At 37.1% G+C, this 57,701-nt stretch overlaps 1 protein-coding gene across 1 annotated transcript; it reads left to right on the top strand.

Annotated features, from left to right (window-relative positions):
- The first annotated feature begins 1,609 nt into the window (after window positions 1-1,609).
- On the top strand, window positions 1,610-42,254 carry LOC129363009 (protein diaphanous homolog 1-like). The gene is made up of 18 exons (XM_055034903.1): window positions 1,610-2,373; window positions 21,178-21,204; window positions 22,554-22,715; window positions 23,229-23,330; window positions 24,012-24,145; window positions 25,248-25,331; window positions 25,422-25,494; window positions 26,047-26,186; window positions 26,401-26,506; window positions 26,692-26,802; window positions 27,015-27,133; window positions 28,236-28,352; window positions 32,230-32,345; window positions 34,670-34,734; window positions 36,764-36,943; window positions 39,216-39,776; window positions 40,711-40,825; window positions 40,963-42,254. The coding sequence occupies exons 1-18, from the start codon at window positions 2,257-2,259 to the stop codon at window positions 40,989-40,991; spliced, it is 2,358 nt and encodes a 785-aa protein (XP_054890878.1). The 5' UTR covers window positions 1,610-2,256; the 3' UTR covers window positions 40,992-42,254.
- Window positions 42,255-57,701: the final 15,447 nt, after the last annotated feature.

Here is a 57,701-nt window from a genome sequence, read left to right as displayed (position 1 = left end):
ACTGCAGGAAGGGCAGATTCACACATTGCTTCATTAAAAAAAAGAAAAGAGTTCAGGCATTGAAACATGTGTGCTTACAGAATGGAAAGGATGGAAACTAAAAGGTGGGCCATTTCACAGGGCGATACAATATGCCTTTGCTCATTTCAACACATACACACTTAAGAGCACCATGGCTGATTATTCCCTTTTTAAGACTTGCAGAATAAACTAAGTTGCCTTGGTATTATCAAGAACGTTGAGGATCTAGGAGAATTAAGAGTTGTGTTTCTTTTCGTTAATGCTAATCTTGGAGCATTTAGCCAGCATTTAGCTTCTTCCATCCTCCTGTGATCAGAGTTCTTCCACGTCCTTCCTGTTTCACCGACATGGCTTGTAGCAATCTTTAAACAAGCTAATGGCTTTCTTTCAACATGTGGTGCACAAATATTAGTTCTTCAGTTTATTCTCCCACTACATCTGTTGAGCTACCGGCCCTTCAGATTTACAACAGACCTCTTTTCTTCTTTGTTGATTGATGCTCTTCTTGCCATGCCTGCCACGTTAAGTGGATGCCTGGTTTCAGGATGCTTGTAGTTCTCCCATACCCTTCACATTTTCAGATTATGGAGTGCGATGGGGATGTTTAAAGCTTGGGATACAGTTGTAGAAACTATGCTTTAAATTTATCTTTTAAAGGTTGTTTACATATCAACTGTAACCATGGAAAAAGCACAGACGAAATAAATCTGTCTGTTGATGTGTGCTTGAATTAAATAGATTTTTCTTCTTTTTTTGTCTGGAAACATTTGTGAATAGAAAATCTGAACTGTTCTGTGACGTTTTTTGCTTTCATGATGTAAAAACCTCTTCACAGAACAAAAGTTATTTCAATTTAATTCAGTTTAAATTTCCTATTCACAAAAGTTTCCAGACAAAAAAAAAAAGAAGAAAAATCTATTTAATTCAATCACACATACATTCCAATTAATCCTAGTTATCAAACAGTATAGTATGCTCAACTAATTATTCAAAGTAGTTTACAAAGCTTCTATCTAAGGAAGCCCTGCAGACAATCCTGGGATTAAACTACAAATGAGTGGGCTCTATTTAGTAATTAGGTCAATTTTCAACTTTAATGCAATGGAAGTTATTTCTAGGCATCTTGAATAAAAGGGGATGAATAAAACTTAAACAATTTTATTGTTTAATTTTTTAAATTTGCATTCTTTTCCTTCCATTTCACAAATGTGAAATTGTTTAAACTGACATGTTTCCTAGAACCCTACTAATGCAACATTTTTGCTTCCAATGTGAAAGAATGAAAGAAAAACAACAAACAAACTTTTTAGCCAGGCGCTGCAACTCATTTAAAGTTTGAGCTGATTCTTTTTTTTTTTAATTATGCTCGATGCTACTTGACTTCTTTGATATTTTAAAATCTAGAATATGACACAAAGTAAAAGATAAGTCCTCTTGTTGTTCCCCTTGTTGTTGTTTGGTGATGCTGCTTAAGCTCGATAAGATGTGATGATCAGTGTTCTTTTGCCCTGTGCAGTGATCTGTCAGTTAAATCGGCTCAGGTGCAGCTCCAGGGCGCATGCTCCGCCCATTCACCAGGACTGTCAAAGAACAGGAAGAAGTAGTCTACCGTTGAAACTACTCGCTTCTCTGTTGTCACACAGGGGTTAAAAAGTTACCTAAACTTTGTTGAGCAGCCATGGAAACCAATATTGGACACACCATCGACTCTGGTCATCTTTAACGGAGACTCCGCGTTGATGTTACCGAAACAACGGGTGGAAGTGGACGAGTAGGCTTTTTGTTCCGCTTTAACTAACTAATTACAGGAGCCCACAGGCTAGCCCGGGCTAACGCTAACGTTAGCTTTTTTTTGTACCGCATATTTGCGGGTTTGGTGTTGTTTCTTAACTCTGTGGCTGGTGTAACCAATAGGAAGTAACAGCGTTGGGTGCTCGTTGGTATTCCACAGGCGCAACAAGTTGTTTTTTGTGCTTCTTGACTCGAGTATTTCGGCTTGTGCTTTGAATTTCCCTCCTTTGGCCATACACACGGGCGGCTAGGCGAGGGGGTCGCTTGGCTGTGTACCAAATTACTAGCAGACCTGTGCTAATTGTGGCTAACTAGCTGAGATATTACCACTGGACCTTCGGGAATACGCTTTCCCACCCAAGTTAGACAACATTGCAGGGGAGAACCCCCGCTGCGCGTGTCAATCTGTACGTCAAATTCTTGGAAACGGATTAATCTACCAATATGGATCAAAACACGGGAAGTTCAGCTTCATTTGCTGGATCCAAGAAAGATAAGGACAAGGATCGGAAATCAAAGAAGAAGGACAAGGACGAGGATGGAGATGGGAAAAAGAAATTTGTGAGTATCTCACTGAACTGAACTTAACGCATTTCTATCTTTCTTAGCCATCGGTAGAGTAGGGCACAGGTGTTGCACTCGACACACACTGCTGATCAGGGTTTCTTCTCAAGTTTCCTACCGACACCCTACCTGTAATTACGGTAACCTCTCCAGGCTATTACGAGCTTCAGATATTACCCTCCGTGTATACATAGATGAGGTCATAGTTCTGCCTACATATGAGGAAGTTATTGACTCTTCACTTAAAAAAAAAAAAAAAAAAAAAAGTTCAACTCTTTTCAGGCTTATACATTCCTGACTGATTGCAACATGCCAACACAGGACTTAAACATTTGTCTGAGCACCGCACACGCCCCTTTATGGTTGTATTATTTTCTACAGAGACAGTGTATTCCTGACTCTAAATAAAACAGTGCGTGCAGAGTAATGTTTTTAAATGAATTAATTTAACTTTCAGTTTATAGGTGTGGCTACAATTTTCTGCAGATTACTTAATATGGATTTTTCCCAGGCTGTGTCAGCTTGTATGACTCAGGGAGCCAACTGGATGGGAGCACTGAAGTATAAGAGTCAACACTGTGATAAAGTTTGTCATCGGCCTGCGCAAACTCTTGTGCAACTTTATCCTCTGGTCACCTCTAGCAGCAGGTGAAAGCTGATATTGATCACAAACCGTAACCATAGAGTATGCACAGACCAACTCAACTTTTCTGTCAGCACACATTGAAAAAAATAAATTGTCTTTTATCATCAGGGCTTCTGCAACAGCCTAAATACCAGGCAGTCGGTTCAGATAAAATTCTTGATTTCTTTATCATAATTAGTTTGCATGTTCAGAGTTGGTATGTTAGCTTAGTTTTTCACTATTTCTTAAGGTTGCATTGAATTGTCAGCTTTTGTATGTGTTGCACTTCTCATATTATGAGATAAATATATTTTGTAGTCAAGCAAAGTTTTAAATCAGTATGTAGACATTTAATGCATCTAAATAATAATATACAAATGTATTACTTATTGCATACCTTCATCATTTAGATGTAGTATAAGTAAATATTTAATATACAAAATGGTTATGTATTTATCTAGCTAAAATAACACCTGCATAAGAGGCTTCCTGTGGGTGTGGTTTATTTAAAAAGGAGAATTATCCCTACTGGTCATTTAGTAACTTTACAAAACATTTCAAAGAATAAACTTGTTAGTAGATTGAATAATATATCACTGAAACTAAAGAGGCTCAGTAAGCATATATAATTTAGTGATAACCTGCATCCATTTCTTGATATTGTTTAAAAAAATAAATGCAAGGTTAAGCTGTTATCTTGTGTCTGAATAGAATTCCAGTGTTATAAAATCATTTAAGGATTGTTCCAGGTTTTCTAATTAATTTGTCACATATACTTCACTAAAAAAAACAACTTATTTTTCCACAGACAATTCAACATGTTATTAAGTAATCTTTAGTACAAAGTAAAAAAAATTGAGATATAACTTTTTTTTAAAAATAATGTTTTGGGTTCATTGCATCTAAAAGGGTTGTGCAGCAGGCAGCATTCTGTACAGCTAAGGATTTGATCTGAAGTTGTGCTTGCATTTCATGGAAATTGTATTACATTTCCATTACCTTTTAGATCCTCAGACTTACCATAATAACCAGTCAGCACTTTTTTTTAAAACATTTTTTTTTACTGACAGAACGGGAGATACGCTGTGCTACCCGCATTTCTTTTCACTGTAAAAACCGGCTATACTCAGATTTTTAGATAAATAGTCCTTGATAGATAGTCCACACTTCACTGAACCAATTTTTCAATAAGTGTGTGAAAGTATGGCACTTTATCCTGACCTTTGATAATGTAGGTCACACTAATGAGTTGATTCTTTCAAGTCAGCATTTCTTGATCAGTAAATAAATTCTCTTCCCATGCCTTCCCAAGAAAGACAGCAAATCTGTTACGTAGCTTGACTATGCATGTTTATAAGTTGGCTGTTAAACCCTGTTAAGTTGTTTTTTATTGCACCTTGTAGATGTAAAAACTTGAGATGAACTTGTTTTACAGTGTGATATCAACACTCAGCTGTTTTTCCTGTTCTACTGACTGCTCTGATTTGATCATTCTTCACCTCATTCAGTTGAAACCAGTAACTGGAAGAGACATTTACTCCGGTGTGTTTTGTCTATACAGCTTGTTACATGGAGACCTAATGAAAATGATTTCTGATAACTAATATGTTTTGTCATTGAATCAGTCTATCACTCACTAGTCAGTTTTAGCCAAAAATGTCACAAATAATCAGTTACATTATTTTATGACAGCTTGGTCTTTTTTTCTGGTCATTAGCTCAGGTATGGCAGAGCTCATCAACTCATATCTGACCTTAAAGATAATAACTGAAGCTGACGCAGAAAATAAACAAATTCTTCTCTGGAAAATGTAACTTTAAGATGTGTTTGACGTGCGATATGCAGCTTCCTCCATATCTACAGGTGTGTCAGGTATTTGGTTCGAAAACAAAAGCAAAGCTCCCTAAAGTCCCATCTATATCAGTTCGAGAGCGACAGAAGGTCAGCATACATAAATGTTGTTGATGTAAACATGCCTTCTGGCTCAGGCCAGAAGGCAGACAAAGTGGGGATTAGCCAGGGATCACTGCCGTGGACAGTTGTTTGTTGCTTGGACATACAAGGTGAATTCTAGACCACAGATTTTGGCCTGGAGTCTTTGTTTTTCAATATCCAGCATAGTTTTCCCTGGAGTTTTAGTGTCTTGTGCCACTTAATGAGGTGTAAATGTATCTCTCTTGTTGTTTTACACAAATGTTAAACAACAAAAAAGCAGAAGTGTTTACATTTGACAATATGGTTTTTCTTAGGAGTTGTTAACGTGCAGAATGTATTTAAAGTAGTCAGCATTCTTCAAAGTGTTTGAGGTGGGAGAAAGCACAGTGACAGTGAACTATAGACAACCTGATTATTTCTGAACATTCCTAGGCTGAATCTCTATGTGTTTGCAGATGAAAGAGTTGTTTAACAACTGCATAGAGTTACTTTTCTTTTTCCTGTCATTATTAATGCTGCTGCTCCGGTCTCTGTCCATTTTTGTTGCAGATTTGTAATAGTTGTGGGCTTGACACACAGGAAGCAACATTGTTCACTCTCAATTCAATTTCTATGGAACTTGTGTGATGAGGTGACAATTGCTTTCCCTCCTCCAGCCAAGCGACCAGTGAAATTTGTGCTTGTGAAATTTTGAGCTCATTCACGTGCTCACACAGGCAAGCAATGCAACAAAAGAGAATAGCAAAATTTTCAACCTTTATCACTGCTGTTGCTTTCCGTTTGTTGGGAAAAGTTTCAAAATGTTAAACTTCTGTTCGACTTAATCACTTTTGTTAAATTTTTGCTTCTGTCACGTCCTGTTTGTTGGGTTCACCCAGAATAGTGGAAAATTGTCACTTTTGCTCTATCAAGTTCAATAGGGTTGAACTCAAAATTCTTTGTACGTCAGCAGATTTATAGTAATTTTTAAAATTTTAACAAGATGCCTCTCTTGATGGGAACTAAGATCCCATTTAAGGGTGGCAAAGTTGGTCTTTATTTTTATTTATTCCATTTCTAAGGTTTTATTGGCTTTAGTGGCCTTTATTTGACAGTTGTTAGACAGGAAAGTGGGTTACAAGAGAGAAGGAAAGTCATTAGGCCAGGACAAAGACCTGTGAAGGCCAAGTTGAGGAGTAAGGCCTCTATACCTGGGTTGCGATTTACCCTGATGCCACTGCCGCACCCATATGTCTGCCGATAAAGGTGATGGAGACTTTCCAACCTCAGAGATTTGGAATGCATCATCAAAAGTATCAAATAGCAGAGAAAACCTACAAAAAGCTGTACTGCAATTATAAGGTGGTTTTGGTTCAACAAATGAGTCAACAAACATTGACCCATTTCTTTAAATAAATTACACTTAGAAATTGTATGTTTTATTTGTACAGATGACTCCAATTTTTAATTTCCTAATAAACTATTTCTTTCTCAAAATACTGTCAAAAAACATTTGTTTAATGAACACCTGTCATATTGTGTTAGATGTATTCACGCCTAAAAATGTAACCGGTTTTACTTGTTTTCTGCAAGAAAACATGATGTGCTTTAAATAACTTGTTCTAACAACTTGTCACTCAACATGGTTGTGATGTTTTGATGTCTGGCTTGTGTGGGCGCTCTCATACTGTCAGCTCATTGGTCATTGAGTGTTTATTTTTGTTTTGGGTTTTTTTTGTGTGTGTGTGTGTGTTTTTCTGTCAATAATTTTGGTCAGTTGTTACCATTCAGCACCTTTGTTATGTCAGGTTGGATTTGCAGTATACCTGAACTGTGAGTTACTACTGGTTTTAAAATGTTCATCAGTTTAAAGTACTTTTTACAAATTTAGCCATACTTTTTATCCTGCACTTTGTAAAAGTAACTCCATATGTTCAGTTATGTAGATAATACAGCAAAGAAACACTGGTCTAACACTGGTGTAATATCTGTGAGAAGGACATGCAGTTAATAGCAGCAATATCTGTAGATGCTAATTTTAAGAGTAACAGAAGTAGTTGCATAACAATTTAGAAAAAGTTCTGAATTATTAAAATGTGCTAAGTAGTTTCCAAGTAATTGTGAAGTCGAGATATTCATCTGATGCTAATGAGCAAAAGGAACTGTCCAATGAACGTTTAAGACAGATCAGGGAGCTGACTTTCTCCACAGCAGATAGTAGAACATGGTAGAACATGAAGGGATCAGTTATGTTGCAGGGGTGGAGAAACCACTGTATGGTAAAGCACTTGTCAGATTCTGTAGATTTAACAGACATGTTTCCCCACCGACTTATAAGCAACAAGTAGCCTAATTAAGAGAAAACCATGAAGGTATAACTGCGAGAATGTTTTAATGTTCTAAAGCAGTGTTTCTCAGTTGCAGTCCTCATGGACCACTGCCCTGCATATTTTAAATGCCTACTAATTTAAATGATTGCATGATATCCTCTACAGCCATCAAGTGCTGCATAAACCCTGCTAATCAGCCACTTATTCAAACTAGGTGTATGGAAGAAGGGAAACACCTAAATCATGCAGGGCAGTGGTCCAGAAGGACTGAAATTGAAAAACACTTTTTATAGCAATCAAACGCTAAGTTACAGAACCAAATGTTGTCATGTATAAAACCATTCATAACTGAACAGCATGCTGTTGTGATCAAAAGTTATACATGCAGTCTGCTGTCTCCATAAATTAATCAAATGTCTTTAACTGATGTTATAAATTTTAACTTACTATACATATGTACTTAATGGGGAAGTACATATGTACTCTGTGTGGCTACAGACACATTTTACACACTCGCAGGAGGTAAATCTAACTCATCAGTGAGTGTTTATGCATCACTGTGCCAGTTTGGCTATTTGGAGTTTTACTACAAAATGCATGTAGAAAAGTTAGTATCAGTTATATGGTACTACAAAGAGTGGTAAACCAGGCAAGGAGTTCTACTGCACTGTATTATATGCTATAAACATGAAGGGTTGACTAAATATTGGAACTTAGTTCTGTTGTGGCTGTTTTCTGTGTTTATGTCCATTCCGGTGTATAAATATGGCTTTAGATGTTTTATATTCATCTTTTGACATAATGGGAGTTTTTTACTAATCTCTTGCAGGATTTGATAATGTGCAATCATTGGACATTTTTCCACTCAAGGGCTGTTGCTATATAAAACCACACATCTTCAAAATAATGGGATGTTTCACCCTTTTGCAAATGTTTTTAAATGTATGTTTTAGCATACAAATAGCTGTAGCTTGATATGAGTTTGAAGTGCTTTGAATCGGTAAGCATCAGCATTATTGCAAAGTGCATCATCTTTCGAGCGTTACATCTTCTGACTATGACTTTATGCACCAGTGTGTCAGTGTGATTACTTCCTGGGGGAACCACCTCAGCAAATGCTTATCCTTCTGTAGTGGCACAAATAAGCAGGCCAAGTCATGACTTCTCAGTCCCTCTTAAATCTGCCTCGAGTGCTCAGAGTCGAGTGGAAAAGGTAAATATGCACTTGTTCTCTGATTTTTCTTGGCATCTTTTTTTTAAACGTACCCACTCCTTTTGAACAACAAAAACCCACATGCTACAACAGAGCTGCGGCTGTTTGGTGCATCTTGGTGTAACAGGAGCATGCTCGACAGTGAACAGATGTCTTGCCAATATGAAACTAGAGTGTTGAGTAGACTGTTAAAAGGAGGGGCTGCTTGGCATAGACTGTGGTGGTTCTCCAAAGAGCAAACCTAGACTAAAACAGTTCCAGGAGAGCTACACTAAAGAGATTATGATCAGAGCTCATTTTTGAAGTATAATTACTGTGTTGAATAAGGAAAAAAAAAAACAATCTCCTATGAGCTCATTTTGACAGCAATGCATTTCTGGCCAAGACTGAAGCATATTCATCAGTCTTGGCTTCAGATGCAGACTCTATGTCATAGATGCTTTGAGCATTTATTTTTAATTTCCTCATCTGAAGTTTTCTTTCTGCCGAAACACTTTGTGGTGTTTTGGGTCACGGTGTTAAAAAGGCTATAAAGGTGTTAAAAAGGTCTCACAAGCCACTCTGTATTGCATCAGAGTTAATGTTGATTTCATATCCTAGCAAGCTTTTATACCATGAACAGTCATTCATTATTCATGAGTGGACACTACTCCGTGTGTACATTAAAAATTAACACGCAGCATATTAAATATGACCTATGACGATTTGATAAACTGTTCTTGAAAACTTTAGTAATTGGTAGTGTGTTGGCAGTACTGCAGAATTTATGTATTTTCTACATTCTAAACATTTGCACCTCCTGTCAGTGTCTTTCACCAGGTTGCCAATATTTCAAAATCCCATGCTTCACGGGAGAAAGTTGCTGATGGCTTAAAAAATTCAAATAAAGCACTGTTCTGTAATCCTTTCCTCTGACAGCTAGAGCTCTTTATTGCTTCTTTGTAGAAATCCAAGTGCATAGAGTTCCCTCCAGTTGATAATGCTGTAGGAAGCAGACACAACTTCTAAATACAAAAACATACAATATGGCAAATTATTTTTTTCAACTAATGAAGATTAATTATTGAAACAACTTTTATTGAATTAACTGTTAACTAATTTAGACACTGAATAAACATTAACTGAAATGTACAGCCTATAAAACATCCCATTTTCTGAAAGAACAACACAGTCAGAGCAGTCATTAAGCCAAAACTACATAAAATGTACACAACTGCATTGAAAAACCCTTTTTATCTAAATATATTCTGCCTAGAACTCAAGTCGATAGTTTATCTGGTTAAATTTAGTAAAAAAACAAAACACAAATAAAAAAAACTTTTGCTATCCAATTATTAATTGAAGAAAATTAGTTAAGTTTAGCCGTACAAGTAGAAAGAGCTGAGCTTGTTTTTATATATATACCTGCAGATGCATTGTTTGCTATAAATGATCAAGCTTGTACTAAAGGGACACTATGCTATTGCATTTTATGTAACACATTGTTTGATTTATTAGTTAAAAATCAAAGAGTCATATGCATTTCTGATATTATATAAAATGAACTTGTGAGATTAATTGAAACATCTGAACATGCCAACTCTTTCATCCGGTTAATCGACAATATCAATAACATAATCGATTCCTAAAATAATCATTAAATGCTGCCCTAATGTCTTGTTAGAAATGATACAACTTTGCAGAGCTCAAATTAAAATCTCAATCTTATTTCAACAAAGATTTCTAACTTTAATAAAAGATACAAACTTATCCACTTTTTCACATTGACATCATCTCTGTAAAGAGGATCAGTGGTAAACTTTAGCAAAACTCATCATCATCGAGAATTTCAATGCTATGTAAAGCTAAAATATCTTGGTTAAACCTCACCTGAAGAAAGGGAGAATTTATTTTTGTTTTAAAATTAAACTACAATTTTATGGGTGGATTAAGGATGTGATTTTTGTGTTACATCTCACATAGTTATGCTAATGGCTCGTCTGAACTCCAGTAACTGCATAAGAGACACCTTAGCTGAACAATGGATTGATGCAATGATTCTGCGACAGTCAAATATTTGCTGTTATATCTACATACCGCAGATGACTGGCTTCTCTGAACCAGTAATAAGTGTGTTTAGAACAAAGTTATTTTTGCAGACAGGTAAAAGTTGGAATGTGGAGCCACTACACCTTTTAAATGTCTTTACTAAGATTAGATAAAGTTCACCCCAGTGAGTGTTCAAAAGTTTGGGTTTGTCTGCATTTTATCACTGTGAAGGTCAAACATTACGTGTAACTGGCTAACACCCTGTGCTACAGTAAGCTTTATCACACATTAAGATATTTCACATTATAAGAGCCAAACAATTTTTGACATTCCTGGTCAACAATTCATTCCTTTCACCCAGCTTGCCAGCTTGCCTCTGTCAGGGCTGCCCCCATGGCGAGTTGGTGGCTACAGTGTGTGAATGTGTGGGTGAAAGACTGAAGGTAGTGTGAAGCGCTTTGGGGTACTCTGGAATAGACAAGGCTCTATAAATATACAGGCCATTTCACTGTGGCCAAGCTTTAGCAAACCCTAGTAGATGTTGCTGAATGCACAATAAATGATTAAAATACCAGTCAATTAGAAACAGTTCTTGAGGCCAATCCAACATTTTTCATTATGCATTGCCATAAATTAGCCCTAGATGTTTAATGATATTTTGCCATCTGTTATTAGTAATTCTGTATCACTAGTGAGATTAAAAAAAAAAAAAAGTTAAAAATCTCACCTGTTAACTCATCCTTAGCAAAACAAGCTACTATAATGCAGGTGCTCATTTGATGCCCAATCAATTCTTTCCTTGCTCTTGTCACAAAGTGCAGCTGTGTCACCCTTATTTTCACATCTTCCGGTTCAAGTCTGCTTCTTGTAGCTTGTTGCTGTGCCTTACATGTGCTTTCTCATGCCGTGAGGCTCTGGAGAAACAGAAGTTTCTCTTTCTGTCTGAAACTGTTTGTGATGCTAACGGAGAGTTGTTTGAGCCGATAACCATGCACATTTGGTGCCTACTATTTTTGACTTTTTTAAAAAATTGTTTGTTTTTCCTCATCTTGAATTTGCAAATACTGATGGGTCCCTCTTGAACACAGTTATATTTCTCAAAATCTGAGAGTTGCGACAGGAAGTTGTGCAAAAATGGCAAACAGGATGCTTCCTTATTTGTACTCATTATTTCTCACTCTTATCTTTCTCATTCTTCTTTTCCATCAATTGTGTAAATAGGTTCCAGAAGGCCAGTAATTATAATGACCCTTCTTTCTCTTTCTATTCTGAAGGCCTGGAAGCTTTAAAGGTCAGGATCTTTGTTACTGTAGGGATCTTAGTTTGGGGTCTGACATATATTTCACATATATTTGTTGTACTGCTTATTGGACATTGTAGTTAAGTTTTCATTTTCTTGTGGTTGAGGTTGCAAAGCTTTTAATTAATTAAATTAATTAACTTCCATTCAAAATAATTTACTGTTCAGCTTCGCTTACTTGCACTTGTGAAAGTTTTTTTTGTCTAGTTTTATCAATTCAAGAGGTTTCAAAATAATTGCCATATTATGTTGCATCATTAGATAAGAAATTATTAAAATTCTTAATTTTACCTATCTACACTCACGTTTTTGCCAAATGCTTTGCAGTAACCTTTCCTCTTTGAACTCACCCAATCACATAACGTCACTAGGTTGCAGTCTCCGAGCCTAAATTTCCTTTGTAACCTTAATCTTGCAGTTTTTAAGATCTGTATTCTGTCTCAGTAACATGGTTCGACGATTGAAGTTGAATGAAGAATCTAATCTGCTACAAAATGTATGTGCAGGTTAGTTTTTTAAGAGATCAAATCGTTTTTATATTTCTGAGCTTTATATAGAACAAGTGTGTGTGTCTCTCTCATATGCTAGTAGACTAGTATAACAGAACCTGTCACTGTTTTCATGTTCATAAATTAATGAATGCTGATGTTTTAAGTACGCTATGCTGAAAATTGCTGAATTGATTAAATGTATCTTAGGCTTGCTATGTCCTCAGAAGTGCTTGCCGGACTCTTCAATTGTTTTCTAGGAAGTTGGTACTAATAATAAGCAAGTAATAGTTTTCAAGGCTTAGGTTTTCAATTTTCATGATTGTGACTTTCTAATAACAACAAGCCAGGTAACTAGCGGTAAATTATATAATAAAATTGATCATAATGGCAATTCAAAGTACCTAGAATAAATTAGCTGGATGATTCTTTTTTTCAACTTTTCTGTGCTACTCAAATAGCTGTTTTGTAAAGGAACTTAGTTTGAGGGCTGTCCCCAAACATAAGCGTTTTTAATTTTCCTTTCATTTTGAACAGTCAGCGGAGAGCTGGTTAGAGAGAACAGCTCCTGATCCTCACAGATATGACTGGCCTCACTGCTGTGAGTTACCTGTGTCGTAAAGGAGGAGCTTAGTTGGGATTATGGTGTCAGATCTTGTCTCTGTCTTCCCTTTAGTGATTACAGCTAATCTTTTGTCAGCTTTGTGTACCAACTGTTTCAAGAAAAGGAAAAAAGCATGATTGAGTTGCAGCAAAATATTAATTGTAATTTAGAGTGATACTGTGGACTGGTGCATTGGTTTCCTAAACTTAACTACGCTACCTCCAGGTTGTCAGAATAAGGTCACGATGGAAGTTTGACATTTGGACAAGTACATGAATTTAAGAAAGTACATTTTGTTTAGAAAGCACTATTTGCTGAAGAAAATGACACAAAGTGCTTCTCACTGAAACACAGAACACTAAAGGGTACGTAAGACGTAGTTTAAGAGCATAAAACCATAAAGTAAATTATAGGCAGTAAAACCCTCACTATCTAGAAAAGAAATGTCATCTGCTTTTTAAAATGATCAATAGTCTAAATATTTTAATGAGCATCTTAAACTATTTGTGAGCTATTACTTAAAAGGTGACTATCTGGTAAATAGTTCTTGATTGGGGCTGTCAACAGAAGATTTGAGTGTTTGCTGAATAGACAGACACTATTGGCCCAACTCTTGCTCTGATGACTGAAGAGGTCTGGAAACCCACCAGTATTATCGTAGTTAAATGTTGGGACAAGTTTAGATTAGCCTTAGTTCAGCAATGCAGTCAGGGAACAAGTCGGCCTCAGGGGGTTTGGCTTAATTGTTTTCACAGCTTCAGCTTGTCCTGGAATTACCCGTAAGCCAGTGAAAAGGCTTCAATGGTGGGGGAATCTTTATGAACTTAAAAATTTGATACACATACAATTCAGAAGGCTGCGATGGGTTTATAAATCAATCATTAATATAACATGAATTTAATCCTTCTTAGCTTCTGTCATGGGTAAGTGTTGACATCACTAATTTTATAGTGTTACTGTTTACGGTGGTAGGAATAATCAGCTGTTTCATTTTTACTGCTTCTGTGTTTGGTGGCACTATTTTATAAAATCTTGCACGGACATAATATTGGTAAATATGGCGATGGCAATGTTAGTTACGATATATGCCTGTTCTTTCATTACTTCCTCATGCGTGCTTCTAACACTGGCCAAAATGTTACAGGTCACAATGTTATCTGTGTCTGGTATGAGCATCTGCTGTAATGAGACTCTGTCCAGTTGGACTATTTTAACATGGGCATGTAAAATACAGGTCCATAAAACTTGGAACAAATTAGCCAACACTTAATTGTTCTCCAGGCAGGCCTTTGCAAAATGAAATCTGCTTTTACTCATGTCCTCACACTATAATTATCTGCTTCTACGTTTCACCACCTGATGTCCTCAAAATAAAGTCATAAGTTTAAAATAGTAAAGTTTTGATGTTCAGTTCTGAAGCGTTCATATCTGCATCTGAAATGTATTGACTCCTCCACACCCATTGCTATACAATGTCCAAATAAGAAAAAATAGTTACTTAGCCCAACTGAAATATTTCTCCTATAAAATTATCAGCCAAGAAATGGCTAATCTTATTTTCAACAGGACAAAAAACCTAAACTTAAAAACCTAGACTTTTTATAATTAATTTTTGAGCAAGGGACTTTTCTGTAATGCTTCATTTCCCAGCGACATAAGCGATTTTTTCCTCCAGTGCTGCCTTTTGCTGTGGCTTTGGATTAAGCAATGGTAATGGCACCATAAAAAGAGACTAACAATGAATTTATGAAGCCACACAAGGGAACCCATTTTATGTGCTTGGTAAGAAAGACCAGTAACAACATTTCACAGAAATTAAGGTTTTTTTTTTTTACCATCTTTGATTTGTCTTTCAGAAGTCGATATCTGATGGTGGCATGTCTTAGAGTTTATAAATGTGCTGTTTGTAGAAATCAGTCACCATAGAAAGAGGATCAATAAATATTTGTTCAATCCTCTTCTGTTGGGGCCTGAACCGTCAGTTTCTACCAGGTTTGTCTGTGGAACCCTCTAAAAATGTCTTTGTTTCTTCATGGGGCCAGAAAGACAACAAAGAGCCACATATTTGCATCATTTTAAATACCTATTGCAGGTTTGGTTCTGTCTTTAAAACCTCAGTTGTGAGCATTTAACATTCTGTAGCCACAGTGCAGGGAGCTGCTGTCCCCTCAGCATCCATTGTGATTAACCTGCATTTTCCTCACTCTTCTTTCTTTTCCGCCCTTTAATTGTTCTGACCACTGCCCCTTACGTTCACTAAGATCTACCTTGGATCTGGACATAAAGGAGAGTGAAAAATCCTCTGGGAGGAGGGTTTGGAATGTATTATTGGCTGGCAGAGTTTAAATGCGTAGCTCATGAAATATTATAGCCTACCAAACATTGCATCCAAACAGAACAGCCCTTTGTGTGTGCTGTATTTCACAAATAAAATGGGATCTATTGTACAGCTAGACTTCTGGTAAATATGTGCCAAAGGAAACACAATGCAGATTTTTTTTAAAGCAGGGATCATAAATGTGAGCTTGTGACAACAAAACATTTAGCAGCATTTAGGAAAGAATCTGTATTTTAGGCCAAGTTGTCTTGTGTTGTTTTGGGCAAAGAATAACATTAATGAATGTAGATTGCAAATTGTAGCAAGTTTATATTTAAACTTTGGTTTTTATTTTAAATAACCTTTTTTTAATCAAACACTATTTTACTAATATTAAAATGGTGTTGGTCAGAATGATCTCTGCCATATGGTTATTTCTAGAATAGCAGGATTCTGATTCCAGTTTCTTGGCTGATGGTTGGTGTTGGTTGCTGGGAAAATTTCTAGTGGCCAATTGTCTCAGTGCACAGATTCTTTTGGCTGACACTTGAATGTGAAGGCGATGTTATCCCCTGATCTTATCTACATCGGCAAATGTCTAAAAGTCAATCGCTGTCCTCTTCTGCTCTCCCATCAGAGATTTGACTAACAGACCGGGCCACCAGGCCATGTCTCCACATTTTCAGTTAACAATAGTTACAGCACTGTTGCCAATTAAGCAACTTTCTTGCTACATTTAGCAACATTCCAGACCAAAAAAAAAAAAAAAAAATGGCCAAAATCAAAGTTGGCAGAGCAGCCTTTTTACAGGTTGGTAATCGGCAATTGGCTAGAAAACTGCAGTCAGTGCACCTCTTGTCATCGGGCAAGAGGCCGACAGAAACCTTTACAGGTTGAAACCCCTCACAGGATAACACAGAGACACACAGGACAAAACAGTATGCTTGCTCCTATGGGCCACCCTCATTAACATAAAAGTCATGCTTTTGGACTTTGGCGTTATGCTGGAAACCCCAGACTGGTATGCAAAACCTTTTTTCTGAAAACTAACCGTTTAACCTTCCATCTGCAGCGGTAATTTGTTTAATTGTTTAGTGCTTATAGTTTTGTTTTCCGCACTTGTGATTTTCCAGAACTAATAAAAGTTAATCTTGGAAATGGCTGCTTATAAGTTGCACTTCAGAGCAACTTTTGGCAACTAGCTTTATTAGTTGCCAAGAGACATACACTTTTGGCCAGTATGTCTGGAAAAAAAACAAAACAAAAAAACTCCACAGTTAAAACAAATTAACAGTTGGGATTATTGTGTCTAGAGGAAAGCTTACAAGGAGAACTGATTGAATATATATTTTTTTACATTTAAAAGTCATAACTTTCTAGTAGGTGGTTTAGAAGCTGTTGTTTTTTGTTTTGCTTTGTTTTTTTGTTGCCAAAATTGCCAGCAATATGCCTGGGTAAATGGGCAGTCATGTAGCAAAAATGCCCTACTTGTTATTGCATTCAGACATAATGTCTCTCACACAATGAGTCTACTGAATCTGCAGTCTGTAAGGCATTTAGGGACAATACCAGAATGTAGCTGTGAAAGGTTGGGATTTTAAAGGTTTACTGCTCAACTCATCAGTATAATCTTGGCCTCGTAAGGGTAGCAAATTTAGTCTGTTTTGGTACCATTATTATTATTTTTTTTAGTGGTTTAGTTTTAAAGGGATTTTTACGTATTAATTTGCACTTTGTGTGGTTTCTGTAGAGATAATAAACCGTTTTTTCTTTACTGATTGTATAGTAAGTTATGTTGACAATGCTTTCAGTTTGTTAAATGCATCAGAATCTGACATTTCCTGCTTTGGTATGATGTGTATGAAGCTGTAGCTTTGTCTGGGTGTGCTTGTCATGATACTACTTCCCTATGCACACCAAGTATACCACTATGGCAACCCAGTTTGAACAATTGCATAAATAACATCGTACACTCCTCACCCCCAATTTTACTTCACGTTTTAAGTGCTTTTTCTTGTTACACAAAGTAGAAATTATTTAGTCTACTTGTGTATTTAATTTGCAGCAAAAAATGCATCAATTAGCATTAAAAAAAATATTTTGCCACGTTTTGTGTTTGTAATGGGTGACATATTTCAGGTGCAGGTTGTTCCAATTAAGTCACATTTCTTTTACACTTCTATTTATTTTCCATCACTACTTTCCTTCAATCCCTGTGGACTTCAGTCTTTTAGGCAAGAAAATCTTTGAGGTTTTGGTATTATGTGGAAGATTAAATATTAATGCAATTGTATTTAAATGTGTTAACAGCAGCCCTTAGAAAGTTTTTTTTTTATTTTTTATTGCACATTTGTAATGACAATGGCAATTCAGCATATTCTACATCTGTAGCTGTAACAACTGAACCATTGGACTCTTGGAACAACAGGTTATTTTTAAATGATTAAGAGTTGATTTCAGTGTTTGCCAAAAGAATTGGTTCATCTGGTGGTCAACTATACATCATAGCCATATCTGATGCCTTGAGTTTGTCCTTTGTACAAGTACATCCTTCCTTTTCTGAAACGCTCCATTCTGCATGTCACCATGACAATGCTTCTCCATTCGTTCTCTTGACACCATTTACAAGGGTAAAAGAGGCTTTTACCCACCAGGTGTTTGGTAATTGCTGCTGCCACTAGTCTTGTGGAGCTGAGTGGAGGAGTTGTGCTCAGCTGGGGACTGAAGCTCCAAGCTGCACCTTTAATAAATAGGCCTTGCACTGCAAGTATAGGCTTTGATGCAGCCTCTAATGGTTGCCATGGGAGAATCAAGGATTTCTCACCATGCATGAATGAATCAAAGCAACTCCTCAAGTATGTGTGAAACACATTGTACATGACATTATAACTTTATATAAAAAGTTGCTAAATGAAAGTAAATTTTTCATAATGCAACCTATAGCAGAAAAATATCATTTTGTAATTGTTTGGAAGCCATTTTCCAATATTTTCACACATCATATGTTTTCTTAATATCGTTCAGACTTACCTCGATGGTGAACACTGTCAGTGAGGCAACTGTCGTCATTGCCCAGTTTTTTTTTAGGACAAAGACTTTTATCTCTTCCACGACTAGCCAGTCTGCTTTGGAGGAAGCAGTGGGAAGAACACCACTGGAAAGAGGGAGAGTGACAGCCCTGTCTAAGAAGAGAGTGATAAAGATACATAGAGGAAGTCATTCTGTGCCACTATCAGTTAGTGAAAGCAGCAATACTGCTGCAGTGAGAGGATGGTGGTGTTATTCCACACTATATGTGGGAAATATGTGAAATATAGTGGGACCAATAACTTCAGGTTGTATTTGTTTTCACTGTAATCTTTGTTTCTTATGTAATGTTTTTGTGAGACTAGAAGGCTCTTTAAGACTCGAAGTCATCTTGATAGAGAAAAGCTAATGGCTCGCTTTATTCTCAGGTTGCTGGTTTTACATGGAGATCATGTAAAACCAGCTATCCCTGTTTTGTGTGTTTTAATTTTGCTTACGAGTTGAAATTACGCCTTCAGAACAATGATAGTAATACATCTCTTGGTCTGTTTTATGCAAGCAGAATATATTTTACATATATAGAGCAGCTGAGCTGTTATCCAGTGGGTGAATCTCACTTTTGCACTTGTACAATATCATCACGGCATGTGAAATATTGTTTTAATGCCTTATTTAGTCAGTAAACAATAGTTTTTGCAGAAAAGTTAAAAAAGTGTGCAAATTAAACATTAGTTGTTTTTTTTTCTTCGAAATTAAGCATTCAGTTATAAATATTAAGCGATTCATGGCTATCAGGTCTAAGGCTTCTTTTCTAGTAAGCTTTGTTACCAAATTTTACATCAAGAGCTGTCTTGTCTCAAACAGGATTTCAATTCTGCATAAATTAAGTTGTGGTTTAAAAAGCAGAACTTCATAGTTTATTTTTTTAAGTAGTTTTGAATCTTGCTCTTACCCTGATCACGCTCTGTTCAGGGTAAGAACAGAGTGCGTTCAGAAAGTGCATTTCCGTTGTGTGGGCACAATGCTACCACAGTTCTGGTTTTCACCTGTATGGGATTTTTCTCACATTCTGCACACGTTTTATGATGTGGGTTTATCTAATGACAGCTGCTGGAGGAGAAACATCTTTCTTTTGAGGCCTTTTCCTATAAACAGAATGCCCCCAATTTCTCTTCGATTTCCTGCTTTTGCAGGACTTACATTAATCTCTTTAGTACTTGGTACCAAATGTAAAGATGACTAATACTTAATGTTAGCCAGCCTGAAACTTGAATTTGAAGTTGTTAAACCCCTATGCAGACCTAAAACATGCCTTCACATGCGTAATATAATCTGTGTTGGGATTATTATAATACGGTTTTATCATCAGACTTCCTCATGTGTAAATAGGGTGAGTTTATATGGTTTGGTTTTATACCGGAGCCTCAGACAACACCCCAACAAGCACCATACGGTGATAAACAGATTGGTAGGGAAATAGCCACTCGGTGCATTTCCCCAGGGTGCATCAACAAATGGCAAGCGAGGAAGCTGAAATCGAAACCAAAACTTCGAGCAAGCACCTGCCTGACTGAGGCTCAGCAGGAAGAGCCCAATCACACCACCAGACACACTTGTCTGATGCGCACATCTTGAATTATTACTCTGCAATTGGCTGGTGAAAATATTTTAATTTGAAACATATTGTTAAATTCTGCATAATATTATAATCAATTAACTTGACAATTTTTCCATTCTTTATTTAAAGACACTTTATGTTTGTGTGAAATTCTTAGAAATGTTAAAGACAATGGATCTACTCTTTCTTCACCACTGCCTCAGCTTTAATGGCCTGATATAATATAGTTTGCTGAGGTTTCATTTAATATAAAATGGAATAAGTTGTGGGAGTCACTGAAATTATGTGCAATATCTGCAGTCTGGCTGAAATTATTCTGTGTGGATCCAAGCAGCACTTTCATTTGAGAAGAAATGCATGGAATTATGGAGTTTTATTTGTTTTTGTGTGTGTGTGTTTTTTTTTTTTTTTACATTTCTCCCATCAGTTTTTATTGGTATTTATTTTCATAAATACCAAGAAACAAACTTATTATAGCAGGGTTTTTTTTTTTGGTTCCAACTTTCATAAAACCTCATATCTTACATGTCTGATATCAAACAATGAAACATTCTTAAGCTAAAAAAAAAAAGTAAAACCTTGAAATGTTTTATCCTTTCAAAGGAAACTAATATTTTGCTGTTAGGTTCTCATTGGTTGTAAGAATATAAAACAGGTATGATGCTTTCTCCTAGTCGATTAGTTTAGCCTCACATATTTCTTGGAGCATTTTCTAATCTGCCTTGATATCTAAAATATTTGCAGTACCTTCAAAAGTAGGAGATTGTCCACTTTTTTATTTATTTATTTTTCAAATATGTTTCACTTTTCAAAATGTATTTTCATTCTTTGTGTGTTCTTGTACATTTTTCTTTGTGGTGCTATAATTCCTTATATAATTTAATTGGAGAAGGTTAAATGAATGTGTGTAAGTCATTCTTTCATTGCTTTGATCTTCCTTTGTAAACATTATTTGGTACATACTGACATCTAGTGGCTCACATGTGCCATCTTGTTTTTGAAATTATATTAGTCAAATTTTTCCTCCTTTGCCTTTTGTTAATCAAGACTGTATTTAGTTCCTTAACATAGAATGCGTTTGCACTAATATAGAACATAATTATCATCAGTTAATAACTGGATAAAGTTTCCATAGCAATTTATTAGATTTCTCTCTGAATTGCTTATGTAATCTATATAATTTCCTGGAGCTGTTGCCTGTGATAATTTCTGTCTAATCGATTCTTTATTTTTCTCCCTCTCCTCCTCCTGGCCACCTTTTTTCTGTCATCTTGGCTGATATTTCCTACCCTCTTTTTTTTCATTTCCCCCCTGGTAATCCTTTATACAATCTGCAGAATCTCAAACGGCTGATTCCAGATGAGGTAGGTTTGCTAATGCGTGTTACAATCACCTATGCTCGACTCACCAGCTGCTGTCTGTCAGAGACCCCGTTAAATGTAAATGTTTTGTCTTGCGTTGAACATGAGCTTAGTGTGCATTATTTAGAGAAATTCATTGGAAGTGTAAATGCTTGGCACAAAGATTAGTGATTTATTATATCATATTTTTGTGCCAAGACCTTGTGCACTACTGAGCTCATGTTCTTGTGTGTTTTCAGTTATTTTAATACACACTATATGTCTTGGCAATATTCCCAATATTAACACAAAGACTTATACCATGAGAGTTGGACATCACCCATGTGGTCTACTTTTTGTGGACATTGTTTTGTGTCAAAATGTCTCTCAAAACAATGACCTCATTTTGCTAAACGTGTTTCTTTAGAAGATTTTAGCCCTTTTCAGACTTAATTTGGAGTGTTTCTAGTTATACTACTTCTCAGTGACCTCTACACTTTGATAACTAAAGCTGTTCAAGTTTAATTCATGTTTAAAAAATAAATTGGTACAGTTTAATAATGTATGCAGCACCTAAAAGTTATAACTTCTGCCACCATCTTTTGGAAAGAAGATGCCATTGGCTCAGGAGGTACAGATTTGTCCTAGTGTTGCCTATTCAAATCCCCACTCTGTCTGTACCAGTTGTCTTCATTGGCAAGATACTTCAGCCACTTTGCCCTTCTGCTGGTGGTCAGAAGATAACATCTGAATGGCAGCCTTGGTTCTGTCAGTCTGCCTCAGGGTTGCTGTGGCTGCATTGCAGATTAACACCATTACTGCATTATGAGTGAATGGTTGATTGTAGTATAATATGCTTCAGAATCCTGAAGCATATTTAGGGTTTTGAATATGCTAAAAAGCAGAGCAATGTCTAAAATATGCTGCAATGTATTCATCTAGGAAATTGGCATGAATAAGTGTTCATTATACATAAGCAATTCATAAAATGTCTCTCCTCAAGTTAGGTGTAGTTCAATGAACAAGTTGGTGTGAGGTTGGAAGATTGAGATGTGGTATAAGTCACATTTGTGGTTGAAGACACACCTTTTTATTTAGGTGATTTCTATATTTCTTTCAAACATCTAGCTTGCATAGCTGGAGTCCAGTAATCTAACCATAAATAACGTTGGTAATTTAGCTCCCTTCAAATTTTCTGCAAAGAGTTTAAAGTCTGAAAATGGCTAATGTCATATCTGCAAACTAAACAAATTATAGGCATTAAAACCCTGATGACATTGTCGATGTGTTTTAAAGGAGAGTGGGGCTTGCATGTGCCCTCTCTTTCATGTGTGTGTTTCCTTTAACCCATCTTATCTTGTTTACCCTCTCAGTTGGAGCGTCTCACCAGTATGAGAACAAAAAAGGACAAGGAAAAACCTCTGCCTCCAAGTCAGCGACACTCTTCAGCTGCCAACTATGAGATCTCACCTCAAAGTGCTATGCTCCATGAGCAAAGTGATGAAGATATCCTGGCACTCTTTGAAAAGATGCTGGTGAGGAAAAAAAAGAGGTTTCTTTGGAAAATTCACCCACCATGAAGTCAAATAAAATTAATTATCTTGAATATGCAGCTTAGTAAACTTACAATCTTTAGAACTGCTGAATCCCTCAATGTTGAAAGATCCTTTATGTGGGATTACCTTAATACCTTCAAAATAATTTTGGCAATTATTTTGAAAGTATACAACAGTTGAGTTTTTTCTGAAGAAAATAGTCATTAAGAAGAAAAAGTCATTATCCGCTACTATTTTTATATGGTCATAACCTACAACAGACTTCAGCACAAACATGTATGTTTTTATGTTTAATAAAGACCAACTGTGATTTCTAAAGCTAGAACCTCAAAATACATTAAGCTACACAAAAGTGTAACAACACACCTATTTTGTTTACTTTTTCTATCAATCTTTTTTTTTCTTTGAGGATAAATACATTAAATTCACAAAGTGGTTTGCCTTTCACATCATTTTTTTTCCATTTCTTTGCGCTTCCTATTTCTCCTAAAGGTGGACATGAACCTGAATGAGGAAAAGCAGCGACCGCTGAGGGAAAAACACATATCGATTAAACGTGAGATGGTCTCCCAATACCTCCACACCTCTAAAGCTGTAAGTACCCAAATTAAATGCCGAGATGCCAAAATTGTTGTGCAGATAAACATTAAGACGCATGAATAGAAACTACATCCTAGAAATTAATTTATGTTTCAAAAGGTGTGGGGAAGACAGCAGCATCAACAAAAATTACAATAAGAAAAATAATTTCAGGTCACAGTTCTTCATATTATAACTTTTAATCTGTGCAGGAGGTTTATTTAAAAACAAATGGCCATCCTTCTCTTACACATTGTGATTGGAGTGGATAAGATGCAAGATCTTCTAGTTGCTATTCCGTTTATATTTTGATTTTTTGATTTTGATTCAACAGAATACTTACACTTTGCAGCTACAGTTTAAGAGAAAAATCCTCTGCACTTGGCCTTTTAATACTTTAAAGAGTAAACTAATTCAGCATGGAATGCTTTTCAAAGCTGAAAGGCTTTTGTTTACACAAAATCAAATCAAAACAATTGAAGCACCAGGATTTTATTGTGAATAAATGCCTCTATATAAATAAATTTGGACTTTAATCCTGGTGTGGAAAATTTAGATGTTAAAGCAGCAGAAACCTGTAAATTGCAGATAAAGGGATAAAATGGCATAAATAAGCATAGGATTAACTCTAACATAATTACTAATGCATTTTAAATTACAAATACTTTAAAATGTATTGTTTGATGTGTTTTTCAGGGACAAGACCAAAGGGAGAGGTCCAAGTCAGCAGTAATGTACATCCAGGAGATTAGAATGGAGTACAGGGACCCACAGCAGCTGCTTACCTGTCTGGAGTCCTTGAGAGTCTCACTCAATAACAACCCTGTCAGGTAATGCATGCAAGATAAAAGAAATTAGGCCTTTTTTACCTCCAAACCAGGTGCTTCATTAAATTAGATTTGGAATAAGATAACCTATGCTACACGTGTTAAGAACCTCATCTTTAACTTCTGTGATAAAAGGATCTGAAGTGGTGAACATTTTATGGTGTCAAACACTCTTTCAATGCATTGATGGCCTGAAGTCCTCTGTAGATTTTCTTGGACACTTTGTGTCTTCTCTGGTCATGTCTTTTGTGTTTTGCTGCAGCTGGCACTAGTTTGAGGGGTTTTATGTTCTGTTCCTTTCTTTCTCCTAATTGGAAGCATTATGATAAATGCGACTGTTGCATTAACTTACAAACTGACCTTTCGCTTTGTGTTAAAAAGCTGCTATTTCATTCGACCTTTTTTGTGTTTCATTGTTCTAAAATAATGTATTAATTTGGTTACAGTTTCTGAAAATTGCCAATGGAAAAAAAACAACCATTATGAAATCACCACAGACTGATGTTTTCAGTCACATTTGTGCTTAACTTTATTCAGTAGAAAGTGATGTTGAAGATCATATCATAAAGACGTTTGAAATATTTTTATTAGTCAACAATAGATGCATATTTTTAATGAAACATCCAGAAATTAATTTATGCTTTCCAAAAGAGAAATGGTAAACGTCTTCTTGCTGCTGCTATTGAAAAGTTCAGCTTGCATCAAATCCAAGACACTAATTTGTTCTTGGTACACTGAAGTAAGTCAGTGAAGACACTTCTAATCATGGATTTTTGTTATATGACTCAAATAAATTTTGAATCATATAAAATATAAAGTAACCTTTTTGTTATTAGTAAGGGACACAGTAATAAAAGTAATGTCAAAAGCCAATAGAAAAAATACATTTATTTTTAACTTTGTTTCAAAGATCTATTGCTTTCTGGTACCTTTGAGTCAATCCAATTCATTAGTCTGAATTGTGTTAGACTTTTTTTTTTTATTAAGTTTTTTATTTGTAGATTGAGTTTCAGAAATCACTCAGTCTTGATACATCTGAAAACTTCAAATGGTATAGACTGAAAAAGAAAAAAAAACTAACTTTTATTCACCTTTTCACTTTAAGTTGGGTGCAGAATTTTGGAGATGAAGGCCTCCTGCTGCTTTTGAGTCTACTGAAACGACTTCAAGGCGAAAAAGATGATAACCTGTAAGTCACACAAATCAGTTAAGCAAAGTTGGGCCTTTTTATTTAATCAACTGTGTTTTGTAATACATTTCTGTCTATATTCTGTTTCAGCCAAGCTAGAAATATGGGATTCAAATGTCAACATGAGATAATTCGCTGTCTGAAGGCCTTCATGAATAACATGGTAAGAAAACTGTGATGTTTATCGATAGATTAGATATTTTTGTTCCTTTAAAACCAGAGAATATTTGCTTTATTTGAGATAAGTACTATTTTTTCCTTTTTTCAAAAAAATAATGTATGTAATTTACAATTCATACCACTAGAGGGCAACGTGACCACTATTTCAGGTGTAACTGATTGTTTTTGATTTTGAAAGTAAATCTTAATTCGAATGATCTCAATAGAAGAAGAACATCTAAGATTGTTGTAAAATAAACATATGTACTCTAAATATATTGAAGTATATTTAAGGCCTGGTATTATTATGCAGCCCTTTTTAAGTTCCTCCGTATGTTCAAGATGAAGTTCTTCTGTATTTCAAGATATATTCTAATGTTTTCAAATGAGACATGTTCTTTTTAGTGTAGTTAATTTCTTGTATAATTTCTTTTGCTTTTTTGATAAGAATGTTTTCATTCCTCAATATCAAAGTAAATAATACTTGATATGAGTGTTGTAGGCTGAAAACCCCATGAATCCATTCTGAAATGTTTGTTTTTTATCTTTCTGTTAGTATGGTATAAAATCCATGTTGGGGACGGAAGATGGGATTCTTCTCCTGGTCAGAGCAATGAACTACAAGGTGCCCAGCATGATGGTGGATGCTGCCAAGCTACTTTCAGCCATCTGTATTTTGGATCACCCTGACAACCTGTGAGGATAAATAAAATAAGTGCTAACATGGTGTGACTGAGCTGAGCTTAGTGAAATGATAGTAATTATTTCAGGCCTGATTTCAAAGACTCCTTCTACTATAATTTGTAGCCTAATTTGACGGTCATTTTAATCATGCAACAACCTGGACTTTTTAAAAATTTCTGTGTGTATTATTTATTAGATAATGAAAATAAATCTTTTACTTTTCAAGTCATGATCGCGTTTTGGAGGCCATTACAGAGGAAGCTGAAAAACGGGACGCTGAGAGATTTCAGCCTCTTATAGATGGGATGCAGAGCAATCACATTGCTCTTAAGGTATGCATTTTGTTTTAGAACTAAGAAAGAGAACTGAGAAAGAGATTTATTTAATCTGTTATACTTCTGTTTGATGAAAGGTGGCATTCCTCATTAACAGTACTTTATATAGCCTGTCATGTAAGAGGCAAATGTTTATTAAATGGTTTTCTTAATGTAAAGCTAACTTGAAGTGTCTTTTGCAGAGTGGATGTATGCTGCTGATCAACGCCCTAATCAGCCGGGCAGAGGAACTGGACTTTAGAATCCATATTCGCTCTGAACTCTTAAGACTGGGACTCAGAGGACTCCTGAGTGTAAGTCATTAGGAAATCTATCAGAATGCATTATATATACCTGTTCATATTGTTACTTTTGCTGAATCCATCAGAGTCACTGATGGATTCTTCATGTTAAAGAAAAAATCTCAGCTGTCTTTGCTGAAAGATGTTTCACTGTGACACACCTCCTGCCATTTTCCTCCGAGTGCTTTCATCTCTCTTCTTCCATCCCATCCTGTTCCCTGCAGGAGATCCGGGAGATAGAAAATGAGGAGCTTCAGGTGCAACTCAATGTGTTTGATGAGCAGGCCGAAGATGACTCAGATGACCTTAGAGGACGTCTTGAAGACATCCGCATAGAAATGGAATATCCTTTCAATAGGCCTTTGTTGGACACCACTCATTACTTTACAAAAGAAAGAAAAAGTAGAGTATTTTTTTCTCGATAATATTCTTTGAATTTTTCTGTTCACACAACCCGTAAAGTGTGATTAGCAAAATATATCTATATTATGAACACTTTTTGAAAGACATGCCCATAGTATGACCGACTGCATATCAGCTTATTCTTTTAAATTTGAATTTGGATTCTCTGCTATCTTCCTTATTCGATTTCTGGTTGACAACAGTTATAAAGTGAACATTTTTCATACACAACTAACACAGTCCCGTTACTCCCTCTGTTACTTTGTTTTTGTTTATTTCCGGCAAATTCAATTCTGTGAACATAATCAAATTAGCTGTGGTAATGTCACAGTCGGCAAATAATCCAACCACTGGAGTTTTCTTAAAATAGCTCTAAATTATCTCTGTATTAGTCGTACAGTCTAGCACCCCACAAGCACAATTATTTTTAAAACATGCCTAATTTTAAATTGTCTTTCACAGCGCTGGGTAAATTAGTCACTGCCTACAGTACACAATAACAAATCCATTACATCAAATGGAGTGTTTATGGTTGCTGTTATAAAGCGCACAAATAATTTTTCTGACTGGATGACAAATTTTTTATCACCGTTATGTTTTTTCCCTGTATTAAATAAATGGGACAGTTGTGAGATAAATTATTACGAAGAATTAAACTAAATGTATTTCACTGCTTTTGACTTGCAGTTGCTGATTTTCAACACCAGGTGTCTCCCAGGTGTCACTGCAGTCCTGTCCGCTTTGCACAAAGCAGCACTGCTGGTCCCTAAACACATTTCAAATCCATTAGAACAGCTTTTCAAATGACTTTTGTATAGTTACTTATCTGATGTAATTTTTAAATTTAATATTACTGTTTGTCTCTGATCATCCAACCTCAGTATTGTTCAGTTTCCAGCAATGAATATTTGTTTTTACTCTACAAATATTTCTATTAGATTTTTTATTTATGATATATTCTACATTAAAAAAAAATACATTGTATATATTTCTTTTTCACAATTCTCTGTCTGATGTATTCATTGAGCCTTGACTTGCTTTAATGATGTGAGGGAAGTGTTTGACATCCTGGTCAACACAGTGAGGGATTCCAAGGCTGAAGGTCACTTCCTGTCCCTGCTGCAACACCTGCTCCTGATCCGTAACGATTATTTGGCCAGGTATGCCACACTAATACACAAAACACTATTTATTCTTTCAAAGGTAGCTGCTGCTTGCATAATCATTTGTTACATTTGACACAATTTTGCATTTATTTACCTTTAATTTATAGTGACTCACTTTGTCATTTATTGTGTCTTTGCGTTTGGGACTGAATTGGAGCAGTCAACTCTTTTCTTTGCAGACATGTCATTGTAAACTGATGAAAGAGAAAACCACCGTTATGGAAAACATTGGATTTATTTTCTTATAAATTATCAATGACTTTTTATGTGATAAACCAGCACCCACTATTGCATGATTTTGAAGATGAGGTAAATAAACAGCTAAAAAATTAATCTTCAGCCCTGCTGTGACAGTATTGTGTAGAGCAAGCTTGGTTTCTACCAGTGGGCTAAAAGATAGATTATGTTCTCTCACTTTTCACAATGGTGGGATTTGTGGAGTTCACACTAGTAGTTGTCTTGCAGAGAGTCCTGAGCTCTTCATATTTGTAGCTCCTCCAGAGTAAATGTGTTCCTCTTGGCCATTCCTCTGACTGATGTTCTCCTCGCTCAGAACATCAGTCAGGTGGATGGCCAAGAAATCTGTTGATCATCCAAGCGTCATCTTGCTAGGTGTTTTGAGATGATTGAGCAGTGCTCTGAGAGATGGTCAAAGCTTTGGATATTGTTCTATCCTGGATTAAACTTCTTCACACCTTCATCTGTGGAGGTCTGCTGTGTTTTTGAAGCTATTTGTCCAAACAAACATCTGAGGTTTTTACAGAACTACTGTATTTGTTCTGAGATGAAATCATCCCCAGGTGTATTGACTGAGAGTTCAAGACAATGGGTTGGATTTTAGGGTGTAAGCAGGTCCAGAACAGAATAAATATGCACACCACATCTCAGATTATTTAGTCAGTATAATTTTATTCCCCACTTCACAAGTATGTATGACTTTTTGTTGATTACTCAAAGGGAGTAACTAAGATTGTTCTGTTTTGATCTGACAATCGTTGATCAACAGTTGAGCTGATCAAGGGAAAATCGCCCATTTGTAATCTCTGGCTGATTAACTGCTCTATCTCTATAATTGGAGCAGAAAAACTGTGTAGAGATAATAAGAACACACAGTTCAAAAGCTTAAAAGATAATGACTGGTGTACAGTTATAAAATAAATCAAGCATACCAGAAACTGCAAGCGTCTGCTTTCACTGTGAGCAATTTACAAATAAAAAAATCCTAACACTACACTGAGCACCAATGAAACCTGGTAATATTGTTGTCCCCATGTAACAAATATATGGGCCTGATTATAATCAGCCCATAATAATCAGGAGACTAGTAAATATATCGGCAAAAGTAAACATAGCAAACAACCTCATTGTTTTATGCCATTAGATAATGAGAACAAAGTAAGAGTAACATTTTAGTTAATGGTAAGGGGTTGATGTTGAAACATGAAAGTAAAACTTAGAGAACATTATTGCCAATGCATTAAAATCTGATAAAAGGCAGTTTTTGCAACAAATAATAGGCCTGTTTATTGGTAATTTGATAAAATGTAGAACTTTTGGTAATTGTTTCATAGCCAATGAAATAAAAAAATAACAATTACAATCTCATTTTTGACCACAGTTTATAAGAACCAAAGTGCTTCTTATGGCCCCAGTACTGTAAGTTGCATACACCTGCTATGAAGAAACAATGGAATATTGTCAAAGGAAGATGATGGTACACAACAGTACAAACATGACTATTAAAGCAACCTGGGCTTCCTTATCTCTTCAGCATAGGATAAGTTGATTATCTCTATGCCTTACAGAAATTATGCTTTATGCTTGCATTAATGCACTGTACAATACTTTGACATATTATTCAGAGTCAACATTTCTAAATTGAAATAATTTTATTTTTACAGAAAAATTGAGTTTTGTTTTGATTTTAAGCAGTAAACTATCAAAATGAACTGTAAAAAAGCTCTTGAAGTAAACAATCAGGTTCAATTTCTCAAAGTAAATTATTATTATTAATAATTTTCACCAAATTGCTAATTTCATCATTAATTTAATAATTTAGAATGCACCTGGAACCTAGTTTGTGTCATTGCCTTTAAAATCAAATTATTCTCTGTTTGATTAGCATGTTGGCACATGAAGCTTAGAAAAATAACTCGTCATATAGGTAATGAACAGCATGCTTTTATGGACTAAGTGTGGCTGGGGTCAACAGAAATAATCCGATGATGATGTCAGCATAGCCAAGATGGAACTCATTTCAAAAATATTTATTAATCTTATTTTGATTCTCCTCACATCTTCCTTATTTCAGCACTTTTCCCTATTTGCTGTTTGTTTTCTAGAGGGCCTTATCAAGACAGTGAAATTAATAAATGCAAAGAAGTCCAGTTTCATTTTAATGGAATTGAGCACCATCCACGCTTATCAGAAGAAATATGCTAATGTCTTGCCTGGTGTCCTCCAAAGCCCCTTGGAGTGTGATTTAAAGGAAAGAAAGGGGAGAGAATGATTGAATGACAGAATAATATTGCAGAATAATATTAATATTTACTTAGCATTGTGTATTTGTGTGTCCCTTATTAATTTAAAAAAAAAATATTGGCAGCTACATTCTTGGCATAAAAAATTATATGCCTGCTTAAATGGATGTCTGCCCAGTGTCTCGACTGATGTAACAATGCAGACATAGGTTGGTCTATGTGGTCTATTTTTATCTCTTTTCCACACAAATTTCAAAAAACATCTCACCAGCTGATGTTTTTTTTTTCTTTTTTTTTGTGTGCAGCTACTTTTTTTTTTCCATCAAGCTGGCACACAATAGAGGTGGTCTGTAATGGACTCCAAAGAGATATTGAAAATAAGAGGAGGAGAAAGGGCTTCACAGGGCTCAAAGTACAGCTTAATACAGAGATGAAAGGAAAATGAAGGTGGAGACTGTGAGACAATAATACAGAGAAAATTGAGAGCAGTGGTAAATTGCTACATAGAGTACCTGCTGATTTGCTCCTTCAGTCATGGTTGGTTTCAGGCTCAAGTGGCACGGAGGGGAGAGTTTAGTGGATAATTGTACAATATATGCTTTATGTAGTTTTATGCACATAGTGCATATTTGTAGTCCTTAAAAGGTTTAGTAGATGTACTTATAGAATTCAATTTGTTCTGATTTAAGTAGTAAAAAAGATAAACCCCTGGCCCACTACAATTTCCTACTTGTCATTTGTAGTTGAAATCAATGTCCAGAATATTATTAAGAATATCAAATTTTTTGGATAAAGTTTTGTTTTTCTTGCAACACTAGATGTCTCTCTCGCTCCACGGATAAATCTCAACTTTGGGGAGGGGAGGTAAAAACACCTAAAATATGGTGAAGTAGTGAAATAAGCTTAAGACAAAAGCAAAGTGAGAGAGCAGAGTACAGAGATAGAATAAATAGTGTTGAGTTTTTGAATCTGGCAGCGTCTAATGGGGTCGAAGAATAAGGCACCTCTGAAATTGAGTGTCTGTGTGAAGCTGGTTTGATCAGACGTTTGACGCTGGACACAAACCAGCAAGCGCTCGCACGAGCAGTTGCACACAATCAATCTTTGTGACAAGAAACTCAAACTGCCCGGCTCGCACAGACATCCAATCTCAGTTTCAAAGACAGAGTAGCGGAGGATGTGTGCTCACACATTTTTTCTCCTGAGCAGGGTAACATCATTTGTCTTGCGCAAAGTCAGAGGCTCTGTTATTGACGAGTTGAAAATCGGTGCCATTTGCTTTATTTTGCACGTCAGGTTTGAAAAAAAAGAAAAAAAAAAAGAAAGTGATGCTCCAAGAGAGTTTTGAAAATGTTCCTAATGATAAATGCATTTCTTCTTGCTTCTAATAGGCCTCAGTACTACAAGCTGATAGATGAGTGTATTGCTCAGATTGTGCTACACAAGAATGGGTCAGACCCTGACTTCAAGTGCCGCAAGCTCCATGTTGACATCGAAGGTTTGATAGGTGAGTTATTGGATCAGAACATGCCAGCCTTCAAGGATTTTTCATCCTTTTAAATGCTACCTTCAAGCTTTTCCTCCTACTTCTGTACTTGAATGCACCTTCACTCTTTGAACACGAACACAGAATGCCAATAGATGAAAAGAAAAATTGGTACAAACTGTTGGCCATATTTGACTTGAGTCATAGCAGGTTTGCATATGAAGTTGAATACATCATTAGTAAAACCACAAGGTGGAGCCAGAGAGGAAGTACTGATATAGACAGAATGGTGCTACAGGTTTTAACGGCACAAATAAGTTGTATAAAACACATTTTTATGAAACAGAAGATTAAAAACTGCCTCTTTCATTCCGTACAACTCTAAAATCAGCTTGCTGCTGGATGGTAGCTTGAATACTCTACAGGGGAAAGCATAACTATAACAAGCCAGCAGTGCCCATCTTCATTTGTCTGCAGGGCACACCATCTCTTCCAGCTGCAGGCATGACACACACTTTTTTTTCTGGGAATCAAAGTATTAGGACTGATTTATGGTGTGTCAAAAACACTTTGTAGAACTCGGTACCTTGGATGTTTTTACCAGATCCAAATAGCTATTCTGAAAGATAAACTGAAAAACGTTTCCAGCAATGAAAGTGGTGCTTTATCATTAAAGTAGGGGCATTAAGTGTCTTCAGGGTGAAATATATCCTGTCCCACATGGTTTACTGATTGAAAAGCTTCACAAATAGCTGAGCAACTGGAAAAAAAAAAAAAAACCTTAAGGTTTTAACCTTTTTCTTATGACTGACAACCTGGTCAGTCACAATATGAAGTAGGAAGAAATGACTGTCAGTTTTTAGAAGACACAGAAATGGTTGGACACAGACCTTAATCCGCCATCAGAAAGGTGTCGGGGGAGGGGGATTAAAGTCGACTTTGTGATTGCCACTGATCCGTGAGATCCGTTTCATGTCACTCTCCATTGAATACAAATATAAGATGTGGATTTCTCCCCTGTAAAATAATCATTCCTGGGAGAAGCTGTGAAAACTTGTCTAAATACAGAATTTCATTTTTTCTTCATTTGAATGGCAGTTCCCATCTGCTGTCACTGCCAGCAGATGGGAAAAACAAAGCAAAATGCAGGTGCAGGCCATGTCTCATGAGTTCAATGCTCTTTATGGCAAGTCTCCGTTGCTCACTGCAGGAGACTCTAATTGCGCTGCTTCTAAATGTATCCTGACACACACGCAGACTGGCTGGCCTCTTTTAAGCCTGTCAGAGTTATTATTGGTGGAAAGCAGCCCAATTCTGCCCTGCATGCATTATTTAGTGTTTTTCTTTGAACTCTGAAATTCAGCACAGTTTTTTTCCCCCTCCACATTCTGTTTCCCTCTGTGCTCTCTATTCAAAGTTTGTCCCATTTAGCCTAGCCACCATAAGAGACTTGCCCCCTCCACTAAATCCATTTCACATCCAATAACCATATAAACTCGTACACAAATACACCCTGAAATTGCATGGAGGTTGGTATGTTATATATATATTTTTTAATCGGCAAAGGTCTTGATCTCCAGTTTTTTATTCAGTTTATCTTATTATAGAAAATCATTCTTTCCCATTTTTTTATCTATTGCAATAGTGCATTTCTTTTATCTCATCTCTATCTTTATGGTTCACTTTCTACTTAAGCATGCAGAGATTTTTGTAATTTTCTGTGAGCTTCACACAGCTTTCTGTTTGTACTTATCTGCATCGATTCCCCCCAGTGCGACCACCCCACACCCCGCTCCCTACCCCGGGCACCATAAGCTGCCTTTGATCTGGTGACATAGTGGCATTTATCTTCATATTAATTAGCTTCATCACCAGCTCTGAGCCACCTGTTGACCCTGCAATTATGCAGTAAAGGCATCCTGTTGGTCATTCCGTGTCCTTCTCACCCTGTCCTCTGCCAAGTAGCATATCTGATAATACATAACTCCCAGAGCAGAGATTTATTTTGCATGAAGGGAGAACAAAGGTGTGTGTGCTGAAGGCTTAAAAGGTAATGATATGTAAAAGCAGCATGCGACACAAAGCATCCTATTGTAATGAGATGCCTCTGCAATCGCCTCATGGATCTTGACTGCGAGTGTTGTGATAAGGGAAAAATAGGAAGACAGATGGCTTGTATCCTTCTGTGAATTTATGTGAGTGTACAAACCCCGTACCACACTGAAGGGTACAATGGCTTCGAGGCGCGATGTGTGCAAGTGTGTTGTCAAAACCCTTATCTTATCTGTGACCACTTTTCTGGTTTCTCTCCCCTCCCCTTTTGTTTCCTCTGTTTCTCTCCAAAGACAACATGGTGGACAAGACCAAAGTGGAAGTCAGTGAGGCCAAAGCAACAGATCTGGCGAAGAAGGTACACACGAGTCTACTTAATAGTGAAATAAGCCTTGCAGACACGACACAAACAATTCAAGAACAAACTGATCAACTGAAAATCATATGAGCTATAACCTAAAAGACAGTAAATATAAAAAAAATAAATACTGTGAAAGTGTTCTTTTGTCTGACTCAGACATGTTTGAATTATAATGACTCTTGGTTGGCTATAGTCAGTTTGACATGAGATGACAAATTACAAAAAGTGAGAAAGAGAGGTTGACTGAAAATGAGCATCCACTCTCCTGAAAGCCACCCGTCAGACAAGCGGACGCACGTGCTCACTCAGACACACAGGGGGGTAAATGCCTTGATTGTGGCTCGTTGCCAGCCTGATGTTTCTGTCCTAGTGACAGGATAATTGCAAAGAGGGAGCTAAAAACTAGTCTTCATTCATAATACACAGTTGTATGTGGGATCATATCAATCGACGAGACACATCCACACTAGCAGGCGCGCTGTGACGTCTAATTGTCATGGACCACACATCATATTGGTGGTTGAGCATGATGGGGTAATTGCGAGCAGTCCCTTTTGGCAGGAATTAGGGATAAGGCTGTCAGGCTGCTGACAGCCAGAGTAACGGATCCGCTTTCTGCAAATTAAACAGCTGTGTTTGTGCCTGTGTCTTCATGTATTTGTCTTTTTTTAAATATCATCCTGTTTGACAGGTGTCTGAGGGAAAGTGATTTGAAAATTGTGTTAACGTGAGAAAATTAAAAATGCTGTAAGAAGTTTCACTTACGAGGGAGGAGGCATTGAAAAAACACTGAGAAGGGCGCTCATTTAAAAACATTGAAGCCTCCTCACTTTATAAATGACTGCAATTTTCAGAGTAAATTATACAATAAAACGGAAAAGCTCTAAACTGCAAGACTCACAGGCTCAACAAAAATTGTTCCAACAGGTCTGAAATATGTAAGAACAGCTGTCTCTTCAACAAGAATCCTTAAACCTTCTGCATGAGCGCACACTTGGCTCTTATTTGTAAAAAAAATAAGACAACACTAAAAAATAACACTTCTCAGTCATCTTTTAAATGAATTGTTTATAAAGTTATGTTAAGTTTGAACTCTTGTTGTTTTTGATTTTTGTAAAAGTACTTAAACTGCTTAAATTGCTTTTCACATAACAAGTCGCAATGACAAACTTCAGTTTATTTTGTTGGGATTTTTTGTGGTAGACCCACACCAAATAAAACAGAGAGGTAAAATGGAATAAAAATGATGCTTGTTTTTTTTTAAAATTATGAATAAAAATTTGAATCCTTTATTTTAAGCCCCCCCTCTTAGTCAGTTTGTAGACCGCTTTGTGCTGCAATTAGTGCTGTATATGTTTGGGGGGAAATGACTCCACCAGGTTTAGGCCGAGATTTTTGCCCCTTCTTCTTTGCAAAATACCTCGGGTCTTGCCACCAATTCTGTTTTGTTCTGAACTTTAAGGTGGACATTTCAGTGCCATTGGTTTAGCTAAACCATTCATTTTCCTACTGGGATGTAAATTTCATAAAAAAAAAAACAAAAAAAAAAGCTTAAACTCTTCAGTTTCCTCAATTTACACCACTTTTCTGATTTACAACACAAACACTCTAGAAAATAAATAGAGTTTTGTTGTTGTTACCCAACAATGGTAAAAAGAGGTAGGAGTACCTTTGGAAAACACTTTTGTAGTGTAGTTTATAGTGAAATGCTTTTTTCTATCGGGGTCCAATGTTTTTAGCAACTTGCATAATTAAAAATATTAATTAATTAATTAGCCTTTTTAAATCGTGTTTTCAAGTAGCAAACACATTATAATTAACAGTCAAGATTTCTCTGCTGCTCAGGGACCTCTGTGACCTTTTCTTAGTGTCCTTGTGAAATTTAGGAGAAACAAGGGCTTGCTGCTTTCCAGCTAACACTTCATCACAATAAATACAAACAAAACACTGTTTAAGCTTTTATCTCCTCTTTTTAAGTACACTAATTATTTGGTGTCTCTCCAATCATGACTTAAATATATATCAGCTGGATGCAGAGCTGACAGCGCGCCACGAACTGCAGGTGGAGAAGAATAAACTGGAGAGTGATTATGACCAAAAGGTGCAGGGCCTGCACCAAGAAAAGGAACAGCTGGCCTGTGCCAAACTGGAGCGAGAAAAGGAGAACCAGGTTCTGCAAGAACAACTGGGCTCTTTGAAAAACCAGGTATACACAAACCGATAATCATGGTTGTATTTTCAATTGTCACTTTAATCACTGTTTTCAATTTTGTGGTGTGGATCATTAAGCTTCCAATGCATTTATGTTTGCAGTTCATACATTAAGCTGTACTTCTGTATTTTGTTCGTCGTTCTAGTTATATAGTTAGATCAGCTACAACATGCTCTGGAAACATGCACAGAAAACTCCATGAAGCAAAATATTTCAAGGTGCAGAAAAAATGCAATCTTTCAATTCCCTACTTTGAAACGTTGGCTAAAATTAGTGAATGCCCACATTAAGACTGAAGCCCCTCATGCTTCTCGATTTTAGGAAATGCCACTGATGAACGGAAGAAGAATAAAAGGATATTGAGTGCGCCAAATTCTGCAGGGATTAGGGAACTTTATAAATAATAAAAAAGCGGGACTTTCGGATTGCCTAAAAAGAGAAGGAAAAAAACAGGATGGTGTCGGGACAAACATATTTTCTAAGGCCAAGATACACATGCAGTTTGTGTGTATTTGTGTATTCACTCATAGGGAGGCAAAGATGAGGATTGTTTAGCTGTCAGTGTCCTGCTGCCACACCAGCTGGACTCTGCCTCATAGTGACAAACAAACTCACAAACACATCAAGTGACCCAGAACCGTCTGCCTCTGAGCACGTGTGCTCATTAACTTCATGAAGATGTTTTTGTGTGTGTGTGTGTATGTCTGTCTGTCATTTGGACAACCACCCAACTTCCAACATGAGCTTCATCCACAGAGCCTGATGCCAGCAGAGTCAACTTCTCATCAAACAAAGGCTCTAAACAAACACACACAGTTGTCCAAAGCGTCACCAGAACCATGAGCCAGGCATCAAACAAGCTTCTCATACCAAGATGGCTCACGTTCTGTGTTTGAGGCGCTGCCGATGGAAGATTTCTTCACATGTAGAGATCTCTTGGTGTCCCCTCGTATGATGCTGTGCCCAGTTCTTCATCTGCTGCTACACTAAGAAAGCCTGCCTCCGAGGCTCCCTGCGTCTGTTACTGTCTTCTTTTCAAAGTCCGAGGAAACATCACAGACAATTTGTTCCACTGGTGCATGCAGACAGGGATTCACACACATGCGTGCATTCACAGTGTTTCCACTACAAATGCAGAAAAACACATAGAGGAAATTAGCTTTTTGGTGCGTTCTAACTCTAAATTGTGTGTGGTGTATCAATATTCAAAAGCTAGTCTGCTTTTATTAGCTGACTGACTTTAATGACTTGGACAGTCTTCACAAAATTTGGCACCAACTGAGGCAAATACTGTAATCAGTACTTCAGTATGAAACTGAAAAATTCATTACACTCTCACTTCTCATTTAGAACTTTATCCTAGTCTTTCAGAACTTTTTTTCTTTGAATTTCTCTGTGGACTTAATTCCCTTCTGCTATCATTTTCTGTGTACTTTAATTTGCCCTGCATTCTCTTCTCATTTCTTCCAAAACTAAATCTTTTTTAGACCACAATCACTAGCTCACTTCTTCAGTTATTTTCTTTCAGTAGGCTTCTGTTTTTCTTGGAAACACAATTTGGCAGGGGTGAAATTGAAAATGATGATTCAAGGGATTTCAGCGTGAGCGTCGACCTCTTCCAGTTCTACAAAAAAGACTCAAATTATATCTAGAAATGTGAGCTCATCTATGGATGCATTTTTAAAAAATATTCATTTAAACCCCATCTTCATGTGGCACTTTGCCTTTGAACACATTTTATAACAGGAGTGCAAACATTTTTTTTTATAGATATCTTTTGTTGCATGTGTTGAAGACCGCAGACTTAAAAACTGAACTCTGGACATGTTCGTTTTTTTTTTTTTTTTTTTTTTTTTTCTGAAGTAAAGAAAAGAGATCAACATGAATTGATACACCTTTTGGGTTGCACTATGGCATATCTTGACTTGGTGTTTTTGGCTCCTCTTTTCAAAAGTCTTCCAGATCTGTCAGATTGTGAGGACATCAGATTTTAAATTAGATTCAGGCTTGATCTCTGATTGGGACCTTCCAAAACATCGGTCTTTTTCTGTTATGTTAAATAATATTATTAAAAAAAATGAACAAAATGGATCTTGAACATGCTACACCAAAGCTGAAACCAGCAGAAGTTGCACTGCTTACCCAAATAAGAGTCTAAAGCCAATATGTTTGGTTTACTTAAGGCTTGGACCTTCTTTTGATGTGTTCAGACTGGATCTAAACTTGAGTGTGGCTAAATGTTCTTTTCATAATTATTTACCTTCAGATCGAAAAACTGTCAAAGGATCTGGAAGAAGCCAAAACAAAGGTGGTTACGGTTACTGTTCCTGTGCCAACACCCGGTGTGCCACCGCCTCCACCTCTTCCAGGACAGTCTGGTCTTGCACCTGTACCAAGCCACGCAAGTTTACCTGGTCCAGTTCCTCCCCCTCCACCCCCACCGCCTTTACCTGGGATGCCACCACCTCCACCTCCTCCGCCTCTTCCCGGGATGCCACCACCTCCACCTCCTCCGCCTCTTCCCGGGATGCCACCACCTCCACCTCCTCCGCCTCTTCCCGGGATGCCACTACCTCCACCTCCTCCGCCTCTTCCCGGCATGCCAGGACCACCACCTCCTCCGCCTCTTCCAGGCATGGGAGGACCACCACCTCCTCCGCCCTTACCAGGTGGTCCTGGTATTCCTCCTCCACCACCAGGACCAGGTATGCCTCCACCTCCGCCAGTAAACTGGGGTCCTCCTGCACCACCTTCACTACCCTTCGGGCTCCAGCCTAAAAAGGAATACAAGCCAGAGGTCCAGTTGAAGAGGGCTAACTGGAGAAAGGTTAGTGCTGACAAAAATTAACAATTAAATTTAGAATATTCAGCAACCTGTAGGTTGATTAACATATTTGTAATTCACAGAGACTTGTAGAAACATCATTGTATAGCATAACATTTCTTCTTATGGGTGCCTCTGTTCGAGTAAAATGTGAGCTGGAGCTTTTCCAGTGAAATATTCACTAAAAGTAGCTTCCATGCATACGTGTATCTCATGACTATGTGCTTCATGTTCTTCAACACCCTCTCCTCTATGATGGTTAAAACATCAAAACGTCTTTCTTTTTCTTTAGCCTAAAGCTACTGTTTAATGGCTAAAGCAGACTTCATCAGCATTTACTCTCTCTCTTTCTCACTTCTCCTTTGTTGGGATGGTACAAGGGTTTGACAAGGATGTCAAAGAAATTGCATTTTAATAAGCCTCCTTCTTTTAACTGCACCACTGAAAGATAATTAAATTGCGGCTAGAAAAGATGGTATTCTTTTGTAATTTAAATTGACTTTTTTTTTCTGGCTTGGGTGTCATCCTTTTTTCTCCTCCTGTACATGCTCTCTTGCTTTCTTTCTTGCTCCTTCGACTCATTGCCATATCACATTTCTTTTGCCTCACTCATTGTCTTTTCTGTCCTACACCCATCCCTGAGGCTTTGTCCATAATGAAAGGCCTGATATCTCTAAATTTACTACCCCTGCTTTCTCTTTCGTTATGGGCTTTTTATTCTCTTGATAAGAATTTTCAGAAAGTGGAGGAGAAAAAAAAGCATGGTTAATTTTGTCTTATGTGAAAACATGTAGATAAAACTAAGAGGAAAGAGAAATTAGAAGTAAAAAGAATTTGGTTGTTTGAAACTTAAGCTGAAGTTGTTGTATACCATAGTATGTACAATAATTACATGAGCATGAATACAGGTGTCTTCTTCTCTCTTTGTGCTTTTTAGATTGGAGCTGACGACCTGAGTGAAAACAGTTTCTGGACCAAGGCCAATGAGGAAAAATTTCAGAGCAGTGAACTGTTTGCCAAACTCACATTAACTTTCTCATCACAAACAACGCGTAAGTTTTTATCTAGTGTGTAATATCTCATTGCTTTTTACATTGCCTTTCTGAATATTAAGAAATGCTCTTTTTTTTTGGTCTTTTTTTTATGTAATTTCCACAATCCTTGATGCCTTTTCTTCTTCTTTCATCAGCCAAGGGTGGTAAGTGTATTGCACACTGATTTTCACACATTTTCTCTTGCGCTTCTCTCTTTCTCTTATAACCGATGACACAGCAGGACTCCACACTAACTTTCTCAACTGGTTGCACTAGTGTGTCTAACCTTTTCAATTAGGTGCAGGCAGATGTTCACATCTCCTTTATTAGTACCATGGTATGTCTCTGAAACTCAGACTTTGGTCATTTCCAGTGCAGATTGACATCAATGTAAATAGGAGTGAAGATTTTGTGTCATGATACATCATCCTTCATGTATTCAATATTGAGAAAATATAATTGACTTTCATTCACATTTTAGTATTTCTTTCGTCCCCAAATCACAAAAATTGATCACTTTTTAACACTTTTTAAAGTATAGCTACGAATGTTAACCAAATTTACTAAAATTACTGTAGCTAGTTGAAAATGTTTTTGTGTGTGTCTGTCATTTGGACAACTACCTTTCTTTGAATACATGGCAGTTGAAGGACAAATGTTGGCAGTCTTTTCATTCAGATAAAAAGTGATATTTATTACTGTGAAATGTTACCATTAATAAAAGCAAAGCAGAGTATTATCTCCAATCTGAGAAATTCTGGGATGTCTAGTTTCTACTCTGGTAGAAACTATGTTTTTTCAGAAACATGAAATCATTGGCAATATACCTGGACTATGGCGCTCTGATGTATAGAAAAAAATATCTGTTTTTCTGTGTGTGTTTTCTTGACATTATCAATAAAAGTTATCAAAACTACAAACCTCAACAGAGAAAGAGAAGATATAGCCAGCAGCATAATCAACCAAGAAAGGAGTGCAAATGACAGCTGCAGACTTTCTCACATGGACGTAATCATCCATAGTTGTTCATCTGACGATATTAGCATCACTGCCTGTTGTCATGGAAACCATTATGGTAAATGGACTGAACTTATATAGCGCGTTTCCAATCATTTTGACCACTCAAAGCGCTTTACACTGGAGTCACATGCTCTAGCCACAGAACCACAGTAACCCCACTTTTAGCCAGAGTCATGTTAGCACTTCAGTCATGCTTAGTGTAACAATGCTTGTGCATTTGTCTTCAAGCAGTAACTGCACCAACTAAAGCAGTTTCAGAGAACCTGAAATCTGAGCCAGATGATCGTAATAAAATGGCAGCATCTTAGATTATCATAATCTTAAATGATTGTAATAGTATTAATATTTTTGATACAATCGTCCGGCCCGCTTCCTAGCAAAAACAAACAAACAAAAAAAACCTACACTGGTTGAATTATATTCTACTTTCACCTTAGTATGCATGCAAGCCATTTTGTTTCTTGCTTTTTTTATTGTTTTGCAACGTGAGGGAAATGCTTTATCATTAAATCATTTCAAAATAAAAAACACTATTACAGCTTTTTAAAAAATAAATATACTGAAAATACATTTGAGCTATTTTATTAAAATGTAATTTTACATATTGCCTCTCCCTAAAACATGCCAAATATCATGTGTGCCACCTTGTTTGTTTCACAAGTCTTGCAGTTTTTTGCCAATTAGTATTAACACTAGAATAAATCTAACATGCTAGTAAGAGTTAGAGATAAACTGTAAATCTTAATACAGCCTTTGGTTTTTGAAAATTTGTGTTTTAAAATGTAATTTTGACATAAAAACATACATTCAGTTTGTAGCTATGTTGATTTGGAGCAAGAAGGCACCAGTCGTGTTTTGGTAAGGTGTTAGCATGAGCTCAAAAGAAAATAATTTGCACTTCACAGATTTTACTTACCTTTACAGAGTTGTTATTTGGAAAGGGCAAATCAAAACGATGTTAACCTCGACTTGATTACATGCCTTTACCCACTGAAGGCCATTTTCTCATTGCGCTCATGGATTGAGCTGGGGCATTCACTACTTGGGCATATTTGGTGCACACCAATGCAGGTAGACACAGACAATGGGACGACAGGAAGGGATACGAAGAAGGTCAGTGATGTCCTTTGACGACTCACCAGCTGTCCTGGCACAAAACGCTGACACACGCACACACCTGTCCACTCCTCTCACCTTGTCCTGGTGTCACTGAGCCTTCTGCTCCAACTCCTCCATATTCAAATTATATTCTGGACATCAGGAGCTCCCAGACAGTGCGTATGCAGTTTTATCTCACCTTCAGTCTCGATACTCATCACACACACACACAGTCGGGTCTTATACATAAACAGTAGTCTGCATGCACAAGACAGCTTATGCTAGCTTTTGATGTCAGTTAAATGTCAGAGCTGGCAGCTGTCCCATCTGCATCCATCTGTATATCAAATCCTTACGTCCACCTGCCACTCCACAATATGACCTCCTCTACACTCCATTTGGCCCATGCTCCCATGAATCCTTTTTTATTGGCTGAGACAACCGCCTGTTCCGCATGATGTCTAATAACCTTTTCCAAGCGCTGTATATAAAGACACCATGGCCTTTTCATAGCCTCACACCTGTCTGCTGGTGGGGATGAGAATGGGGTGGGAAACTGTAGTAGGGGGTGCACAGGTAGGCATTGCTGATTTTCCTTGCATATTTTTAGCATGCTGAAACTTAGTAGGTTTGATTAAAACATCCTAATGTGCAAAAACTTTTGTTTTTGCAATGGTGATTGTCGCTAAGCCTCTACAAAGTCTTTTTTGTGAATATGTCTGTATTAGTTGCTGCTATATAACGAATCTGAAGCACAGATGCCACGAAGCTCCCTCTCTGCTCAAACTGTGTTCCTTTGCCCATCATTCTGTTAAAAACAGCTGAAGGCCTGTTATATCCCCCCTGAGCTCCCTCTCACTTCCAGAAGCTCTTTTACTCTTTCCATTGTGCTTGTGTTTTTTTGCTCCTTTTGTGCTGCTCATTCCCCAGTCTCCTTGAAAAGCAAACTGAGATCACACAAAGTCTTTGCTGACCCACTCTGACCCTTCCTCCTCCTCTTCATCAGTTGCCCGGCAGCTGGACGAGCAAGCGCACACAGCCACACAAAAAATAGACATGCAGCATGGGTAACATGCTCAGGGCACGGTCAGAAGTGTCGACCTCTGCTGCTTAGTTGAAGACCAGACAACTGATGGAGGGAGACACTCATCCTCTGGCTGCACAGAGCTTCTGTGGTCTCAGTTAAACAATTTCACATATAACAATTGGATTTGCCAGAATTTTTCTAAAACTATCAGCAATTTATAGCTGTAGTAATTGTGTCCATGGTAAGGATCCTCCTACACTTGAGCTTTTTTCAACACCAGCCTGCATCACCATAATGACGAGCTGTTCACCTTCTGCTTCTTCATTTAGTGAATCTCAAACAGTCTGCTCCATTTTAATTGATCCAGTCTGCCTTCCTTTGCTGTTTCTGAAAATCCCTCACCCCAGGTCTTCCTCGTTTTTTTTTTTCTTTTAATTTCATCTGACCTTATCATTGTCAAGTTTTTTCATTAATTCGGTTCTGTTCTGCACCCTTAGCAATTATTGGAGTTGTTCAGCTGCATATAAAGTGCTGTAAGTTGTTGCTGTATTTACCAGGGGTTAGAATGATCTTCTTCACTAAATGGTAATTTATTATTTATATACATCTAGAAGATTCATTTATAAACTTTTTATCATCACACCCATCTCTACCTTTTTTAAATATTAAAACTTCCTGCTTTTTTAATTATGTTTTTTGGCGATGCCTAATAGACCTCCAAGATTGAGCAACCATCCAAATTTCCAGAATTGATTGCACTTCTGTATGAGCGACACCCAATAACTTTAAATAAAAATGTACATATAAAGGCTGCACTTGTCTTTAAGCTGCAGGCACAACATACAATTTTTTTTCTCTTTACTTTTCAGGAAATATGTACCATAAATTATTTTTCCAAAACTAAAAATCCAGTACCCTACCAGGAAAAGTCATTGGTCACATCTTCCTTTACTTCCTCATCCGCTTTCATTTTTGCTGTTGATGTCACTTGTTTCACTCTCGAGCTTTGCTGTCCTCATCACACAGGAGTCCGTCTTTTAGAAACACCTTTGTGAAATGAGATATATCAGCTGCATCGCAGTGTTTAAAATGTGTGAAAAGGTAGTCTGGAAATTATGGCATATGAGCTTGGATTGAACAAAGAGTTGATCTGCCTTGAGCTTTAAGATTGTATTTTTGTACCTGCTGTTTATCAATACCCTATACTGCCACTTAATGCAAAAATATGTAAGGACTAAAGAAACGAGAGTTTTCTGCAAGTAATTTTACTTCCAAATTGAGCAACCAAAGAGGAAAAATGACAGCAATAAAAATAGACAGAAGATAAAAAGTGACACATATTTTTTTTTGTACCAACGTCTCTAACTTTACCTCTATGTAGTCAAAGAAACACACTTGTGCCTGTTGAAGGTAGAATGTGGAAGGGCTCTGCATAAAATGGATCAGTGGAGTTGTTGAATATGTCTGTATATGTGTGTATATGCATATTTATATATATTTGTGAAAATGTTCCTAAGACTGCATATTGAGGTTTATATGTAATGTTTGGAAATCTGATTAATAAGAAAGCTTAGTTGCTTGTTTTTTCACAGACTGGATTTGTTTTACCATTCTTTTGTGTAGCCATTTATTAAATAAAATCAGTTTTTTTAATTCTTGCGGGATATTAATAAACTATCATCAATCATTCTTTTATATTGTCAGACATGTGCTGTTTCTCATTAGTCTAATTGTAACTGTAAACAGCCTTGTTGTTTTGGATTTGCTCCGAGTCTATAAAGCGATTAGTGCAGCAGAAAAGATTTTAGGCAGCAAGCTTATCCCTGTAGTTCCCCTTAAGCTACTTTTTAAAAATTCCTCACTTTGAAGTGGTTTGTTTATTTATTACCTTTCAGTGTTTGTTTGCTTCTCTCTTTCATAAGAAGGAATAACACTGGCTGATCAGGATTTAAAGGTCTGTTTTCAAAAGTACAAGAGATCAGTGGCGCCATTAGAATTCATACACTGTTTTCCAGCATTTACATATTCATCCCAAACTGCTGTCCTTTTTTTAAACTTTTTTGAGACTTTGTGTTTGGTGGCAGGTGCCTTTTGAATATATTGTATTTGAAGTCTGCACCTCGAATAGCCCAATTAGCAAAAGAATGAGAGAAAGAGCAAGTGACGGAGGAGGTGGTTGGTGAAATAAAAGCAGACTGAGCAGAGGGAAAAGGGTATGCTAGTGGGAGCAGTGATGATTAATTTGATTCAGGAGAGAAAAGAGCCAGAAGCATATATAGTTATTAATCCTTATAATGGGAGGATCATCTTCACATCCCAATTCTCCAGCCTTGAGAGCAATTCCCCTTTTCTTTGTGTTGCTATTATAGCATGTTGTCCTTATTTATTTTTCTGCTGCCAACATCATACAACACATTTACACTTGTCACCACAGTTTTCTGTGTTGCATTCCCCTCCTGTGAATAACAAAAAAATTTATTGAGAATTCATCCAGGTTTGCCATTGCGATTGTGAGAGTGGGTTGGTGAGCTCTGCCACATTTAGAGACCAATTATAATAAGCCTTTTGATCTCCCTGTGTTCTGACGAAATCAATTTTCCCTCTCTGTAGGTGTGATTGTGTTCTCTCTACGCGTGTTTGGGTCTGTATGAACACATAGACCTATTTAGTGCGTCTTTTTCCCCCCGTACCTCCTCTATTTCCTCCACACTTTAATGAGGTACCAGTCAGCATGAAAGTACCTGCTGTGTATGTGTGTATTTGCACAAGTTTGCAAGCCAATCAGTTGTTAGGATCAAAGATGGAATATATTAAAAATAAAAGACCTAGACATGGAGAACTACAGTATCGTGTTGATTAGGTCATTTGGTTCTCTTGAAGAGTACACTTGTTTTTGAAAAATTTCCATTTTAATCAAATAGCTGAGGCACTCCCCTGGTTTTCTATCACTGTTGTTTACTGCAGTCTGATTGCTGGACTGTTAGAAAATATCAGCGCTGGGACTGTGAAATGGTGTCTCTTTATCCTCTTGTCAGCACAGCTGTCAGTTTATTTTGATGGTTTTTAACTAATTGGCATTTACAAATGTCAAATAACTGTTTGGCAAATGTGGTTGAAAAGTAGTCATTTCTAACACAGAAAACCAGAGTGGGCATGTATAAACTGGACCTCTGTTATTATTTTTAACAATCCCTGATAACCCACTCGCACCTACACACCATAAACCCTCTTTTTAATTTCAGGTTGAAAACCCTTTAAAATCTTAATATTTTTCTGAAATCTCAACTTCTGTGTAGATGTTTGATTCAAATAGAAAACATAGAAAATGGTAAAATAGTCAAAATACAAGTTCATGCCAAAAAATGTTAATAAGCTTTAAGGTCTTGAGTATATTTACTTATTGCTCCTACAAGAAAAAGCCCACATTCAGAAATATTAGTTTTTTACAAAATGACACTGACCTGTGTCGGACTTCTTGTGGCAATTCCTTTTACAACCCCTTTTGCCAGTAGGACATTATATATAGAGGAATCTCTCTGTATAATCGCTCTCTAGTTTGTCCTTACCCCCCAGGCCCTCTTTTGTGTTTTCTTGTCTTTAACGCTCCCCACAGGGTTCAGTTCTGGGTAATGAGATTGTCTTGAAAGAATGTCAGTTTCATTGGGAGAACCCATTTTTTATTTTGCTCTGTGTTCTGAATTATTTCACAGTAGCAAGACCCAGTGAAGATTTAAATTTTCTGGCAGAGGTCACCAAATTATTATTTTTCCTGTCCTGGTGTTTAATAGCGTTTATGATGACATGAATTCTAACAATCCCAGGGCTTTTGGAAGAGAAATAAGCCTACAGGATCACTGATTTTTCCACCATACTTAATAAGGCGTGAGATGCTTTTCCACATATTTTGGTTTACTGAGAAGCATTCACCTTGGTTAGTATGATTTAACAAAGGTGCTTATTCAAAACTTTAAAACACACCCTGAATTGAATTTAGTCTACCTCTTTAGAGTAGACTAAATTGTGAATATTACTCCAGGGAAATTAGTCTATGAGGATCATATCATTTATCTCTATATTGTAATTAAAATTTCCCAATGACTCTGATCAACTTTTTTTCTTTTCTTTTTTTTTTTTTAGGAAATTATACAGGAGATACATTTGCTTTAAATTGACTCGTAGCTTTGCCAAGCAGAATGGTACGGTTTTTCCTTATGCGATTTATTTTTATTTCAAATTCCTCAACCAAATAAATGCCCCAAACATTGGGTTGTTTTGAAAATTTCAGAGTGAGATTATCCTACTTCAATAAAAATGATGTTGCTTTTGAAATGTCTTATCCAGGACTGCCAATAAGTATGAAAACAGCTTTGAGATGTCAAGTTTATTCAGGTACATAAGGTTACCATGACGGGAAATGTAGTCCAGCAGATATCTGGGAGACTAGGTGATAAAGAGACTACATTCTTCATCGATTTTTGAAATGTGGCTCAGGGCTTTCTGAAGAAATATCTGAGAACTCCAGAAGGAGAGATTAGTGAACATTTAATATCGGTTGGTCCCAAGCATGAATGTAAAATAGCTGTTTCATCTCACAGGAGGCTCCGTATATTAGAAAAATGAATTTACTGTGGCAGTTTATTTCTTTTACTACCAAATATTTCTGTTAGTTTTGCTAGTGTCTTGTTACAGTACAGGACCACAGATGGTTTTATTGTTTTTTCTTTTTTTAAAGAAAAACAGAAATCAGAAACTCTGAAAGTTCTCAAGGGGATGTTATTGGGTTCATTATTTGTCAGGAATTAATGGGTTTGAATGTCTAAAACTAAAATTCACCACACTGTTTAAATGTGAGATTAGTCTTGTTTATATTAAGTTGAGATAATTGTGATTCACATTCTAGCACCTTGCGTTTGCTTCAAATGAAAGATTTTGCGAATTTTTTTCTGGTACCTGTTTCTAGACAACCCGGATTCTCTAGCGGCATCACATAGAGTATGCCTGAGCATGAGGGAATCTGCCACCATCTTCTGTCAGAGAATCATGGCCTGGAACTTGGTGGTAGAGGCTTTCATTATTACCGCTCCAGTAAACTGCAAACTGTCCAGTGCATGCTCAAGAACCGTTTGGAAAGCTCAGGATTGCTTTTCCTTCCTGTGCTGCAGCTCAAAAACCTGTCCATGAAAATCCTGTGCCTAGCATTCTAAACAGCCCTTATATCCCATATGAAGACTAAATGTAGACTGGCCGTGTTTTTATGACATGCAAATGAGATTTGGTATTTTCAGGACTGGCCGTGTGTTTGTGTATATATTTCAGTGTTTATGTTCTGCCACCGCTTAAGTTTGAATCCTAGTTATACCTCTTGAACCCCTAGCAGTGGCGGGGCATTAACTTGGCTTTGCTTGCTCCTTAAGCCTCAGCATGTATCCTCAGTACGGCAGTAGCTTGCGTTCCCTCATTCACCATCTCTTCATGCTTACAGAACAGCCGCAAAGCACTGTTTATTCATCAGGTCTTATCAGGTTCAAACACATCTGAGCGTGTTCACATTGGTTCTCGCTGCCAGCCACAGTAGCGCTCATATGCTCAGAGAGCAGCGTGAATTTGCACATACACATGTAAGCGTCTTCATAAACATGCACACAGTCCCACACCTTCTCTTCCTTCCATTCCTCCCTTGTTGCATCTCTTTCCACTGTTTTACATGCAAATGAGCTAAGTGTGTTCATGCTGGCGCATTACCGCTGTGTGTCCCTAATCTCCTTGCAACCTATTCTCTTTCCTAAAGATTATCCTGTTTTTAGACGGAATAAGTCCTCTTCACAACCAGCCAGCCGGTCAGTTAGCCAGGCAGCTAGCCTGCCAAGGACCCAATCTCTCATTCCACTTCCAGTACCATGTAAATGTTCCTTTTGATGTGACAGCTGAAGATAGAATGATGGAATTTGTGTGATTTAATGTGGATGTGCTTTTAGTAGGTTTAGAATCTCTGAGTGCATGTTTAAGGTACTGGTTGATAAGTCCAAAAGCCTGTTAGAAATGCTAATGTATTATCAATGCTTGCAATTCTGTCTGGTTTCACCCACAGCTAGACCAAACAGAAGGAACGAGGAATGAAAGCAAATATCTATGCACACCTACAATCTATCCACCCACTCCTCTCTTGGTCACAGTCACATACTCTTTACTCTACATGTGTGCTTCTTTCATAGATGTCTGCTTTAGTCTTTGTGCACACATCTGTAGATGTATTGAAAGTGTCAAAGTGAGAATAGAAGTGCTTCACTTTTGATACTGATGAGCTGAGGAGCAGCAGAAGTCATTATGATGCTGTGACTATGATTAGAAAGCACGGTTATCTGGAGGAAAAGGAAAAGCAGGGGATTAGAGTCAAAAAGTAGATTGCGTTTGTCTTCTCTCACAAGCGGGAGGAACTTGCACTCTGTTTACTTTATTTGCAATATAAGCTACCTATCCCTGTGGGCAGAGAAGAACTAATGCAGGCACACGTGCTTCAGACTTGGCCCACTTTGATGTCACTGATAGTGTAAAAAAGGAAAAAAAGCACTGGTAAAGAGCAACAACTTCAAAGATGGAGCTGACAAGATATGGGCATTAACTTGCATCTCTCATATTCTCTCTCTCCTGCTTTCCTCAGCTCTCCTCTCACTTCTGGGTAAAGAAGCCCATAGAAATGTGACAGTGAGTGAGGTCTGGATCAGAAAATACTTTTCTGAACAAAAAGAAAAAAAAGTTGTAAAACGGAGAATGATATACAACAGCAATAGAGGCATGCGAAAATGTCATTAAGATGTCTAATTCTCCCGGCTCAGTGAAATTGTTTCACAGTAGCCGTAAGGCTGCAAGTGACTTGATGTTAGCTACATAGTGAGTTATTAGGTGCTACAAGGCCATTAGGCTATTGTGTTAATGGCTCCGACCATGTCCACAGGGTTCTAATACACCCAGACTTATTAAAACTATCAATTCCATTCACATTGCACACACTCTTAAGGTACACATTTTCTTGTTTACTTCCACATAGCCATGCGTGTGCTTCATGCCCTGCTGGGTTCTATGTGAGCTTTGGGTGTAGTAGAAGCTTTTATTGCCACATCTGCTGGTGCAACGTGTCTGTTGCTGCAGAAGTGGTGTTCAAAATGGATAACCCAGTGGCATTTACACCAGACACCAGTGGTATTTACAAGGCTCTGTAGGCTAGGCCATGCTCCACTTTCTGACCTTAATTTCCTGCCAGTCTCTATGTCACTATGTGTAGAGCAACTGTTTAGGCCAAGATATTTGACCTATGCATATTTCTGTGTTTCACTTCATTATGTGTAGGCATATGTGGCTTAGTTTAATGTGATGTCCATAGCTTTGTGTTTGTGTGTTGCTTCATTACTCAGTCTCTCCATTTGTCAAGTTCTGGGAGACGTGGGTCCTGCTTTGCCTGCGAGGCACCTTAATTTTTCACCATTCTGTTTGCTACACTATGCAACACAAAACTGTACATCTACATCCTCTCCCTCTGTACTCATCTACCTCCCCTGTTTTGGTACTCCCCTGCGACAGCCGGCACCCCACCTGCTCGCCCATTACCACACATGTGCTCAGCTAATCAACACGAGGAGCTCCCCAGATTAGCACTTGAGAGAACTCCCTCAAGACATTCTTTCACTTTTTACCATTTCAGGTACCCTTTTCCCTTCTCCATGTCCACCTCCTCTTCCCTCGCTTTGAATTTTTAACCTCCCCACTGAATAAGAGATGCAGCTGGCCTCATGGGGAAAGGACAGTTGGAGGGAGGGCAGAGAAGGAAGGAAGAGAGAAGGCGGGGGAGCCAAAAGGGAAGAGGTTTTCCCTAAACACACTTTCACATTCATCCCCTAAAAACTCTACTCTGTATGCTCAATAATGCATGCCCATTCCTCATTCCCTGTTCCCATCCCTTTCCTCTCATTTCCCTCTTCCTTCATCTTCTTCTCGCTGGTTCCCAAAGCTCTCATCACTCCACCGAGCAGATTAACTACAGGGAGAAACTGAGAATGGCAAATCAGGGTGTTGGTAGCTGGCCATGAGGGGCTAACGGTACAACAGACAGTAGGAAAGAAAGCAGATGAGTCACTTGTCACACTTTGAAAGGAGTTAAAGCAGTGATTAGAGTGTGTACTTTTGAAGTTTTGACATTTTAGTTGGACAGTAAAGCTTGACTGGCCTTAAGAATTTAAATTTAAGTTGAACCGAAACCACCAATGTATTATCTCAACTTGGACAAAGCCAGCGAAGTCTAAAACCACATTCATTTTCTATTTCGTTCTAAGCTTACTTTCACTGACAGTGACAGACCCATCATTACTTAGTTTCCCCACCCCCCCAAAAAAATAAAAAATCTGAAGAGGTTTCAAAAGTGACATTTAATTTTAGATTAAATTTCAAACTATAATTCACACATTTATGCTTTGAATTATATTATGTGCTCAAACTTTTTTGCTTTAGTAGACTGAGACATTCAGGGCTTATTGTGCATGCATATGGCATCAGCAAGCAGCCTGTCTCTGGATGAATGGAGCAGTGCAAAAAAGACATCTTAAGATTTCTACAAGTTTTCCAAGTTTTTGAACAGTTTGCTGAGTTTGTGCTTTCAAATCTTTCCATGTTTGTCATTTTGATTTTAAAGTTTTTTCCCCCTATTTGCTGTTTTCTTTGTTGTTTAAAAAAATTGTAAAATGCATCTTTAGACTTTATGCCAAAGATGTATTATAGGATGTTAAACAATTCTTTAAAGAGTTGTGTAAAGTCTGTTTGCAAAACAGTTTGTTTCTTTTAACTAAGAATGGAAAGCAAGATCACATTCTTTGTGATGCTATCTATAAAATTCAGTGTTGGACTCTATTTAGTTATCTACAATTGTCTGGCATTTAATTTCTAGTATGCAAAAACTTAACCTTTTGTTAGAAAAGTTTGTGAAGTTGTTTTTTTCACAGGACAGTCACCTAATTACAGACTGGAAAGTTTCATTGCCTGTGGAAGTTTTTAAGCAGCAGTTGGATAACAAGTTTAATTCTTAGATGAAGCCACTTGAAAAAAACAAACCTTTACTCTGTTTGTCATGAGGCAAGGATGAATACGGAACAAAAACATAAAGTAGAAAAGCTGGTAAGGCTTTACTCCTACATTCTGAAAATCAAATCTGGTAGAATTTATTGAAGGTATGAATCAAAATTGACAGGCAATTCTACTGTTGCAGATTATTGCTTAGATGCCTTATTAGATAGGCTATTCGAGTTCAAGCTGCATTCATTCGCATTCTGCATGTCAGTAATAGTCTTGACAAAGAAGTATTTATTTGTTTTGAAATTTTTTACATTTTGCCCAGTTGCACCTACAAATACTTTCCAGAAGACATCCTTTGCCTTCGAGTGTGTTGGTAATCTCTACCAGCTTTACATTCATAAAGGATTCATTTTTGCTTATTCTTCACTGCACAATAACTGCAATGTAAACAGATGTGATGGACAGTGTCTGATTAGAAATGTTCAATTCCTTTAAAAAATTCTTAGCGTTGAGATCTCAACACAAGGATTTGCTTTGAGCAAATGGTGCGTAACTCGTGTGTGACAGCAGGGAAAGGGCTAAATAATGTATTCCTAGATCAAATTTTGAGCTTTATTTTGTTTGCTTATTTTATATTATTATATATTATCTAGAGTATGACTACGGTAAAATTCAGCAAATACCAGTGTGCATGTAAACAAATAAAGGTGAGATTTTGGTCAAATATACAGGGGATTTGACACTCATCCTGGTTTGATAAACAAGACGGATGACATTATTTAGGATGAAGTGAAGGAGAGAGAAGCCCAAAATGAATGAAGTCGAGAGAAGGACAAGTAGAGGCAGGATTGATGTATATACGATTGAAAAGAGCAACGAGGGAGGAAATGACAACGATGAAAAGGTTAGCAGACTTGATGCAAACACAGTGATTGAGCAGATGGATATAAAGGTGAGCTAAAATGGTGAGTTAAGCTGACTGGGAGTGAATGAGGTAAAAGGTGAAATGCATCCATAGATTGAGTGTTCAGGGTGGCCACATTGTTCACTAGTTGTCATAATAGTTGATTGTAATTCTTTCCTAAGTAAGTTTTCTCCTAGAAATATGGCTCTTTCCTTCTTGAGGCAGGAGTATACATCAGTGTGTGTCCCTTATGCCCTTTCTGTCAGTACAGCTACAGTTTGTAAGAGTCTTTGTTTCCTATTCTTATAAAGATTTCAATGCATCATCGTCCACAGTGTTTGACTTTCCACCGAATCTCTCCAGACTCTATCCTTTTTGCTGATAGGTTATTTAGGGCTCTGTACTTAACTGTACATGGTTAGCAGTCAACAAGCAAACGGCACACACACACACACACACACACACCCCACACACACACACACGCACGCGCACACACACACACACACACACACACACACACACACACACACACACACACACACACACACACACACACACACACTCTATGCCTCTGGGTCTCCTTGGAGGTTATCTGGTTAATACTTCATAGCACTTAGAGGCATCAACAAGCCTTGTGGTGTTCCAGTGAAGCGGAGAACGCATGAAAGCATGTTAATCCCCCACCACAACCACAAAATCTCATTCCCTTTGTGACCTCCCCTTTCCGTCAAACTACTTCTACTTTCTGTCCATCCAAATATTCTCTGTATCCACTACCATTAGTGAGCAGAGAAAATGCAACAGTGCACTCACTGCAACAAACAAAACAAGTTAATAAGTAGCATTCATTTATTCTGTCAGTCATGTCGCTCGTTCTTCAAAATACTTAGGATCTATCACCAAATTATGTATTCAAGAAATTGTAAATATTCTTCCTCCACCATTCTATTAATTAAAAGGCTTAAAACAAATGTTTTCCATAATTAAAAAACACCCTAACAGAACTGTTTGTTTTCTAATTTATTTAGAATATTTTTGTTGATTAATTACATCAGGAAATTTAATCAAAGAATGCTTAGATGTGAATACAAATGCTGGAAAGAGCTGGTCAACATTTCAAATTACAATAATTAAGAACTCATTCATTTTTGTTTTATAATGGTCACATTATGGCGTTTTGATAGTTTCCCTTACTGGTGTATCTAAATTTAAGTTTGTTTTTTTAAACAATTATTGCATTTTCCAGACCGTCACTGTTAATTATTTCAGATTAGTCAAAAATGCATCAAAAAACATATATAGGAAAGAAAAAGAAAAAGCAAAGAAAAAAAAAGCAAATTTGTAGAATGGAAAAATGGTAATATCCTGTGCAAACAGTACTAATTTATTGATTTTTGGGAGTTTGGGAATTAGTGTAAATTTGATACAATGTTTTACAGCAAAGCCTTGCATGATAAACTCAATAAAGTTCTTAGAATAAATCCTGTTTATATGACAAACACTTCAGCAGCTCGACAGTTATTTGAACAGCTAACAGTGACAGTCTTCTTTACAGTATTTACTGTTTCACTACGCAGTGATGAATCCCTTGTGCACCATCGACTTTATTATGCTAAGCAACCAGCCCACCATTGAGATCCCTGTATCATCCATTGCTTTTTTGTGTTCAGATATTGTATTATCATTCAAAATGGCGTGAACACACTTTGTTCAGTTTTGCAATCACTTGTATGTCTTGTGCATATTCTTTGGAGTATGAGATTCACAAACTGCTGGACAAATGGTGTACTCTGTTTTTGATCAATGAAGGATCAATGCGATGTACCATGAGGCTGAGCAATGGTATTGCGTGAACCCCTAAACTCTCAAGTGTTTGTAGTAAAGCTATAAGCAGCCACATCTGTTAACATACCACAACGGTGATGCAATTTTTCACCTAGCTGAGACAGCACTGAGCACTCATCTGTGTTGAGGGTAGAACATATTGTGGCTCCAGCTGCTGCAACAACCTATGACAGCCAAGATTGCTGAGTGCAGCAATAGGCTGATCATCCAAAGTGATGAATCAGTTCTGTAGTACATTTGGTTTTGTCATTGTCCCCTTGGAAGCTTTTTATCTACTTGGTTTCATCTAAGGTGTTACTTCACCTTGCTCAATTATGGCCTTGGTGAACTGGTTCCATTTAGCTCCTTCTTTGCTTCCTGAGCGTTAGCATAACTAAATTAACTTCTAAGTTTGTAAAGTCCACTGGATTGCATTTAATTTTATGTTTTAAAATGGTTCTGAGCTGCAGATAAGATGGCATGTTAGCAACCCTACAGTCATGTTTTTTGTTAACTATTGGGCTTCATAAACAAAGTGTGTTGTTGCCCAACAAGCTTGTTGTATAAACTTGTTGTTAGGCAACAAGTTTGGAGATTTCAGAGGAGTCTGGTATGACAATATGGGCCAGGGGTCTTCAAATCCAGGTCTTAAGGGCTAGTGTTCTGCAAATTTTAGATGGATTTGAGAACACTTTATATAGTTCATTCAAAACGAAATGATTGGGATATTTGAGATCAAATTGGCTCAAGATATCCCTGATTGGCATAAAAAAATGTTTTCTCTTGTTTTCAACTTGCTTTTAATATTCTTCTTTGATTAGTTCTTTCCCAGAAACAAAAAGGAAAAAAGGAGTGAACACAAGTTGAACTCGTTTGTCTGTGAAAGTCATTTTTCTAAACTCATTTACAAAGAATTGGACTTAAAATGAATTCCATTAGTATTAGTGTCATTAGAGTGCTCTGGTATTTCAGACAATGTAAAACGGCGCCATGTGGGACAGTTTGTGCGGCAGCTTTCAGACTAAATGTGAAAGGGGAGCACTGTCATAAATACGCCCTCATTCCCCAGTGACTCCTTACTTTAAGTCTGTAAACTCAAGCTGGAAATCCTTGCCACTTTCAGCAGTGATTCAGAAGCATTTCTAGACCTATGATCTAGGGACCTTCATTTGTGTATTTGTGTGTGCACTAGACGTATCGCTTGTATGTGCGTGAAAAGATGGGTATGTCTGCAGTTGTGTCATAGGGGACCACAGACACTGTCAGCTTCATTTCCTAACATCATGTAACTGAGGACATGCAGGCCTTATGAGACCTCAAACTGAAAAACAGCAAAATGACTCCTCCCCCCACACCCCTACACACACACACACACACACACACACACACACACAGTCATCAGGGCAAAGAGTTGAATTCTGGTCTTGTCATGCTCTGTGCAATAATCCAGTTTAGGAGGATTAATTAGGAATTAAGGAGTGTAATGTTATCGATGCGTGATCCATTCACATACATACACACACACACACACACACACACGCAAACACACAGAATCTGTATATAGGCCACATATTATTTAGAGCTAAAATAGAAACTTTTTTTATTTTACTTTTTCCTCTTACTTTCTTTTCAATCTCCCTACTTCTTGTTGCTCATATTTCTTTCCTCAATATGAGCAGTAGTTTTTTTTTTTTGTATCTTATGTTCTTTGAATATCCATGAAATACATTTTTACTTTTTTTCCTCACCTCTGTTTCCTGCTACATCTTTCTGTGTTCTGCCGCACCATTATCTGGTCTTTAAAGGTCCTGTGTAGGCTTTTATTCAGGCCTTTCATCCTCCCAGCCTGGCTTTGTCAAAGAGAAAAAGATGAGAGAGATTTCTATAGCTTTGCTTCTCTTTCAAGAAGGCTGCAGCATTCAGGTGTTGCCTCTCTGGATGTCCATTTTGTGTCTGGCATCCCA

Source organism: Poeciliopsis prolifica, unplaced genomic scaffold (assembly GCF_027474105.1).
Source record: "Poeciliopsis prolifica strain line A6 unplaced genomic scaffold, Auburn_PproV2 SCAFFOLD009, whole genome shotgun sequence".
NCBI lineage: Eukaryota > Metazoa > Chordata > Actinopteri > Cyprinodontiformes > Poeciliidae > Poeciliopsis > Poeciliopsis prolifica.
This window is presented reverse-complemented; position numbering and strand designations above follow the sequence as displayed.

What these genes read in the sequence shown, in the direction of transcription:
- LOC129363009 (XM_055034903.1), top strand. Translation starts at nt 2,257, where the DNA reads ATGGATCAAAACACGGGAAGTTCAGCTTCATTTGCTGGATCCAAGAAA. An exon ending in CGTAACGATTATTTGGCCAG is followed by an intron (nt 28,353 to 32,229) that starts GTATGCCACACT and finishes TGCTTCTAATAG; the next exon opens with GCCTCAGTACTACAAGCTGA. An exon ending in TGACATCGAAGGTTTGATAG is followed by an intron (nt 32,346 to 34,669) that starts GTGAGTTATTGG and finishes TTCTCTCCAAAG; the next exon opens with ACAACATGGTGGACAAGACC.